Source organism: Pelophylax lessonae, assembly GCF_965119305.1.
Source record: "Pelophylax lessonae genome assembly, chromosome: 6".
NCBI lineage: Eukaryota > Metazoa > Chordata > Amphibia > Anura > Ranidae > Pelophylax > Pelophylax lessonae.
In genome coordinates this window covers 250,780,844-250,852,932 of record NC_138773.1, presented here as the reverse complement: position 1 = coordinate 250,852,932, position 72,089 = coordinate 250,780,844, and positions in this window count along the sequence as shown.

Sequence of the window (72,089 nt, the reverse complement as noted above, 5' to 3'; positions counted from 1 at the left end):
ATAGCAGAAGGAAGAAGAGCCAACATTTACACAGACTCAAGATACACCCTTGGAGAGGCTCATGATTTTTGTATCATCTGAAGAGCTAGAGGGTTCCTTACAGCGGCCGGAACACCGGTGAAACATGGCCCGGCCATCAAGGATTTAATGGATGCCCTACTTCTACCGGAACAAGTGGCTGTCTTGAAGGTTAAAGCACATGGCAAGCTGAATTCTCAAGAAGCCAGGGGAAACCACTTGGCAGATAAAGTGGCCAAACCAACGAAAAACGGCCGAAGCGGCTGAAGAGCAGAGTGAATCCCCAGTGCAGATGCCTTGGGAAGTGCATGTGCCATCTGACAGACTATACCTAGCCTCTATGCAATAATATACTGTCCATTAGAAATAAACAGGAAGTATCATTTACCTGAACAATGTGTCAGACTATGATATCCACGTGCATGCACTCTAATTACCTATTTAATCAGATCCAACAGCAAGAAATCTATTTTGAACCTGATTGAGGTTCGCTAACCGTTACAGAACTAATAAACAAATATCAACCGTATAAAACAGATAAATGCTGGAGGGAATGTGGAAATACTGGAACAATTTATCACATTTTCTGGGATTACCCAAAAATTAGAGAATTTTGGACAAAGGTTTGACAAATTACCAGTGAAATCACGGATACGATAATTCCAAATGACCCATGGGTATGTCTATTCCATAAAACAATAATGCCATTAAAAAAAATATATAAAACAACTTTGGTCCCAACCTTATTAAATGCGGCAAAGGGGATAATACCAAAAATGTGGAGAGAAGTGGATAGTCCCAAATTAAAGGAATGGTGTAACAGGATAAATTATATTTTTAATATGGAATACATCAGTAACACTCAAGAGGAGATTCCAATAAATATGAAGGAAAAATGGGAAAAATGGATAGACTTTAAAAAATACATAGAGATCAATGCTTAAGCCTCATTGTAGTGGGGAAAACAGAAGGAAAAGGTTGTGTATGGGTAGAGAAGGGGAGAGGGTCTGTGGAGGGGGGGGGGGGGAGGGAAGGAGGAAGTAAAGGGGATAAAGTATTATAAGATTACATTGTATTGTATATCTGTGATTTTTTTTTTCTTCCCTGTATTTATGTCTTTTGATTCCTTTTTTTTTCTGGAATCCTTATGTGATATACATGTAAATTTTATATGCTAAATAAATAAAAATTTTAAATATGAAAAAAAAAAAAAAGAATGAATAAAGTGCAATCAATGTGATTTAAAAGTAACTTATAACATGTATCAGTTAGTCCTATGTGTCTTCATTCTCCGTCATCTCTAGTGCAATTTTCACACAACTGCATGTGCACCACACAGTGAAACACTTCACCTATCATGCCTTTTGGGTTTGTGCTCACTTGGAATATTGGATCATCTTAACCACTTCTGGACCGGAAGGATTTGCCCGCTTAATGACCAGGCCATTTTTTGCGATTCGGCACTGTGTTACTTTAATGGAAAATTGTGCAGTCGTGCAATGCTGTACCCAAATGCAATTGATGCCCTTTTTCCAACAAATAGAGCTTTCTTTTGGTGGTATTTGATCACCTCTGCAGTTTTTAGATTTTGCGCTATAAACAAAAAAAGAGCGACGATTTTGAAAAAAAAAAAAAACACCATATTTTTTACTTTCTACTATAAAACATTCCCAATAAAAACTTTTTCAAAATTTGGATTCTGCTACATATTTTTGGTAAAAAAACCCCCCAAAAAGCGTAATGGCGGCGATCTGCGATTTTTAGCGGGACTGCGACATTGCGGCGGACAGATCGGATCCCTAACTGACATTTTTGACACTTTTTGGGGACCAGTGACACTAATACAGTAATCAGTGCTAAATAATATGCACTGGTCCTGTATAAATGACACTGGCAGGGAAGGGGTTAATACTGGGGGTGATCAAAGGGGTTAAATGTATGCCTGTATGCTTACTGACTGGGTGGGGTGTTGAAAACTGCTGATCTGTCCCTGCCTGTCTAAAAGAAGATCTACCTGCTTTGTTTACATAAGCAGGTGGGTCTTCTCTCGGTTTCCCGGACGATCTTGGGAGGGCAGCGGCAATCACCGCTGCTCCTCCCGCGGCCCGCCTCCCACTGTGTCTAAACTCAGCGGGAGCATGGCACTGGGGGCACGCACGCGCCGCCGAAACCACATGCACTCCAGTCACGTAGTACTACTTGACTGGACGTAGCCGAGCCGCCCTGCCGCAGTAAAAAGGCGGCAGGCGGTCGGCAAGTGGTTAAATTACTGGAGTTCACATAAGCAATATACTCCAAAGGGGTTAATCCTCTGTCCTCTCTCACTTAGACTTTGTCTAGGCACAGCTTTAAGGACTGTAGCCACACTACCATCTCAAGGGTTACTCCTTCTCCTCCACAGCTTTAGCAACAATTCCAACACAACTTCATAAAACAAAGGCACATAGTTGTACTTGCCATGAAAAAAAAAGGTTTATTACAATAAAAGATTAAAAACACTCACATCTGCATAGGCTAATGGATCGCTTATCAAATTCCTGTATATAGCTCTCTCTGTGGCTAATACAGATCAATCCTGTGTTCAGTAGCGTGATGACCTCACACATGCAGCACCGCTTCACGCGTTACGTCCTTGGGGCTTCATCAGAGGGTTGAGCTAGGATCAAGTCATTGTGCTTTCAGTTTCATAACTTGTACTAATTAATTAATTTGGATGTAGGGTAGGTGTAAGTATGAGCGCTGCACTTTATGTATTAATGCATTGATGTAAATCACCCCTCAAGCCAAGTGAACTCTTAAGTCAGCTAAATACATTCCAAGTTAATCAAAACTAAAATTGTTCAATATTAATTTTCTTTCTAAAGCAGCTATAGTCTGAGTAGAAACCACACCCACAGAATGAAATGTGTCAGGTCTCATGTGGCACGAGGGAAGATACAACTTAAAATACCATCTAGTGTATACTACTAGCAGGGCTGGGACAAAGGGTGGGCAGGAGGGTGACTACCCTGTGCACTGTGATGTATCATGATGGGGGGGGGGGGTGCTGCAAGGAAATTGGTGGTCATGTTTTGTGTTGGGAGGGGGAATTTAGGGGTGGCAGGGGGTAAGAGTTGTTCTAGGAGGGGAAATTTGAAGGGTATGCTAGGGGGTGGTAATTTAGGGGGATTTGTGTTGGAAGGGGAGATGGAAGAAGAGGATATGGGCTAGGAGGGGGAATTTGGGGGGGGTTGTTGTTAAACAGGTGATATAGTAGAGGGGAAGGGGAATTGTGCTAAAGGAGTGAAAACATTTTTTTTAGAGGGATATGTGCCAGTAGGTATGATTGGGGATTATTTGTGCTAGGATGAGACATTTAGGGATTTGTGGATTTGAGGAGAATTTGTGCTGGGAGAGGGGATTTAGAGTGGGGGGAGGATGTGTACTCAGAGGGAAAATTTGAGGAGTAGAGGGTTTGTGCTAGGGGGGGTGATTTTTTTTTTGTTGAGGGGGGGCATTTGTGCTGAGGGGATTTGGAGAATGGAGGGGCAGTGATTTGTGCGGGGAGGGGGGATTTCAGCAGAGGGTGGATTTGTACTGGGAGGAGGGGGAATTTATGCTTAAGTGGGATCATTTCTGACCTCATTTATAGACCTGCATATACCCTTCCACAGAGATCATAGCGCAAGAGGTACTTATCTTTATAACTGTATAGACATTGTGACAGTTTGCTTGACACATATGAGCCTACTCTTTCAATGTTTTGGTGTGGCTATTCAACAGTGGCCCAGCTGGGCTGGTGCAAATATATTTTAGCTCTTTTTTACAATCCTTGCGTATTAAATTGAGCAACACTTTAAGTACCTCACTCATCCTTTCAATTATTGCATGTGGTCATCTGCTGGATACGCTTTATCTCTTGCATGTTCCATGTGTGAAATTTACAGTATGGTGTACTTATTGGTCTCATCTGTCATAAATGCTTCTCCTTGTCTGTCAGTGGTAATATATACCGAGCCGTGCATTCCGCAGTTCAGAGTACAATTACAGCACCTCTGTGCCATGATGAAGTGACTCCTGTGCACATGCGCAGAAGTGATGTCATCATGGCTCTGGCCATGTGGTGTCCTGTCCTGAGACTCCTGACTTCCCACTGCCTGAGGTACATTACATGCCTGCCTGAGGATAACCAGTCCTCCTCCTTTATCCGCTGGGCAGCTTATGAGGATCCGGAGGAATTGTAGCAAGGATAAAGATTATGAGGAGCAAACAGAAATCCTAATACAAAGATTGCTAGGGATTGGAAGTAACGTTAGATGAGAAAAGTCCCAGGGCTGGTCCTGGATATCCTTATACAGCCAGGTGGAGCTGTAAATGGTGGTTACCCCTTTAAGGGGAGAGACTTCTGGTAAGTGAAGCAACAAGAGGGGGACACATGTGGAGACACCGGGCACATTGTATGATACTGTGGAACTCCCTTTTGCTTGCTTGCATGTAAACATCCCTTGAAATAGGCATGACAGGTCCTCGTTATTGTGAGATCTGGGGTCAAAAAGACCTCAGACCTCACAAATACACTAAAAATGAAATTGTTGAAAGAAAATCGGCCCTTTGCTAGGAGACGACGTTTGACCTCGCTCCGGTCCTCCAAGACTATAGAGTCGAGTGGGGGCCATCTTGCCCTCACTTGACTTTCTGTCTCTGAGGATCCGGGACCGGATCGTTCTCCCCGCTGCCGGCGGGTCCGGTAAGCTGGGAAAACGTCCGGGATGCGGCGGGAGGGCACCTCTTCCGTCGCACCGTAAGGGTGATTCCGCGGCGAATCTGCCACTGGGACCCCCCCTTTCTGAAAGCCGATCGCCCGCCATTTATAAAAATACCAGGGTTATGGCAGCTATCTGCTGCCATAATTCCGGTATTTAGCGTCAAAGGACCGACGTAAATCGGCGGCGGGCGGTTGGTAAGTGGTTAAGAACAAAAGGGTCCTCTCAGCAGCTGCTGGCTAGGGACAGGCTTTTCAACTCAGGCTATGGTTGCATTAGAAAGAACAGGGTTTGGTTCAAAGCACCTGAAATGTTTTTTGCAGATTTAAACTTTTTTAAGTTTTAATGCTGTCTGTGCCCCTGTTCACCCTCTATATTTGTCCTGTTTACCAATATCATTGAAAATGAAAATAAATGAAAGTCCTTAGTACTGGGTTGTCTCCAGAAAAGTAACAGAGGGGAAATGTGCCAATGGGGACACTAGTTCTGGTGACCTGGGGTCCCCAAAAGATTCCCTTAATTTGCAGGGATTTCCTCTCACTTCCTATCTGGTTATGGAACAGGAAGTGAAGGGAAATCTCCCCAGCGGGACAAAAATAGCAAATATAAACCTTACAGGGGTTATAACCTTCCCCTTACTCTATTGAAAACGGAAAAAATTTATTTTTGTCCATAGTTCTACTTTAAATGGGCTTGAAGACAGTTGATACCACAAGTATCGGGAAGGTAACAACTATCTTTTTGTTGTTTTGTAAATAAATATTCAGTTGTCAGATTTACCATTGTTCCATGCCTAGAAAATAATCCAAAAACTTGTTTTGACAGCTTTTGTATTATGTCTGATGAGTTAGCTAGGAAATATTTTGACTTTAACACAACACTTTCTGCAAAAAAAAAAATTGCATAAATATATAAAAATAAGAAATGGAATAATCGAATTCCACAGCTTGCTCTAGGGCGGTGGTTCTTAACCTTATTGTGACCAGTGCCTGGTACAATTTTTCAAAACTTTCTATGCCCCAAAAACAAAAAAAAAAGATAATATTCACACAATGAAAGTTTGGGAGTGTAATATAAGTACTGAAATGCTGGAAGGCTCTGAGAAGAACTGGGTGTCACTGTGGGGAGAAGGGGGGTTCTGGAGTAGGTCAGGGGGCTCTGCAGCAGATTTGGCAATCCTGTAGAAGATGGGGTTTCTAAAGGGGCTGGGTCCCTCCAAAAGGCTGAGGACTTGTGGGAGATGGGAGGGCACTGCAGGGGCTAGGAGACACTGTGGGAGGTTGAGAGGCATTTTGGGAGGTTGGGGTACACTGTAGGGACTGAGGACTCTCAGGGGGTCTAGAGACAGTGTTGGGGGGGGGGGTGCAGGGCACCGTGGGCAATAATGGGAGGTTGGGGGCACTATAGGAGCTGGGAAATGCTGTGGTAGATTTGGGAATCTGCAGCTGGCTAGTGGTCTGGGAGAAGGAAGACTGTGACCCAGCAGTGGACCATGGCCAGGTGGTTGAAATCCACTGCACTAGGGAGTAATGTGAAAGCCAGTTGGTATTTGCTTTGATTCTTTGATTATTTTGCCCTAAATGTTTTAAAAAATTTTTTTTTGTCCTTACCCAGAGCACAGTTGACTTTCTTAGCTTCTTAGCTCCAATCAAATTTAGACTTCTGCTTTAATAGTGGATAGTGGGGGTTGTGGGGACCTGTTTCTTTGGTCTACTCTGGTCTTTATAACACAGTACCTTCATGAATACAATCTCTACACCAAGGCTAAAAGAGGGACATTTAAGGAGGAACTAAGCATAGAGGTACAGTATTTGGTTCCAAGAGTATTTCCTCTGCACTTTTTAGTGATCCTGTCATTGAGAGTTGTTGCCAGCAAAAGGTATAGCACAATATTGGCTATCATTGGATGCTTATTGATAAAAGAGAACAGAGTGGTCATTACTCTGTTCTCTTTTATCAATAAGCATCCAATGATTGCCAATATTGTGCTATACCTTTTGCTGGCAACAACTGTCAATGACAGGATCACTTAAACGTGCAGAGGAAATACTCCTTGATGTGCTGTCTGACCGGAATTCTTGAATCACAAGACTGGCTGAACAGAATTACAAATCTTTTTTTTTTACAGACAAGACAATACATATACATACTGTACTTCAGGAGTGTTGTTAGCTGTTTGCCTGGTTTTAAGCAGAGAAGGCTATAGCTTTAATTCCATTATCCTGATGTAAAGGAAAATATATTATATTTACAGCTTTATTTACATACAGCATTTAAAAAAATAGTATTAAACATTGCCATGAGTACAACATTCTCATTTTCACATTCTTAGAAAATGCTTGTTCTCTTGCAGAATATACATATTTACTCGTGAAATTAGCTTTACATACTTTGGAATAGTGTAATTGTTTCTTACAGGTTGTTTATATGTCATGCATATAAATGTAAACTTTTCTGCAGCTGCTGGACTGATTACAGGATTGTACAGGATGTATAATTACTATTGTTTATTAGAAGATCCATGCCGGTGCCCTTTGTTATGAGTCACCATATCAAAATCATAATGTAAAAAAAGATTATTTATGGCCAACTAAATTTCCTTACCTAAAATTTGCTGCCTTAGGTTAAGAGTTTTTTTTTTAATAAATAGAAAAGCTTGTAGGTAACCTTTAATGTGGTTAAATTCTAACTCCATTAAAATATTGTATTTGTTTTTTGGTGGAAAGGGGTAAGTTGAATTGCCCCATCCTCTCATATCTTTCAATGACTCCAGCAGGGGCGTAGATAAGGGGGGGTCAGGGGGTCCAACCCCCCCCCCCCCAGAGCATCGGTAAATTTCACAGCAGCTAGGCTAGTTTAGCCTATCAGCTGGGGGAGCCGCACTGCCGCTGGGGAGACCACCTGTCTCATCCACGAGGCTGACAGGCAGGGCCTGGCTGACATTGAAGCCATGTTTACTATTTGCTTCACTAACAGATGTGCCTGCTGGGGGTGCTGTATTTACTGTATATATATATATATACACACACCACAATTTGTCACAGCAAGGCAGGCGTGTTCAAGGCTGAACCCCCCCCCCCCCAGGAAAAAAAAATTATCTATGGCCCTGGACTCCAGTCATGCAGTTTATCCAGTGGTGGGATTCAAAAATTTTAGTAACCAGTTCCGACTTTCCCAGCAGAATGACCAGCGTGCCCCCTTTCAATGCAGAGTGACCAGCGTTCCCCCTTTCAATGCACAGTGACCAGCGTTCCCCCTTTCAATGCACAGTGACCAGCGTGCCCCCTTTCAATGCACAGTGACCAGCGTTCCCCCTTTCAATGCAGAGAGACCAGCGTGCCCCCTTTCAATGCACATTGACCAGCGTGCCCCCTTTCAATGCACAGTGACCAGCGTGCCCCCTTTCAATGCACAGTGACCAGCGTGCCCCCTTTAAATGCACAGTGACCAGTGTACATGCCCCCTTTAATGCACAGTGACCAGCGTGCCCCCCTTTCAATGCAGAGAGACCAGCGTGCCCCCCTTTCAATGCACAGTGACCAGCGTGCCCCCTTTCAATGCACATTGACCAGCGTGCCCCCTTTCAATGCACAGTGACCAGCGTGCCCCCTTTCAATGCACAGTGACCAGTGTACATGCCCCCTTTAATGCACAGTGACCAGCGTGCCCCCCTTTCAATGCAGAGAGACCAGCGTGCCCCCTTTCAATGCACAGTGACCAGCATGCCCCCTTTCAATGCACAGTGACCAGCGCTGCGTGCCCCCCTTTCAATGCACAGTGACCAGCGCTGCGTGCCCCCCTTTCAATGCACAGTGACCAGCGTGCCCCCCTTTCAATGCAGAGAGACCAGCGTGCCCCCCTTTCAATGCACAGTGACCACAGCATTGCCCCCAATGATTGCAGAGTGCCAGCCACAGCATTGCCCCCAATGATTGCAGAGTGCCAGCCACAGCATTGCCCCCAATGATTGCAGAGTGCCAGCCACAACATTGCCCCCCAATTGCAGAGTGCCAGCCACAGCATTGCCCCCAATTGCAGAGCGCCAGCCACAACATTGCCCCCAATTGCATAGCGCCAGCCACAACATTGCCCCCAATTGCAGAGCGCCAGCCACAACATTGCCCCCAATTGCATAGTGCCAGCCACAACATTGCCCCCAATTGCATAGTGCCAGCCACAACATTGCCCCCAATTGCAGAGCGCCAGCCACAACATTGCCCCCAATTGCAGAGCGCCAGCCACAACATTGCCCCCAATTGCAGAGCGCCAGCCACAACATTGCCCCCAATTGCATAGTGCCAGCCAAAACATTGCCCCCAATTGCAGAGTGCCAGCCACAACATTGCCCCCAATTGCAGAGCGCCAGCCACAACATTGCCCCCAATTGCAGAGCGCCAGCCACAACATTGCCCCCAATTGCAGAGCGCCAGCCACAACATTGCCCCCAATTGCATAGTGCCAGCCACAACATTGCCCCCAATTGCATAGCGCCAGCCACAACATTGCCCCCAATTGCAGAGCGCCAGCCACAACATTGCCCCCAATTGCAGAGTGCCAGCCACAACATTGCCCCCAATTGCAGAGTGCCAGCGATCCCCCCCCCCGCGAGACCCATGCACTTACCTCACGGACGGTCTCGCAGTCGGCTCCCCGCGTCTCCGAGTCCTCCCGCGGAGCCTCCTTCTCGTCCAACGGCACGGTGTTTGCCTTTCGGCCAATCAGGAAGCGGGAGGCCCGCTCCCTGATTGGCCAGGAGGAGGATCATGTGACAATAACGAATTCTCATTCGCTATTGTCACAGAATGGGCGGGCCGTGGCGCCACGTCTGCCCGAGCGCGGGACATTCAATTGTCCTGCGCGTCCTCAGACGCGCAGAGGGATTCAGCCGGTTCTGCGAACTTGCAGAAAGTTAGAAACCGGTTCTATGGAACCGGTGCGAACCGGCTGAATCCCACCACTGAGTTTATCCCCATCTGTTTGTGTCTGTCCCCTACAACACCATAGCAAAGGAGTCAATCCACAATTACATTATTATCTTATGTAGCACCCTACAAATAAGTGCTAGGTAAAACTATAGTGGGCCTTGTCTGCCTAACAGCAGGGCTGTGATTTATCTAGTCAGGGTGTCATGGCTTCCAGGTGTGTTTGCTGAGGGGAGAAGTATCCCCACTGGCTCCTGTGAGAGGCTTCTCATAGGGCAGTGTGGGAAGCCCAATCAGGGGACACATCCCAGCTTGTAACTAACCCAGAAGGCAGATTACGCTGCAAGGAATTCTGGGAGTGGGTATAAGTTTGGGGGGAAGTGCGTGGCACGGTGTCTTTGGCAGGAGCAGAGTCCCAGGAAGGAGGGTACGGCTGTCTCTCCCCCTGTCTGAGGAAGGTGGATGTCTCAGGGTGTCGCCTGAGAATCCAGAGAGTGCTGAGTTGAGCTGAGGGGATCCGGTGTGCCAAGAGCTTGTGGAGAGAGAGAGGGGTCCAGTCCCAGGAAAGCCTACACAGGTCGTGAGTACTGAGGATTGCCTCTGGGGTCTGCCTAGAGTCCAGAGGGGACCACTCCGGAAGAGGTTTGGGGATCCAAGGTCAGCTAGCTTTAAAGGGGGTACCTAGGTTGAGGACCCTGAAGTATAAAGGGGTTACATAGTCAGTGGACCCCGAAGAGTTCAAGGAGCAAAGGGGGCACCTGCAGTCTGGGCCCTGAATTGTATTGCGTGTGCCAGTTACAGTATTAGCTATTGGAGTTCTACAAAATACTACCTCAAGCTGTGCCAGGCGGGTGAAAGTATTCAAAGACTTACACAGTGAAGCAGTGTCAGGAGTTCTACAGTTCTCAGTCTTGGATCTACTGGACTATAGGTCGGGTATTCAACACTTCCTCTGTTTTACAGAGTGGTCTCAGAGTCAGTGAACATTGGCTGGCGCTGGCCAGCGTCAAGGAAGCGCCAACGAGCATTTTTCCAGGATCAATTGTAATTAGTTCAAGCCTAAAGGAGTATCCCACTCATTCCCTTCTCCCATCCCCTTATTTTACTCAGCTCACATGGGCTGGAGAGGATTCCGGTACTAATGGCAGACCCACGTCAGGCCACAGGCCACAGGCCTGGAAACCTTGCTACACTTACATTATGGATAATTTGTGAGTGAGTTGTGCCATTATTGGTCCTTGTAGTTTTCTACACCACTACATGTATTATGCATTTACAACAGTCTCAGCATTTAAGGAGTGTACAGTTGTAAGGTCCCTATCTCAAATTCATTAGTACATATACTAGGCTAATTTATAACAGAGCCAATTAGTCTATCAGCATTTCTATCAGCATGTCTTACCGGTGTGGGGGCAAACTGGAATACACCCACCAAAGCACAAGGAGGACATGCAAACTCCATGCAGGTAGTAATGTGGTTAGGATTTCAACAGATGTCCTAAGTGCTAAAAGGCATAAGTGCTACCCACTAAGCCACTATTTAGTTGCTTTGTTTGCATGCAATTCAGCTTTCGTGAAACACAAAAAATATAAAAAAATTTAAGATTTATGAGAAGGCAGTGGGTGATTCAGCAGGCTGGTGTATTTTGGTATAAGAGGTGTTGGACAATGTGTTCTAATTCTCAGAGTAGCAAGTGCATGGATCTACACCTTTCAGTTCGTAGCATGGTGTTCTGGCCCGGACTTGCCATAGGGCAGACCGGCATTTGCTCGGTGGTCCAGGGCCACCCCCTCCGTGGCCGGTTGATGATCAGGCCGCACAGCGAGAGGAAAGCGGCTACCGCTGCCTGGACAGGGTTGACACAGGCCTCAGCTTACCTACCGCTGTGCAGCCATGCCTCCTCCGGCTGCAGGGCTGAGCTGTGTATCTCTCACACAGCTCAGCCTCAGAGCCGCCGCTGACAGTTCTCCTCCTCCTCTCTGCAGGAGAGGAGGAGGAGAACTGTCCTCCTGAGTCTGCCCCGCCCACACTCCCTGGGGATTTGTGGGTGGGAAGTTTAAACCCAGAGGAGAAAATCTTCAGACAGCCTGTGGGGGGCTCTGTGCGGACTCTGATGTAAGGGGGGCTCTGTGTGGACTCTAATGTAAGGGGGCCTCTGTGCAGACTCTGATGTAAGGGGGGCTCTGTGCGGACTCTGATTTAAGGGTGGGCTCTATGCGGACTCTGATTTAAGGGGGGCTCTATGCGGACTTTAATGTAAGGGGGGGACTCTGTGTGGTTTCTGATGTAAGGTGGGCTCTGTGCGGACTATGATGTAAGGGGGGCTCTGTGTGGACTCTGATGTAAGGGGGGCTTTGTGCGGGCTCTGATGTAAGGGGGGCTTTGTGCAGACCCTGATGTAAAGGGGACTGTGTGGACTCTGATGTAGGGGTAATCTGTGCGGACTTTAAAGTAATGGGGGGCTCTGACCGGACTTTGATGTAAGAGGACACTGTGGACTCTGATGTAAGGGGGCTCTGTGGAGACTCTGATGTAAGGGGGCTCTGATGTAGGGGGGCTCTGTGCGGACTCTGATGTAAGGGGGCTCTGTGAAAACTCTGATGTAAGGGGGCTCTGTGGACTCTGATGTAAGGGGACTATGTGCGGACTCTTAGGTAAGCGGGCTCTGTGCGGACTCTGATGTAAGGGAGGCTGTGTGGACTCTGATAAAAGGAGGCTGTGTGGACTCTGATAAAAGGAGGCCTCTGTGCGGACTCTAATGTAAGTGGGCCTCTGTGCAGACTCTGTAAGGGGGTTCTGTGGACTCTGATGTAAGGGGGCTCTGTGCGGACTATGATGTAAGGGGGCTCTGTGCGGACTCTAATGTAAGGGGGCTGCTCTGTGCAGACTCTAATGTAAAGGGGGCTCTCTGTGGACTCTGATGTAAGGGGGGCTCTGTGCGGACTCTGATGTAAGGGGGCTCTGTGCGGACTCTAATGTAAGGGGGGCTCTGTCCAGACTCTAATGTAAGGGGGCTCTGTGCGGACTCTGATGTAAGGGTGGGCTCTATGCGAACTCTGATTTAAGGGGGGCTCTATGCGGACTCTAATGTAAGGGGGGGGCTTTGTGTGGACTCTGATGTAAGGTGGGCTCTGTGCGGACTTTAATGTAAGGGTGAGCTCTGTGCGGACTCTCATGTAAGGGGGGCTCTGTGTGGACTCTCATGTAAGGGGGGCTTTGTGCAGACTCTGATGTAAGGGGGGGGCTTTGTGCGGACCCTGGTGTAAAGGGGGCTGTGCGGACTCTGATGTTGGGGTGATCTGTGTGGACTTTAAAGTAATGGGGGGCTCTGTCCGGACTTTAATGTGAGGGGACTCTGAAGTAAGGGGGCTCATCATCACAGTGCCCCTTTACAGTTCAGTCCCCATTATATCGCAGTATCCCCTGTACATTAGAGGACCTACTCTGAATATCCCGTCACCAGCCAACCCACGCAACCCCCCCCCCCCCCCCTTCCCTGTCCCTGGAAAAATTGGCTGCCCGGGCCTTTTTTTTGTCCCAGTCCGGGCCTGATGGGTGTTTTTCAGATCACAGGTGGTGCAGGTGATCTTGGAGCATTTGCCTGCCAGACACCTAATACAGTGAGCCGCATGTTGACTTAGAGAATATCTGTTCATTTAGTGTCTACATTGGGTGGGTACACAAGTGGGCTGTACCAAGCACAGGAGGTAGATGGGCAGATGGATACAGCAGTGGGTGATTCTTCCCTCCAAGGTTCATCTATCAGTTAAACTTAAATAAAATCCTAAATTTAACCTTAACCCTAAAACCCCTAGATTTTTATAAGATCAAATATGAAAAAAGGCTGCATGCATGGGTTAAATGTGTAATTGTTCCTTAGACTGAGGATGTGTTTAGGTTGTGGTTAGGGCTTTGTTGTGCATTTTTATATCTTGGTTTATATATTTGGTTCTGTTTATGTTTTCTGGCAAAAACGCTAGTTTTTTTTTATGCTGAAGTAAGCTACTTTTTGTTTGTTTATATATCATTTATGTATTCTGTATATATGGAAATATGTTTTTATTATGTTGTATGTTTGTAAGATTGTTAATAAACAAAAATGTACACAGCTAGGGAACTGCCCACGATGTATTCTCCTGCTTAGTGTGGTCAGTTTAGTATTTATTTAGTCTATTCACACCTAAGCAGAGCAACATTCAGGCCATTTTATTTGAGAGTTTTTGAGCATTTTTGGAAGTGTATTTCAAAGGTTACAATTGTTTAAAAAGTGCATTACAAGCGTTTTACCGCTTCAGATGTTTTTGTTTAGCCAATAGAAAGCACTAGGGGGAGGGGGGGGGGGGTAAAACACTTAAGTCACACGTTTTAACCTTTCTATTAACCTCTTGCCGACAGCCCACCGCAGTATTACTGCGGCAGGGTGGCTAGGCTGCGCAAAATCACGTATTACTACGTGATTTTGTGCACTGTGTTTGGACACAGTGGGAGGCGGGCCGCGGGAGGAGCAGCGGCAATCGCCGCCTTCCTCCCGCAATCGTCAGATATACTGACAGAAGACCCGCCTGCTTATGTAAACAAAGCAGGCGAGTCTTCTGTGAGACAGGCAGGGAGAGATCAGGAGTTTTAGCTAAGCTGAAACTTCAATCTCTCTATGCCTGTCACAGAACCCTTCCCATACACAATGAGCAAGCATATTTAGGTACACATTAACCCCTTTGATCACCCCCAGTGTTAACCCCTTCCCTGCCAGTGTCATTTATACAGTAACAGTGCATATTATTTAGCACTGATTACTGTATTAATGTCACTGGTCCCCAAAAAGTGACAAAAATGTCAGTTAGGGGCCCGATCTGTCCGATGCAATGTCGCAGTCCCGCTAAAAAAACGCTGATCGCCGCCATTACAAATAAAAACAAAAAAATAAATAAAAAATCCAAAAATCTATCCCGTAGTTTGTAAACGCTATAACTTTTGCGCAAATCAATTCAAATACGCTTTTTGTTTTTTTTTTTTTACCAAAAATATTATGTAGCAGAATACAAATTGGCCTAAACTGAGAAAAAAAATTTGATTTTTTAATTTTTTTTATTAGGAATGTTTTATAGCAGAAAGTAAAAAAATATGGCGTTTTTTTCAAAATTGTCGCTCTTTTTTTGTTTATATCGCAAAATCTAAAAACCGCAGAGGTGATCAAATACCTCCAAAAGAAAGGTCTCTTTGTGGGAAAAAAGGACATCAATTGTATTTGGGTACAGTGTCGCATGACCGCGCAATTTTCGTTAAAGTAACGCAGTGCCGAATCGCAAAAAATGGCCTGGTCATTAAGGGGGGTAAAACCTTCCGGAGCTGAATGGGTTGAAGTCTATGGAGTCAAGAATGCTTGTAATTTTCAAAAAAGAAGCTTTTGTACCTTTTTGAGTGACAAACCTTTCCCTTCAGGCAACAGAACGCACAAATGTGAACAGGGGCCATTGAAATAAATAGCTTGTTGAGCATGTTAGAGCTACAAGCTTCAAGCTGAAAATAACTCAGGGGTGAAAAATAGGAAATCAGAGGGACTGACAGGAACACCAGGGATTTCACACAAAGGAAGAAATAAAAAGAGAACAGGATACTTTTTCATATAGAAGTACATGGTACAGCAGGCACATATCAAGAATATGAAATGTTGGGTTTTACATAAGTATCCCACAATGTGACCTGTTAAAATAGGTTATAAAGCAGCTGGTGGCCACCGTTTACCTACACCTGCTTAAGGCTAATAATATTTTACTATGATGGTTATTTTAGGATTTCTTGGCAGATTTACATACAATAGAAGCATGCATAATTTCATACCTGGCACTTATTATAAACTTGTTTCTTGTTATCTATCAAATGCATGATAGAACTTTGCTATCCACACCCATATGTTTCCCGTGTTCACTATTCCTTTACCAGGGTGGGGTTTCCTCAATGCCATATTAAAATCAAAATTGGATAACAGATTGTGGGAATACAGAGCAAGCACATTATTGTTGATAACCTATTGATACTCTGCACAAATTATTACCTGGTACTCGCTGCCAAACTTCTAAACAAAAGTACAGACACAGCAGAACGTCAGTAGATTGGCCACTTACTCCACTACACTATGCTCAATGGCCACATAGCTCATCCAGAATAAAGAACTAAAGCTTAACATTGTGACTAAGCAGTCTCGCCACAATCTACTTAACCAACAAATGTATAATACGAGGGCCTCCATTTAATTTGTATCCAACCAGGTAGGCTCTCACTCATCTCACTGATTGGTAGAGCTAAAGGTAATTGTATAGTCAGTTGTAACGTTTGTGGTCAATTTTAGAAGTCCTTAAACCATGTTCACATGGGCTTCTATAAGAGACCTGTGTACAGAAAACTTTTGCAAAGCATTTGTGACGCTTTTGGAAAACTTGAAGCATTGGTGAAGCTTTTAAAAGATCATTCCGCTCCAGTATGGGCTGGTCTTGTATTTTACGGGATGATGTCAGAGAGCTGCAGACAGAGAAGGAAAGCAGCTTGGAAGGACCAGTCACGCAGTGTGGAGGAAGTCTGTGGGAGCAAAGTAATAAGGTAAGTATATCATCTTATCCATCATCCTCTATACAAAATGAGCAATAAACTAGAATTAAAGGCAATTTTTTTTATTTTAACTTCCCTGGTGGTCTGATTATGTCAGAATATTTGTGCTAAAAGCGGTACATTGTTTTGCATGGAAATATGTTTGACCACAAATCGCTATCGCTCAGTTCTTCAAATATTTCTGATTCACCGTCGCTGTTTTCCAGTTCATCCAAAAGCGTTTTTGAGCTAAAAGAACGCTTTTTGGACGCCATGGACGTAATCAATTTTCCAGGCATAAAGTACCACAAAAAGTACAGGCAGGGCACTGGAAAAGCCTCTGGGTGAAATGGCATGATACAAAGTTGTAATCAGATTACACTGTATCATGTCATTTTTTTTTTTTTTAATAAACAAAGGGAGAGGACAGCGGGAGGACGGGTGGAGGAAGGCTGGAGAGGACGGTGGGGCATCGCAGAGGAAGGTGAGTATCATTCTGGGGTAAACATAAAAAGACAAGGCGCCTCTAAGTGCAGTAGGCTCTGAGTATTTATTAGGTTAAAAGCATAAAAGCACTCACATTTGGTAAGTATGACATGGGCATAGCAAAGATCTGTCTGGAGTCTTCCTATCCGCTGTGCTGAGTGGTTGCAATGGGGACATCCGGTGATCCGCTTCCTGTAGATGCGTCCTTTCGTCTGTGTCTCAGCCTGGTTGGCATGAGATTTCCTGAAGGCAGGATGTGGACGCAGCGGCTGGTGTCCAATAGAGCGGGTGGTGGGCGGTTACATGTTTCGGAGCTCAGCTCCTTCGTCAGACCTCCACCCGCTGGAGGTAAAAGGACATTTATATATGCAACTGAAATCGTTATTAAATGGGACAGGTGCATTCAGGCAGAAGATAATTGGATAGTTAATTGATACCAGCTTGTGCATACCCTGAAAGCTGGTAACCATTGCACAATTATCGCACATGTGAATACTGCATTACCATGTTAAAAATATTTAAAAAAATGTATAAAAATATATATTAAAACATACACACATACATATACATACATGTAAATAAAGAATATATATATAAAAAAAAATTATATAAATAAAAAAAAAAAAAAAAAAACGCACATTCAGCACTAAATAATATTCAAAGAGACCCAAAAAGATATTCTGTAATGGCGTATTCAATTCTAATTCCTCATTTATGCCCCCAGGTGACAAAACATCAAGGGCATAAATCCACAGTAGCTTTCTCTGTGACAAATGCACAAACCTCTCTTCAGGAAAAAAAAAAAAAAAACGCACATCCAGTGCAAAATAATGTTCTATAATAGCGTATTAATTTCTAATTCCTCATTTATGCCCCCAGGTGACAAAACGTCAAGGGCATAAATCCAGTAGGTTTCTCTGCGACATAAACGCACAAACCTCTCTGCTTCAGAAAAGGTGGGAGGAATGGACTCTATGACCCATACTTTTAGGCCAGCACTAGATTTATTGTGGTGTTTTGTGAAGTGTCGAGGTACACTGTCGTTGTCTTTACCGGCCTGAATTGCTCGGCGATGTTCTCCAAAGCGTTGTCTTAACGGCCGTATAGTGCGTAAAGTACCACAAAAAGTGCAGGTAGGGCACTGGAAAAGCCTCTGGGTGAAATGGCATGATACAAAGTTGTAATCCTAACAGATTACACTGTATCATGTCATTTTTTTTTTTTAATAAACAAAGGGAGAGGACAGCGGGAGGACGGGTGGAGGAAGGCTGGAGAGGACGGTGGGGCATCGCAGAGGAAGATGAGTATCATTCTGGGGTAATCCAGAGTGTGGCTCGGGGTTACCACTTTTGGCACTGAATATTAACCCCGAGCCACACTTGGGAATACCGCTAGGGAGGCTAAACAGAGAAAGGAAGGGTTACATCCCTGTCAGTTTTTTCTTGCCAACTGTGTCCCATTGGGAAGATTGCTCTTCACTTCCTGTCCTATAGCCAAAACAGGAAATGGGAGGAATTCCTTCCAAAATTATGGAAATCCCTGTTTGTTATCAGGGTTACCAAAACTAGTGTCCCCATAGAAACATTTCCCCTATCCAACTGTTCTGGGGACAACTCACAATTTGGGATTTTCACTTTCACTTTTGGTGATAATGGTAAACAGGACTAATAAGAGAGGGTGGTTTTCCTTGACAGAGACACAGACAGCAATAAAAACCAGACAGATGTTCTAAACCCCGTCCAAAATCAAAAGAAAAAGGTTTTGCTGTTAGTTATACAGTACTTTAACACTTGTAGTGTGGAGGGGCAATCAGTGCAAGGGTAAAGTTTTATTCTAAAGTTCAGCTTTAAAGTAAAAGTCAATACTCAAATTAAAATGTGTTTAAATCTCCAATATTAGAACTGGCTCCAATAAGGTGGCTGGGAATGGCTGAGTTCCGTCACTGCTGGATGAAGGAGAGGGTGTTGGTCTTTGCTGGTTCAGGTGGCCCTGGCGTTCTGGTGCAGCGGGAACATAGCTAGTAGGTGTTGGCAGGGCTGTACTTCGTACCTTATAGCCCCATTTTTTTAAAGAAAAAAAGCCCCCATAAAGGTACTTGAAGCCAAAAGCTTTACAAATTCTTTACAAAAGTTTGCTGTACACACTTCACCTATACTGTAAAATACAAGCTACAACCCCTGTGAACAATGTCTTACTGCTCATTGGGTTCTGTGCTTTATTCTTTAATGCTTCATACCTACCAAACAAAGGCATGCTAGGGAAGAGTAATAACCACACACAGACAAAAATAAAATGACTACACATGTACTTGGCTGTTAGTCCTACAAAAAGTTGGCTTACTTAAAGAAGGTTTTAACAGATTCAGATAAAAGATTTATTGTGTTAGATCTAAAACGTGGTAACTGTGGCTTTTTAATTAAAACCAGTAGTATTAACAAATGCACGCTTTATAGATCAAAGGCACATTTAGGGCTCTTTCACATGCAGCAAATTTGCATTTTATTTTTTAAGCTTATCTCTGCAAGTGTTTATGCAAAGGCTTTTAGTGCCTTTTAAATGCCCTTTTTTTTATTCATGCTTTATGCAATGTGACGAAGAAATATTGTAGAAACACATTTTTCATAGTACCCATAAGTAGATAAAAAGCATGCAAGTTACATTTATGTTTGTAATTTTAATGGGTCTACATAATGTGCAATATCTGCATTTGCACAATATCTTAAGTCCAACACTTTTTTTGTGTCCAATCTAAGTTTCTTGAAAAATAAAGGTATTAACATACAAAATATCAAAAGTCAAAACATATGCCATGACAATCTGGGACGGGTAAAAAAAAAAATAAAAGGAAAAAACAGTAGTTCAAAAACAGACACATAATAAAATAAGTCATGTATGAAACAAACAATCATTAAAGAAATAAAACAAGATTCCAAAATAATTACATTTTCATGGGGCAAGAAGGGTTGGTATAGGAAGTAAATAGACCAGCATACAAAAACTGAAACAAGGACAGAGAGACAAGTGTTAGAACATAACTTGCGTAATCATGTCCTAGAGGAAAATAACCACATTCTATAAATTATATCGGAACCCAACCCTTTTTTTGATAGAGTAGGGAACAATAAACCCCTGTAAAGGTTATTTTGCTAGAAAACGGTTTAACCTAACCAGCACCGTATATATGTCATATATCAGGATGATAGAACGCGTGGCTTATGGTGCCCCCGTATTATAGCTCAGTTTTTCAAGTAATAGCCAGCATGCCACCAGACATTTTCACTGTGTCTGGTTAACACTTTTGTTTTGCTCAAATTCATACTTTCCTAAACAATACTGATCTCAATGACTGACCGTGTCTAAAGAGATTTTGTTCATTTGCTGGCTGGCTAAACATGTGAGTTTAGTGTTATGACAACTTTGTATCTATGGACCACAAACCATACCCACATTCAGCCTGTGAAAAGCCACTTTCCATTTCCAGAAAGCAGACCACAAGGCACTGACATGCTGTTTGTCATCCTGGAGGGGTTCTGGAGGGTCTATAGCAATCGCTGGGCACTACCTTAGATCAGTACTGAATAGTTTATTTTTCCTGTTTGAATAACTCTTTCTTCTTTGTCCATCTTTTGACACCAAATTCCTTGATGCAACCTCAGTTGTCCCCCCTTTTAGTCTGATGTGTGCATCTCTATACAAATTGTATTATTTTACTACCAAAAGTGTTATGCTGCACTAAACGTCTTATCCAACCTCTGTATTATGCATTTGTTATTTTAAAAAAGCCCATATAAAAGAAAAAAAGAGGTAAAAAAGCACCTGTGTGGTTTAGCCAATCATTTTTTGCATAGTAGATATTTGTGGTCCCAGTAACCGAGGCTATGGCAGGGACATGTCCTTTTCCTATATACTGTGTGATAAAAGGTGTCCCTCGTTATTATTTCAGAAAGTTGGGAGGTATGTGTTTGCTGTGCTTGGAGTTCTCATTGGCAGGAGTTGTCTTATTTGGAATGTGTGTGTGCGTGTGTGCGTGTGTGCGTGTGTGTGTGTGTGCATATACACCATATTACCAAAAATATTGGGACACCTGCCTTTACGCACACATAAACTTTAATGGCATCCCGGTCTTAGTCCGTGGGTTCAATATTGAGTTGGCCCTAGCTTTGCAGCTATAACAGCTTTACCTCTTCTGGTCCACAAGGTTTAGGAGTGTATCTGTGGGAATGTTTGACCATTCTTCCAGAAGCCAATTTGGGAGATCTGGCACTGTTGTTGGAGGGAAGGCCTGGCTTGCAGTCTCCACACTAATTCATCCCAAGGGTGTTCTATCAGGTTAAGGTCAGGACTCTGTGCAGGCCAGTCAAGTTCCTCTACCCCAAACATGCTCATCCTAGTCTTTATGGACCTTGCTTTGTGCACTGGTCCAAATCATTTGGTGGAGGAGGGATTATGGTGTGGGATTGCTTTTCAGGGGTTGGGCTTGACCCCTTAGTTTCAGTGAAGGGAACTCTTAAGGCGTCAGCATACAAAGACATTTTGGACAATTTCATGTTCCCAACATTGTGGGAACAGTTTGAGGATGTTCCAACATGACTGCGCACCAGTGCACAAACAAGGTCCATAAAGGCATGGATGAGCGAGTTTGGGGTGGAGGAACTTGACTGGCCAGCACAGAGTCCTGACCTCAACCCGATAGAACACCTTTGGACTTAATTAAAGAGGAGACTGCAAGCCAGACCTCATCTAAATCTGTGCCTGACCTCACAAATGTGCTTCTGGAAGAATGGTCAAACATTCCCACAGACACACTCCTAAATCTTCCCAGAAGAGTTGAAGCTGTTATAGCTGCAAAGGGTGGGCCAACCCAATACTGAACCCTACGGACTAACACTGGGATGCAATTAAATTTCATCTGCGTGTAACATCTGCGTGTAAAGGCAGGCGTCCCAATACCTTTGGTAATATAATGTGTATATGTATATGTGTATATATATATATAAAGTATAAAGCGGCAAATACTTTTCATTCTTTTACCTGGTGTTCCCATAATTTTTTCTAACCCCTGTATACATGGGTCCATTTTTAGGGGTTTGTGATGTGCTTCGCCAATCCACCCAAAGCCAATGAACTTTCAATAATTTTTTATTGAGAATCTTTATGGGTAACATTGACTAAATTACAGAGATTTATATAAATATAAGTACAATATTTTATGTACAAGACAACATGCATGGTAATAAATCCAAATAGCAATGAACATTATCCAAATAGCAATAATACCAATAGTAATGGATGTACAAATTGATTGGTTTGGAAGCAGTATCATAGGGTGGTGATGTTAAATGAGGAGAGGGAAATCCTCATGCTCAAATTATTAATGTCCAGTTCATCACATAGTTTGATGGATTTGCTTTTAGATATAAAGTGTTGAAAAAGCATGAGCTGAAGAGGCGAAAAGCATGGTCCCTAATGGAATCTCTGTAGAGAGCAGAAAAGGAGCAGGGTAAGTAAGAGTAGATGGACATTATGAAGTCCCCAGCATGATCCCTTCCAAAATGCCATACTTATAAGGAAGTAAAGCTTTCAGATGAACATGAGGGATGTTGTATCCTCAGGGACTACACAGTGAGAAATTTCTTGTATGTGTCAAAGAGTTTCTTTTTAATGAAGAATGCATCCATGAGTTGCCTAACTTTAGAGACGAGTATGAATTGCTTCTTCCAAGCCTTCATGAGTGATACCAAATGTACTTCGCCTGTGGCAGGAGTGATACAGGAAGCATTGGCTCTGCTCTCTACTGCAGCCACATGCTTCCTCCAGCGTCGCTGTCACACTGATGCTCAGGGATGGACGGTGGGATGGGAATAAGCCAGTAGTACCCACCAGCAGTATCCACCAGCAGTACCAGCCAGTAGTACCCACCAGCAGTACACTCCAGCAGTACCAGCCAGCAGTACCCACCAACAGTACCAGCCAGAAGTACCCACCAGAAGTACCGGCCAGCAGTACCCACCAGCAGTACCAGTCAGTAGTACCTGCCAGTAGTACCAGCCAGTAGTACCAGCCAGCAGTACCTACCAGTACCCACCAGCAGGACCCACCAGCAGTACCAGCCAGCAGTACCCGCCAACAATAGCCACCAGCAGTACCAGCCAGTAGGACCAGCCAGCAGTACCAGCCAGCAGTACCTGCCAGCAGTTCTAACCAGCAGTGCCAGCCAGTAGTACCAGCCAACAGTACAAGCCAGTAGTACCCACTGCAGCACCAGCCAGCAGTACCCACCAACAGTACCAGCCACCAGTACCCACCAGTAGTACTAGCCAGTATTACCCACCAACAGTACAAGCTAGCAGTACCCGCCAGCAGTACCCACCATCAGTACCCACCAACAGTACCAGCCAGCAGTACCCACCAGTAGTACAAGCCAGCATTACCCACCAACAGTACCAGGCAGCAGTACCCTCCAGCAGTATCCGCCAGAATTACCAGCCAGCAGTACCCATTAGCAGTACCAGCCAGCAGTACCAGCCAGGAGTACCAGCCAACAGTACCAGCCAGCAGTACAAGCCAGCAGTACCCACTGCAGCACCAGCCAGCAGTACCCACCAACAGTACCAGCCAGCAGTACCCACCAGTAGTACCAGCCAGCATTACCCACCAACAGTACAAGCCAGCAGTACCCACCAGCAGTACATACCAACAGTACCAGTCAGCAGTACCCACCAGTAGTACCAGCCAGCAGTACCCGCCAGCAGTACCACCAGCAGTACTCGCCAGCAGTACCAGCCAGCAGTACCCGCCAGCAGTACCAGCCAGCAGTACCCACCAGCAGTACCCATTAGCAGAGTCCCAGGAGGAGGGTGACGGCTGTCTCTCCTCCTGTCAGCGTGAGGAAAGTGTCCTGGGCAGTCGGCCTAGAGGACGGAAGGTTGAGCTGAGCTGCAGAGAGGGATCCAGTGTGCTATGGACCGGGTGGAGCTGCTGGGCAGAGGTTTCCAGGAAAGCAGTGTTGTGAGTACTGTAAACTGCCCAGGGGTCTGCCTAGGATAGGGAACCACTCCAGAAGGTCAAAGGGATCCGGGAGCCAGTAGAGAAGGCTTAGAAAAGGGGGTGCCAGTTTCTAAGCCCTGAAGATAAGTGTGTGAGAGAGGGTGCCGGTGCGTGCCCTGAAGCGTACAAGTGTTCAGCAGTGCAGCAGTGATAAAGTAGCTACCTCAGCAAGGAGTGCCAAAGGGAGCTTCAAAAGGACTTTGAGTAACAAGGAGGAGATCACAAGTCAGTTCAGTGTTAACAGGCAGCAGGCCAGTGTTAACCAGCGTTAACCAGCGTTGACCGGCATCAAGTCAGTGCCAACAGGCATTTTTCAGTTGTCCCCAGCAAATTGTGCGTAGTTGAGCCAATGGAGTATCCCACTCATCCCTTCTCCCATCCAAGTTCTCAATAAATATAAAAACCCAAAGATATTGGACTGGTCATTGTCTCAGTGCTCACACTTGGAGAACATGCTTAAATGTGCTGTTGTTGTTAGCGGTACCCAGGCAGTCCCACGTCAAGCACAATGGCTGGGAATTCAGCTACATATATATATAATATTTGGGGGTTCTAAGTCATTTTCTAGCAAAAAAATACTGATTTTAACCTGTAAACAACAAGTGTCAGAAATAGGCCGGCCTGGTCCTTAAGTGGCTAAATTCTAAATGAAGAAAATCCTCTGTCTTGTATTGCGTATGTCCTTGCAATATAGATAAACTGGAATTATATATGTTGTTATTGTTATTGACTGATCACTTTCGATCATGGAAATAATGTTATTTTATCAGTTAGTAGACAAGTTGCTTTCGAGTGGTGAATTATTCTTCTCACTGCAAATGGCTGAAATTCTTTACATGTATGGCCAGCATAAGAAAATCTCATAACATAGGAATGAATACAATTTTTATTTAAAATGCATTTTAAAGCTGTAAAATAGACAAGTGTTAACAAAACCATAATATTCTGTAGAAATTACATTCTAATGTGATTCATCTGTATTTATCAGATATTTGATTTCCTGTCTTGGAAAACTTAATCTATAATAGGATGATATTAATTATACTGCATTGTTTCAATAGATAATAGCACACACTTTCCTTTAACCAGAAATCAAGTGAAGGCATTCCATAGTCATATTGGCAGACAAATGCTGAATAGCTCTGTCTACAAACTTGGAAAAACCATAAAGGGCTTTAACAAGATACAGATGTGAAAGAAGTCAGTGAAGAAGTTATCTAGGGTAAAATAACATCTGAACTTGGCAGCATCCGAGGCTGAAATGTATGTTCCCAGACAAAAAGTTTACCCTAGAGCTTGGACCCTTTACATTTATAGGTTTGCAGACAGCTTTGTGAAGCCCCCGCTAGACACTACTCCTTAGGTTTGAAAAATCGCATCCAAGGTTTGTAATAACTGTATTCATATTTTGTGGATGTGGCAAGTTACTTCACTCAGATTAAACAAATGAAATCAGCCTGTTTGAAAAAATGTCACATTTGTTAAAGAATTTAAAAAGCTCTTTGATGTTCTATTGTCCCCTTTCCAGATCATCGTTTTGGACAATTTAGGTGAACCCATAGCATTATAAACCCAATTTATCAAAGACATCTGAAAGGAAAAATGAGTCGGTCATTGCAGCTAATTAGATCCTTGCATTTCTTTGGCACAGAATTGTGAGCTCTTTGGATTGTATACCCATAACATGAATAAAAATCTGACTCATTATAATGAAACCAATACAAAGTGGGGTGGTGCTAAGGGCTTGGGTTCCTTCAAATGTGCATTTGGCCTGCAATTGACCCCGCAATTTACCTCCTTCTAACGCATAGTTAACCTTCTAAATGGCATCAAGCTTCTTTAAACTGATTTGGCATTCCTATTGGCTTGTATAGGAAGAAAAGCAGTTTTCTTTTCCTTTTCCTACTTGAAACACATTTAAAGCCATGTGTTCAGCCTGGGCATAGGATCCAAGGAACTTCCTAGGGACACAGCAATCAATTTGAAGACTAACACAGGTACATGCAGGTTCTATAAGGGTTCTGTGGCTCAGTTTTGTTATCTTAGTGTAAAAGAAGCTCAGTTTGTGTTGGAACAAGAAGGCTATTAAACGCCCATATGCATGCTCCAAATTCAGAGAAAAGGCTCTTTGCACAACGGGCATTGACACACACACGAACACGCACATGCTGTATGAGCACTGGTGCCAAATGGCCTATTTAAGCTGGAATGTGACATGAATAGTTTGCTGAGGAGTCTTCAGGCTAGTTCCTTCCAAACCAAAGCCTTGACCTGTCTTACTTGCATACCCATGTACGATATCGGTTTGCTCCTGACCTGTCTTTGGATTTTTGCTTCCCTGCTATGACCCTCGGCTTGTGTTCTGACCACGCTCCTTGCTCTCCTGTACGTCGCTTCCTTACTGTGTACTGATCTCGGCATGTACCCTAACTCTGCCTCTGCCTGATGTTCTTGTACCTCTATGCCCAGCTTTTGATGACCTTCTGGCTCGTGTCCTGGCTACGCTCTTGTCTGTAGATCAAATGTCACCATGTTCCAGTTCCTGGTTCCCGTCTGGTGATCTAAGGTCATCTGCTACCTGCTACCCCTGCCCTCTTGCCACTCTGTGTCCTTACACCTCCTTTCATCACTACCAGGGGTGTTGGGCAAGAGGTGCAAGAAAAGCCCTCTTTCCAGCTCGATCTCCACCAGGTACGTGACACTTAGGTACTTTTTAGGTCAAGTCAGGTTGATATTAGGCTGGGTAATGGGGAGATATATACAGTATGAATTCACCCTCAGTGTTAACCACACATGATTGGTGTGGGTAAGAGGGCAGTAGAATCCCATATATGTGTATGGCCTAAAGAAGTAATGAAGGGGAAACACATTAGGTGTATACAATAGGAAATGGAGAAAAAAAGGAAGAGGAAAGGACTCAAAGCCCAAATGTTATGTTGTAAACTAGCAGCTCAGCATACCTAATTTAGATTAATGGGAAGTGAGGAGTACTTTGCAGGCATCAGGAAACCATACTAAGCACCCATTTAAGCACATATAGGTAAAAAGCAATTGCTAAGAAATGTTGTCACTAATAAAATCATTATATATTTTAATTAGCCCAGAAAAAGGCAATTCTTTATATAAGAAACCTTGTATGTGGTTTAACTCACTATAGCTCTGATTTTCTATTATATTTCCTAAAGGTTTGCACATAAAACAGAACAAACTTTTTAACAGGATGTGTCAGATTCTCACCTCTTCAGAAAAAAAAAATCATACAGAGTAAAATTTTTCACCAAGGATGCACATAAACAACGAATGAAAGATCTCCGCCTAATAATAATAATAATAATAATACGTTTTTTCATGAACAATGGAGTAATATACATATAAAAGAGCTGTAGTTCTCAATAGTCCCAGATGGATTTGTCCTTAAATTTGTCTAATGAACTTTTGGACTCTGTCTTGTCTCAAACGTGAACAGTAAGGCCTTACAGAGAGAAAAAAGTGATTGGTATTAAAATAAAGCTCTTTTGTATATTGTATAGAATTTGGACAATGTTTTCTAAGTGGTCTGCTTTCTCTGTTAACATCCGTTGGGCAGGACTTTCTGCAGCTATTCCACAGACATCATTCAACAGGTTGGGTGCAATTGTTATTTCATGTCCACATGAACCACTCATGATTGGACATATAAATAAAATTATAATTATAATAAAATACAATTTAAAAAATCTGATGTTAGATTAAGTTTAATCTAATAAACAAATACATCCCCTTGAACCCTTTCTGATCATTATAAATATTACACACAAATAAATATTATATAGTATAAGTTTCTCCTCTTTGAAAATAAAACAACCTTTTTCAGACAGGAGGAAGTCATTACTGGTTCTTGCTTGTTCTATCATTCTCTTCAAGCCCAGGTTGTGTATTGGAAAGAGGGAGCAGAAAAATACCCACATGTCACTACAGTCTTTTTTTCTGGATCACGCCCTTTTCTATCAGCGATCACAGCATGGCTGTAGTAGCGTCTGTACCCTGATAGGATACCTACCATACAGCTATAAGAAGTGGGTAATAAATAATGAAAAGAAATGGCTACACTCCAGATGAGGTCAAAATCCAGGTTTATCACTGGACATCCCAGTGTGACAAAAGGTGGCAAGGTAGACGCGTTTCACACACTACTATGTGTGCTTAATCATTACCAGTAATGAGTAATGAGTAATGATTAAGCACACATATTAGTGTGTGAAACGCGTCTACCTTGCCACCTTTTGTCACACTGGGATGTCCAGTAATAAACCTAGATTTTGACCTCATCTGGAGTGCAGCCATTTCTTTTCATTATTGATTATCCACGGAGGCGAGCCGGGGCGTGCACCGCTGTAGGTCATCAGGCTTCTGGATCACCTTGAGCAGTGAGTATCTTTCCTTTGTATAAGAAGTGGGTGTTCCTAGGCAGACTGTATTTTCATTTAGTTCCAAAAAGATACCGCCCCTTTATAAATAATAAACCGCCCATGTGCCACACATTAACCACGCCCCACACAAAAACCAAGAAAGCCAAAATTGAAAGATGTAGGCAGCCAAAGGGTGTGAAGGGTGAGCCGTCATCATGTCCTTGGTTTAGTAGCTTCTTTGTGATCAGAAGTCATTGGGGGTGTAAGTTGAGTGGGTCTCAGGATGCTTTCTGCAGCTCCAAAATTAAGTATTGGAGAAAGGAAAGCGTGTAGGAAAAACGGGTAGCACGTATCAGCACCGGAGGGGACATGAAAAAGTCAGGCTGGAATTCAGCTTAAACCACTTTAAAGCAGAGTTCCGGCCTCGGAAAAGTTTTTTTAGAAAAAAATACCCCCGGGACAGTCAGGGCTAGTGTATTCCAGAATGGATAGCCTCTTAATTGTCCCAGGTCGCACTTACCTTTTAGAAAAAAAAAATTGAGACTATCCATTTTTTTTTTTTAGGGCATTTAAAGCAAGCGAATGGCCCAAAGTCATTTTTGAGGCTGGAACTCCGCTTTAAGACCGGAAGGATTTGCCCCCTTCCTAACCAGGCCCTATATTGCGATTCGGCACTGAGGTACTTTAACGGACAATTGCGTGGTCGTGCAATGCTGTACCCAAATAAAGTTGATGTCCTTTTTTCCCACAAACAGAGCTTTCTTTTGGTGGAAATTGATCACCTGTGCGATTTTTATTTTTTGCGCTAAAAACAAAAAAAGAGCGACAATTTTGGATAAAAAAAAAATAATATTTTTCACATTCTGCTATATGACATTCTAAAAAATAATAAATAAAAATAAAAATTTTTCAACATTTTAGGCCAATTTGTTTTCTGTTGAAAAAAAAATTGCAATAAGCGTATTTTGATTGGTTTACACAAAAGTTATCGAGTCTACTAACTAAAAAGATTTATGTCATTTTTGTTTTTTTTTACTAGTAATGGCCGCAAACTGCGATTTTTTTGCAGGACTGTGACATTGCGGCGGACAGATCGGACCCCTGACTGACATTTTTGACACTTTTGGGGAAGACCAGTGACATTATTACAGTAATCAGTGTTAAAAATATGCACTATTACTGTAATAATGACAATGGCAGGGAAGGGGTTAAATGTGAGCCTAGGGGAGTGATTCTAACTGTGGGGGGGGGGCGTGGTTTCTGAAATGACCATAGAGACAAGTTATCCTATATAGAAGGATCACATGGGCTCTGTGATCATTTCAGGGAGAAGAACGGTCAGCCCTGTTTACAACCGCCAACCTTTCTTCTCTCTCAGCGGGGAAAGATCGCGGGTGTTAGGTGGCAATCGGAGCTACCTGCCCCATGCATCTGCATCCCCGCTGACGAGCGGGGGCGGGAGCGTGCCGCTGACAGTGAGCGCTCGCCCCCTAGCCTCCCGAGAGCGAGCGCCGTACATGTACGGCGAATTGGCCTGGGAGCGGCTGCCTGCCACAGTACATGTACTGCGGCGGGCGGTCGTAAAGAGGTTAAGGTCACTTGAAGTCTGCTAGATGCTGTACCTTCAACAGCATGACCACATATGCTGCACAGTCAGCACTTGGGAGACCGTGTGTGGGGTCAGGCTTCTGGCCAAAGGCAGGAGACATTTAGCCAATCATGGCTTAGGGGCTATGTCCACGCCCCACACTATATAAGGATGCTGTTTACACGGCAGCCGTGTATAGTGTGTTACAATAGAAAATAGGCAGGTATTTAGTGGATAGTGTGTTGAGTCAGTTTAGTACAGGATACCTCACTGGGTGGCCCTGCCCCTTGCCTATAAAAGAGCTGTAAAGGGAGAGCTGCGCTAAATTGATGGAAAACCAGAGTCACCCAGTATGAACAAAATAAGGTAAACCCACAATAACAGATGGTACTATGTCAAATAAATTCTCCTGCAACACAGACACATGTATGTCACAAATTGTCAGCAGGCATAAATACAGATGTGAGAAATAGTCCATCAAAAGAGTCCATAAGGTTGGATAGGTGTCCAGTGAAAAGGGTGAAGCCACACACCACTTTCAACGTGTCTAATTCCACAGGTGCCACATGCAAAGAGCTCAAGATCTGCTTACCAGAGCTCATAGGATTATGAGCATAACACACATGTCCACAAATGGGCCAACCCAAAATCGACCATGTGTAGCGTAATACCACTAATCTTGGGCGGATGACCTCGAGCTGAAATAGGAGCCTCTCGGTGTTCCACGTTCCAAAAACGCGTAGGGAAGGCGTGCTGACGTCACCACGACGCGACCCGGAAGTCGGGCGGTATTAGACTACTACAAGCGCTTGTTCTTTTTTACAATGTAAGTGTTCCTTTAACCTATGTTTAATAAACTTGTGTGGACGTACTACGCTATCGTACCCTTCTTTTTTTTGGAACGTGGAACACCGAGAGGCTCCTATTTCAGCTCGAGGTCATCCGCCCAAGATTAGTGGTATTACGCTACACATGGTCGATTTTGGGTTGGCCCATTTGTGGACATGTGTGTTATGCTCATAATCCTATGAGCTCTGGTAAGCAGATCTTGAGCTCTTTGCATGTGGCACCTGTGGAATTAGACACGTTGAAAGTGGTGTGTGGCTTCACCCTTTTCACTGGACACCTATCCAACCTTATGGACTCTTTTGATGGACTATTTCTCACATCTGTATTTATGCCTGCTGACAATTTGTGACATACATGTGTCTGTGTTGCAGGAGAATTTATTTGACATAGTACCATCTGTTATTGTGGGTTTACCTTATTTTGTTCATACTGGGTGACTCTGGTTTTCCATCAATTTAGCGCAGCTCTCCCTTTACATCTTCTACTTAGTGACTCCCACTACAGCTGCTGCTTTTTCTTTGGCTTAGCGCGGTTATTTACTTTATACTATAAAAGAGCTGTCAAATCTGAAGAGCAGCATACGATGAGTAGTCTCTGAAGAGGCGGAAGCGTTTTTGATCGTGATGGACGATGGATTTACATTGAGAAACACTATTTTTTTTTTTCGTTTTAATAAAGGACTTGTCAAAAACTGTGTTCTATGGTTTTTACTTTTTTACACTTTTTTGGTGAATGGGTAGAGGTACTATGTACCTGATACCCATTCACATGGGGGGGGGGGCAGATCTGGGGGTTAAAGGGGGATTTCAGATTCCGATAAGCCCCAAACCCATAGACCCCCCACAACCACAGCCCAGGGTTGTCGGGAAAAGGCCTTGTCCCCATCAACATGAGGACAAGGTGCTTTGGGGGTCTCGTCCCCCCCCCTTTCCTGGCCTGGCAGACTGTATGCTCGGATAAGGATCTGGTATGGATTTTGGGGGGGGGTGCACGCCATTTTTTTTTTGTTTTTTTTATTTGAAGTATGAATACTTTTTCAAGGGACTGTAAAAATCTTTCATAGGAGGACCTATATAATAATTCCTATATAAATATTTAGAGTCTTGCTTAACCCTGGTCATGACTGGTTCTCTTCATGTCTCTTCATGTTATCATATAAGGCTAATACTTATGTAAGTGGGTTATTAAGGGAATGTTTTAATGACACTTATTGAGTTTTCTGTGTGGTCTGGTAGGTTTTCCCCTCTCAAGTGAGAGAACTTCAGTATCTGTGACGTGGGGATTATTTCAGATGGGGGTGGAAAGTTTTATCCTCAATCCCTGGCATTCTTCCTTTGTGCAAAGGCTAGAAGAAATAGTCGTTGGGGTTAATTTGGGTAAAATTACCTTGCAGAGTGCAACAGTACTTGCAAAGTGAACAGTCTATTTGCCTTTAGTAATTCGGCCCCATTGCTTCTCCACAGAAAGTAAGTGTGTAAGCAGGTGGATGTAAAATGTTTATGTTTTATTAAAATGTTCTACAGTTTTCCAGTTAAGATCTATGGTTAGATTATTGTGTTAGCATACTGTACTGTTTAGTTGTGTTTGCCCTGATTAGGCGGTACTCTTTCAGAGGTAAGGGTTAACACTGCTGGTCAAGTTTTCAAGGACCTTTTGGGAAAGTACAGCCTTCTGCTGGGGCAAACACACAAAAAGGGAGGGAACCAACTCTCGGGGGCATCGTAGTTAGCATGACAGCCAGAGTTTCGTTCTCAGGTCTCCCCAGCCATGGACACGCTGCTAAGGATATGATCCTCTACTTGCACTTGACCACCCCTAGTAGGAGCCCAGTTGGGGTTCCAGGGGTATGGACTGATGCTGGACCAAAAGACTTTAAGGATTTTCTCACATATTTAAGGTATCACTACCTTATAGGACAAGAATGAGCACCAGTGGACTAACTAAAGGAAGGGCATGAAGGAGTATTGAAGACATCTTTGTTGAACTGGTCATTTGTTACCTATAACAACCTCAGTAAAGAATGTTTATTGTTATTAAACTTAGCCTGGTCTGAAGTAACCTGAGGACAACCTTTAAGAGGTGCATGCATGTATGGTGTATTACAGGGCCTAATAAAGGGACAAGACAAGGTAGAGAAGATGCAGTACGAATGTCTAGAGTGCTGTGAAGCTGTTTGGAGGAGGCTATATTGCCATTGCTAATGGCAACAGTACTAATGTCGAGTTCATAAACAGCCAGCCGGCCAGTAAGCAGTATGACTTGGTAGAGGTGATGGGGGGGGGGGGCTCATGGTAAGGGAGTTGGTGAAGGGGGCTCCTTTCCTAGTGATCGAAACCCCAATTCTGGCATCACAGCAGGGGGCATCCTAAGAACCCAGCCTGGAAGTCACAGAAGATGGACTGGGACCTCGGGAGGAGAAAAAGCACAGGATATGCACAAGATTTCAGCTTTCTAGTATTCTAGTGTAATATACAAATTGATGTCACTGGGGGTAAGGTGACAGGTTACTGGGCTGGTGGAGACCAGTGCATGTTGAGCATTACAGGCTCAGAAATGCTACACAACAAAAGTAAGAGAAGCGTAACTCATGAAGTGTAATGAGGAAATGATGCCCCTAGTGAACAATAGTAAGCATTATACAACTTGGGCCACGGATTATAAGAAGTTAATTATGTTCTTTGGAGAAGAATCGCTTTTAAGTTGGAGTGCTGCCTTAATTCCAATCATGAGTGCAGTAGGCCCCACCCACAACTGGCCTAGAAGGAACTATTTCTGTGGAAACTTCAATCACAAAGTGAGGTTGATACTTAAAGCGGAGTTCCGGCCACGAAAATATTTTTTCAATAAAAATACCCGCGGGACAGTCAGGGCTAGTACATTCCACAATGGATAGCCTCTGTACTGTCCCGTTGTCGCACTTACCTTTTAAAAGAAATACTTACCTTGAAAATTTCTTCTCCAGCGCTGCCATCTCAGGTGTGGACAGCTGAAGCCAGCACGTCCTCTTCTGCGTCCTCTTCCGTGTCCTCTTCTCCCAGAATGCGCCTGCACCGGCCCCGCCCGTCACTTCCGGTGCGAGCGCATCATCCCTCCACAGCTTCTGGGCATGCCCAGAAGCTGTTTAGCAGGGAATGACGCGCCCGCACCGGAACTGACGAGCGGGGCCGGTGCAGGCGCATTGATTCCTGGGAGCGATGATGTTCAGCTCCCAGGAATCAATGCAAAGAGGAAGTGACGGCGCGGGCCGCGGCCGCAGTGGGAGGAAGTGGAAGAAAGGTGAGTAAATGTTTCTTCAATAACAAGGTAAGTAAACAAAAAAAAATCGTAACTATCCATTTCTTTTTCAGGTGACCATAAGCAAGCTGATGGCCCAAAATCGACCATGTCGATTTTGTGGCCGGAACTCCGATTTAAACTTTGAAATAAAGAGTTGCCAAATCATAGGTAAATGCTAGTCAGTCAGAGTTCACACACTTTTCCTTCTTTTCTTTTTTTGTGGTTTTTGCCTTTTTTTCTCTTCTCTTTAATACTTTCTTTCTTGTTTATATATGATCTCTTAACAGATCACATGATAGGTCAGATGTGGCGCTTAGCCTTACAGAGTGTTTTTTATAATGCATAATTTAACAATAATTACATGGTAACTTTATACTATGTGTAAATAGAATATGCCTTCAGGAACAAAAATTATACACACTATATTTCAAAAGCCATCCTCCTTTTCCCGAAGACCAGAAACACTACAGGTCCAATGTGGGAAACGTTGCTCAGACAGTCAAATGTTATATATGTTTTCTGTAAACTAATTTGGTGGCATGTATAAACACTGTGAAAATTGCTTTTAACCCCTTGAAAGTATGTTTGTCTTTACTTTTGACAAAAATACAAAAAAAAGCTTTGGAAAAGAAGTAAAGAGTTGCTGCTGTTCATTTTGCGCAAAATAAAGTGCCAGTTAATAAAATTTTTAATGTAAACTACATTTATGTGAACACTCCTATCTGACTTTCAGGCCCCCAGATCGACTACCCAAGGTTGCATGGCAGCTTCTACAGAGAAGCCACCCACCAAGAAAACCAAGAGCACATGTGCCCTTGGCATTTATACAGTCACCCAGTATGCACCAAGGCACTTTCCTCTGCCAATTACCAGGGCTGTAACAATTCCTGTGTCCTCACTTGTCAGGTTTCCTCCCACTGCCTTCCTATTGGACCTTTGTGAAACATTTCAGACAAGCTGAGATGCACCTGATGCAGACCCTATCAATGGATCATGCTCCCCGGTAGGCAGAGAGCAATCTAAATTTACCTGGCTATCTTCCTGGCAAGCATAAAGTCCCAAAAACTATACTACTCTCTTCTAGGACCTACCTAGGGGGGTGCTACACTACTTAGAGAAGGCTTTCCCTCTGCTGTATGGCCATGTCTCTGTAAATAATAGGTGATGTGTCAAAAGAAAATGCCTAACATGACCCAGTCATCAGTAGTAAAAAAGTAAAATAAGAGTCCCTGCAAAGAATAGGACTAATACTAGCGTAATAGTGCTTTTTAAAAAACATTTACAGTATCTCACAAAAGTGAGTACACCCCTCACGTTTTTGTAAATATTTTATTTTTATTTATTTCACTTTGGTACAACATAAAGAAGTGAGTGTACAGCTTGTATAACAGTGTATAATTGCTGTCCCCTCAAAATAACTCAACACACAGCCATTAATGTCTAAGCCGCCGGCAACAAAAGTGAGTACACCCCTAAGTGAAATTGTCTAAATTGGGCCCAAAGTGTCACTATTTTGTGTGGCCACCATTATTTTCCAGCCCTGCCCTAACCCTCTTGGGCATGGAGTTCACCAGAGCTTCACAGGTTGCCACTGGAGTCCTCTTCCGCTCCTCCATGATGACATCACAGAGCTGGTGGATGTTAGAGACCTTGCGCTCTTCCACTTTCCATTTGAGGATGCCCCACAGATGCTCAATAGGGTTTAGGTCTGGAGACATGCTTGGCCAGTGCATCACCTTTACCCTCAGTTTCTTTAGCAAGGTGGTCATCTTGGAGTTGTGTTTGGGGTTGTTATCATGTTTGAATACTGCCCTGTGGCCCAGTCTCCGAAGGGAGGGGATAATGCTCTACTTCAGTATGTCACAGTACATGTTGGCGTTCATGGCTCCCTCAATGAACTGTAGCTCCCCAGTGCCGGCAGTACTCATGCAGCCCCAGACCATGACACTCCCACCACCATGCTTGACTATAGTCAAGACACACTTGTCTTTGTACTCCTCACCTAGTTGCTGCCACACACGCTTGACACCATCTGAACCAAATAACTTTATCTTGGTCTCATCAGACCACAGGACATGGTTCCAGTAATCCATGACCTTAGTCTGCTTGTCGTCAGCGAATTGTTTGCAGGCTTTCTTGTGCATCTTTAAAAGAGGCTTCCTTCTGGGACAAAAGCCACGCAGACCAATTTGATGCAGTGTGTGGCGTATGGTGTGAGCACTGACAGGCTGACCCCCCACCCCTTCAACCTCTGCAACAATGCTGGAAGCACTCATAAGCCTATTTCCCAAAAACAACCTCTGGATATGACGCTGAGCATGTGCACTCAACTACTTTGGTGGACCATAGCGAGGCCTGTTCTGAGTGAAACCTGTCCTGTTAAACCGCTGTATGGTCTTGACCACTGTGCTGCAGCTCAGTTTCAGGGTCTTGGCATTCTTCTTATAGCCTAGGCTATCTTTATAAAGAGCAACAATTCTTTTTTGTTTGATCCTAAGAGAGTTATTTGACATGAGATGCCATGTTGAACTTCCAGTGACGAGCATGAGAGAGTGAGAGCGATAATACCAAATTTAACACACCTGCTCCCCATTCACACCTGAGACCTTATAACACCAATGAGTCACATGACACCGGGGAGGGAAAATGGCTAACTTGAGCCAAATTTGGACATTTTCACTTAGAGGTGTACTCGCTTTTGTTGCCAGCGGTTTAGACATTACTGGATGTGTGTTGAGTTATTTTGAGGGGACAGCAAATTTACAGTAAACCCCCCTCTATCGTGGGGGTTACGTTCCAGACCCACCAGCGAAAAGTGGAAATCCGCTAAATAGAAAGACCCTATTTAAATACACCCTAGGCATGTTTTGGTAACTTTTTAATAGCATTTAAAGGTCTTTAAACAAACTTTTAAGCAATAAAAACACATAAAAGATAGAGAGATAGCAAGAGCATTGTAAAAACACAAAACTATTGTGCTAACAGTACAGTACTGTATACTGTACAGTAGTAAAAAAAAGAGTACTGTACAGTATTTGTACAGTACTGTACATACAGTACTTTACTGTACTCAGCAGAAATGAAGATGACGATAAGCAGCAAATAAGAGCAGCTACTGTCTTTTTGAAGGCGCAGGTTCAGCAGGCGCTTCTTTTGGTGTAGGTGGGTCGTCTTCTTGCTGCTCCATGACCTCCACTTCTACATCAGAGGTGCCTGTGGAGGTACTTGGGGTGGATGTGGCCTGTTTTGTGAAGAACATAGTTATAGGCAGTTGCTGGGCGTGTTTCTTCTTTTGGGCAAGGAGGTTCTTGTACACCTGAATGGCTCCATCAATGCTGTTTTGGAACTGCAGTGAACGAACCATGTCAGGATCCCACTCAGCTAACATCTGTTTCAGGTCATTGGCCGTATGCATGACCCTGCCAAGGCGCTCAATTGACAAGCCTTCATCTTCTTCGTCCCCCTCATGTTCCTCCACTTCCTCCTCACTCGCTGACTTGGCGAGTTCTGTCAGATCCTCATCGGTTAGTGGAGCTGAATGGGTTTCAATTAGGTCATTGACGTCGTCCTGGGTCATATCCTGAAAACCTTCACCTCCTAGCAACTTCGCCAGCCTAATTGATTTGTCCACAGCTGAATGATGAACTTCGTCAGGAGAGAACCCTTCATATTCATGAATAATTTCTGGCCAAAGCTTCTTCCAACAGGCATGCAGGGTCTCCTTCTTCATCTCCTTGAGGGCCTTTTGTATGTTCTCCAGACAAGTTGCAATGGTGTAATTACGCCAGTAGTTCTTCAAATTGAAATTATCATCATTGTTCATGGATTCAACAAGATGATTCAAGGAGTTGCGAGTGTACAGCGCCTTGAATGCTCGTATCACACCCTGGTCCATAGGCTGAATTAAAGACGTGGTGTTGGGTGGAAGGAACTCAACTTGCACTCCTTCGTACGATAGATCCATGGCGTGGCCTCCTGCATTATCCATCAGCAGAAGCACTTTAAAATCAAGGCCAAGTTCGGCAAGGTAGACCTTGACGGCTGGGATGAAACAATTATGGAACCACTCAGTTGTGAGGCGTTTAGTCATCCAAGCCTTAGGGTTATGCATCCAATGGACTGGTAGCTGGTTCTTGTTTTTATGCTTCAATGCTCTGGGGTTCTTGGCCTTGTAGATCATGGCTGGCTTGATCATAAACCCAGCAGCATTTCCACACATAACCAAGGTTACTCTGTCCTTATAAGCCTTGAATCCAGGGGCTCGGGCTTCCTCCTTCATGATGTAGGTCCGTTTAGGCATTCTCTTCCAAAACAAGCCGGTCTCATCCATATTAAAGACTTGCTCTGGTTGGTACCCACCCTCCTCGATGAAACTCTTGAAGGTCTCATTGGTGTACCTTGCAGCAGCTTCTTTGTCGGCAGATGCAGCTTCACCTTGCAATGAAGCTCTCTTCAACTGATAGCGTTTCTGGAAGCCGTCAAACCCCCCTTGCTGGCAGAAAAGTCTCCTGATGATGAAGATGTACCTGTACTAGAAGTAGAAGGATGATCAGGATTTTCGTTGTCTGACTGTTCGGCTGCGGCAGAGCCTTTTTCAGAGCCTCCTTGATTGGCAAAAGTGTCGTACAGCTTCTTTGCCTGAGTCCTGATGATGTTACCATCCAATGTGATGCTTTTTTTTCTGCAATCTTGGATCCAAATGGCCAATGCAGTTTCCATCCTAACAATGGTTTTATTGCGGGAAGAAACAACTCTTTTTGCAGCTTGGTTGATGGACAGTTCAGCAGTTGCCCTGATATCCTTGTCATCCTTTTTGATGTATCGAATCGTTGACTCATTCATACCATAATGGCGGGCTACAGCAGCCTAACTCTGTCCTTCCTTTATCATATCAAGAAGTTTCACCTTCTCCTGAATTGTAAGGAACTTCCTCTTCTGTTTTGGCTCACCAGAAGCCTTAGCCTTAGATGATGGGCGTTTGGGTGGCATTCTTGCGGGCATTCTTGCTTGCTTGCTTGTGGTTGGCAAAGGAGCACGGAGCACATCTGCACATGCTCCGAATCGCGTTGCCGCCCCCTCTAACGTCACCGCGCTCGTTGCGGTCCGCGAGCGAGGCATGCGTTCCACCGCAGCCTCGCTGTGATTCTCTGATTCACCGCTACATAACCGCGAAATGGCGAAATATTACCGCGATCCTAATTAAAATAGCGCTAATTACCGGGACCGCAAAAACTGAACCGCGATGGAGTGGGGGATTACTGTACACTGTTATACAAGCTGTACACTCACTACTTTACATTGTAGCAAAGTGTCATTTCTTCAGTGTTGTCACATGAAGAGATATAATAAAATATTTACAAAAATGTGAGGGGTGTACTCACTTTTGTGAGATACCGTATAACCAGCAAAAGAGTCACTTTAAATATAAAATGAAAACAGAGAAATGACACGGATACATTTTGTTTTTAAATATGTTTGCAACAGACCCCCTCCTTCTGACTTCTGGTGGGCATACCACATTATAGTAAGCTGTGAATCCTTTCATGATACGTTGGTGTTAAGTACTGCATGCTCCATGTGATTGTAGTAATTCAGGACTCAGATACTGCCAGTCTGTACATGTTCCTATAACTGGTTTAACTGAAATAAACACGTGCATACTGACTTAACATTCATTTTCCATAACTGGAGGCTATTTGGCATAGGAAGGATGAAAACACACAGCCTTTGCAGTAAACTGTTTATTATTCTCTATAAAAACATACGGTATCTGATAGAGTTTGTTTTTCACAACTGTATATAGAGTTACATACGCTTTCATGATACATTATTGTATATTAATTTAGGCTTTTCTTTATTTTCAAGCTCTAGGTAGAATATGGCTTAATGCAAATAGCAATATTGATTGCCCCAAATGAGCTGTTTTTTTTCTGCCAGAACCTGGTATGAAAAATGCCCATAATGTCACAAATGTACACGCGTTTATGTGCATAAGGCGTTGAGCGTAAGTGCATTCTGCTGACCTGTATATTTATTTACTCTGGTCATTGGAATACATTCAGGCACATACATGTGGGTTACATACGTACACATATAAACTACGCTCAAGCGTTTTTTTTTTCATGCCTCTAAACGCTGCAACTTGCGGACTGCGCCATGCACATATACGGCAATAGGGCGGCCGCTCTGCGCCGGATCACGTACATGTATGTGATCTGGCATTTCCGGATAGGCAATTTTCGTCAGGTTTCGGCCATTTATGGGAACTGTCAATGGGCTTAGCGAATCACAGTACAAGGCCCTGTGTTTACACTCTGTACTTCGGGCAGCGATGTGGCTGTAGGGAGAAAAATCAGCCACATTGATTAGTAAAAGTAAAATTAGTAAAAGAAGCACACATTACACATTGTTAGGCACACTGTTAACCCCGTCATTGCCCCTAGATGTTAATCCCTTCCCAGTCAGTGTTATTAGTACATATAGTATTACCACTGATCACTGTATTAGTGTCACTGGTGATGTCAGTGTCAGTTAGTCAGTTCCCCCCCAGTGTAAGCTAGTGTCCAATTGCCTGCCGCACTATCACAGTTCCACTATAAGTCGCCGATCACCTCCATTATTAGCAAAAAAATAAATAAATAAATAAATAAAAATTCCAGTATATATACCATAAATTGTAGATGCTATAACTTTCCTGCAAAAGAAAATATTATACACTTTTAGGGATTTTTGTTTACCAAAGACATGTAGCAGTATACATTTATGCCCAAATTTTATGAAGATTTTTTTTTTTATGTTTTATAACAGAAAGTAAAAAATAGAGGGTTTTTTTCAACATTTTCTGTTTATGTTTTTTTTTTTGTTTATATAATAAAAAAAAACAAAAAAAAACTGTGGTAAACAAACACCACCAAATGGCTCAATGCACTGGTTCCATACCTTAAGTGGTTAAAATACTGATCTAAATGCCTGATGTGCTCGTTCACAAAGGTCAACGTAGAATTGCATTTAGAGGCATAAAAAAAATAAAAAGGCAAACGCCCATAACATTTCATTAATGGCACTGTGTGCATGGCAAATAAGATCAGTATGGGTTTTAACAGCATTGTTAGCTCCAATGTGGGTTGGCTGGAAATCAAATCGTGTGGGGTGCTAACCCAGTCGTAGCTGTAGTTCTTTCATAGAAAAATATGGGATCACTGCACACCCAAACATAAATTGCTAAAAATCAACTTTATTGTAGCAAAAAAAATATAAAAAGCACCTATCTGTGATGCTTTTTATATTTTTTTGCTACCATAAAGTTGATTTTTAGCAATTTCGTTTTGGTGTGCAGCCATCCCGATTTTTATTTTATGGAAGGAGCCGAGCCTTGTCCTTGTAACAGCCAGGCTGACTTTGGTGAGGCAGAACTTCTTTTCCAAGTGATGCACTCAAAATGCGTATTACTGAAATTACTGAAACTTTTATTATTAGTCACCCTTTGAATAATTTCATTTTTTCACATGCTTGTTGTTTACATTTTTATTATATACAAATCAGCTATAGAATGCATCTATCTGAGCAGTTAAAGCTGATCTCTGTGTATCTACAAAAGGGTTCATTCAGATGTAGGGCCAGGGGTTTGTAAAAGCAGGTGCTGAGCAGTAGTTTAGCCATGGTGGCTTTACTGTGCCCCCCCCCCCCAAACAGGCATATGCAGCCACTCGGGGGTTGTCGTATGCCATGGCAAACCCCCCTTAGCAAGTGAATGTGGCCATGCTGCAACTGTCCTGCAACTGCATGCAATGCACATGGATAAGGTGAGATGGGTCAGCCTTTCCAGGGTCAAAACAGGCAGCGAGAAAGCTTTTTCAGAGGGTGACAAGCACCGCCACATGTCTGAATGAGCCCAAAGATAAATGAATGTACTTCTGTATTCAATAATAACTCATAATCAAGGCTGGGACAAAGGGTGGGCAGAAGGGGCAAAGGGTGGGCGTGGTGGTATCATGAGGCGATGGGGGGGGGGATTTGTTTTGGAAAGAGACATTTGGGGGTGACAGGGAGTATGAATTGTTCTAGTTTGGGAAATTGGGGGGGGGGTAGTGCTAAGAGTGGTGATTTGGGGGGAATTGTGTTGGGGGGGGGGTGGTGGAGGAGAAGATTCATGCTAGGAGGGGAGATTTGGGGGGAATTTGTGCTGGGAGGGGGGATTTAAAGTGGAAGAGAAGATGTGTACTAGGAGGGGAAATTTTAGGGGTAGAGGAATTGTGCTAGGAGGAGTGATTTTTTTTTTTTGGGGGGGGGGGAGTTTTTTGCTGAGATAGGGGATTTCAGCAGGGGGTGGATTTGTACTGGAAGGAGAGGAATTTATGCTCAGGGGCTAAGCCCCTCTAAGGTTGCAGGTGGCCCCTAACATTAGAGATCCTCCTAAGAAAGTCTCATTTTTCCAGCAGAAGGGAGGCTTTTATAAATGTAGGAGATTTGTAAGCTGAATGCTGAGAAAAGGAGATGTGTGGAATCCTTTAAATCAGGTTCTACAGGACAGGAATTTGCAATCAAGCCCTTTATTTCCTGTTCTACCAAATATGTAGTATACCCAGGGCTTTTTTTCAGCGGGAACGCGGGGGAACGCAGTTCCAGCACCTCCAATGGGTGCTGGAAGGTCTACTGATGCTGGCTGCTGGGAGATCTATTGTTGCTAGAGGGGGATCTATTTTTGCATGGCAATCCATTGTTGCAGGTGGAGGATCTTTTGATACTGAGGGTTAATTGTTGCTAGAAGGGATCTACTGGGGGTCTATTGCTGCTGGCTGTGGGGGATCTATTTTATTGCTTTTCTTGTTATCATAACCTAATTCTATATATTCCAATACAAAATTATACTTGGCTCTATATTCTCTAAAAGGGTCTGTACTGGAAGCTGGGTAGGGGGTGGAACCAAGGTTCAGTGCTCGGAGGTTGGAAGGGGTGGAACCAAGGGTCAGTGCTCGGAGGTTGGAAGGGGTGGAACCAAGGGTCAGTGCTCGGAGGTTGGACGGGGTGGAACCAAGGGTTAGTGCTCGGAGGTTGGAAGGGGTGGAACCAAGGGTCAGTGCTCGGAGGTGGGAAGGAGTGGAACCAAGGGTCAGTGCTCGGAGGTGGGAAGGGGTGGAACCAAGGGTTAGTGCTCGGAGGTGGGAAGGGCGCGGAGACACAAAGTAACTTAGAAGGGGGAGTTCCTGCTCCTATTCTCTGAGAAAAAAAGCCCTGAGTATACCTGATTAGATGTCCATGTGGCCTTGACTATGTTGGCCGCACTATCCGAGAGCTTCATGTGAGGCTCAAGGAGCATGTGGCCAACATAGTCAAGGGATATCCGAAACATGGTGTCTCACGCCACTATGATCAGTGCCACCAAAGAGATCCCAAAGGCACGTTATTTTTGGGCATTGATACGTTTTCAGGCAATTGGAGGGGCAGCAATTTGACCAGAGGGGTGTCGAGACTTGAAACTAGCTGGATATATAGAATGAAGTCTTACACCCATTGGGGTTAAACATTGAATGGGACCTGAATGCTTATATGAGCAATTCTTAGGCTTGGATTGAGTTGAACCATTCATATCTGCTCCTATCTATGGTGAGGTTACTTTTGTAGTAATTTTATGACTTTTGTGTTAAATAAATAGTGCGCTTATTCAGTGTGGGTGAAAAATCACCTAAAGATGATGTGTAAAATAAAATAAATGTGATTTTGACCACGTACAAATTAGCTGAGGGAGTGTCCTGACCTACAACAATAATGCAGCCAGTGAAGTCCGAGCGCCTCGCCTGTGTGTTCCAGCCAACAAAATCAGGATTAATCTGCTCAGTAGGTCAGGACACTTCCCCCTCCCCAGCTTCCTGTGCTGCTGAAGGGGACCTCCGATGACGACACACCCTGCCCAGGATACTTATATGAACAGATTGCCAGAATCTCCTACGAGTCCTCCGGCAGCGGGCAGTGCCTCCTAGAATATCTGCTGAACCGCCTAAAGAACAACTCCTGCCGCGTGAAGTTAAAGGTGCTGAAGATTCTCCTCTATCTGTGCGCTCACAGCACCGACCTGTTCCTCCAGGATCTACGGAGCAACGTGGCTTACATCCAGGAGGCTGCAGACTGTGGAAACCGAAAAGCCACCTGCCCATATTGAGGGAGGAAGGAGCACTGTTTTAGCCTTATTATGGTGATTGCTGAGCCTGTTTGCTGTTGAGATTTGGTAAGAGGCCAGGTTTGTCTGTGTTGCACTGGAGGTCTGCGCACGTTTGGAGGTGACCCAGATTAGGATATTAACGTTGTGAACAGTTGGATTATTCTTATAGCACTTACCTTCTTCCGCCGGGTAAGGAGGAATTTCACCTGGTGGAGGGACATCTTAATCATCTTCACCACACTTTTCTTGTAATTTTTGGACTTTTCCATATCACTGGTTTTGGTTGATTCACTCACCCTTACCTCTGTCAGAGGAGTTTTTTTCCTCACGAACTGATTTATGATTTGATTCAAGTTCATTATTTATATGTATATTTGTTTTTCCACTACCAGTTACTCTGTTTTGCTCTTTTAGACTTGAAATCTCAGCTAATTTGTACGTGGTCAAAATCACATTTATTTTATTTTACACATCATCTTTAGGTGATTTTTCACCCACACTGAATAAGCGCACTATTTATTTAACACATATTTCAAAACACTTCAGTTGCAGCTATTTACATATCAGCGCACCCTTCTTCCCTAAACCCAATTTTATGACTTTGCCCTTTGTACATTTTTATATTTTCTTATTGTCTCTTTACATGTGCCATTTTATGTTTTTAAATTTGTCTATAAAGTTTTATGCCATTTTAAAATAATGATGTTCCTCTAGTGTGATCTTTGCTGTGACCTTTAGATGGCGCCGTCTCTTCCGGGTTTCGGCAGTACTTATATTGTACAACTTTGATTTTTTGGGCTATTTTTGTTAATGTCCCCTGAGCCCTGGTTGAGTGATCTCACCATGTTATTACCAATGTTCTTAATAGTTTTTGTGACATCAAACTTATTTGGCCGTTCATGGGATATCAATAATCTTGGTATTCCGGATGTAGGCATTTACATTTGGTTTTGTGCATTTCCGGCCTGTGGAACGTATGCTTATAGTTCCGGGTTCCGGTTTGCTCTATCATTTCCGCCCTCCTCCGCCGCTATATATAGCGTGGCGTACCCTGAGACCACACTCTTTGACAACGTCTTTTGATGACGAAACGGGCTGGGTGGCGCTCATGGTGACGCACGCCGCTACGGGGAGAAGACGTGGTGGCCATCTTTTTGGTTATCTTCGGTATACAGCACGGCACGCAGAGAGGAACTTCTGTTACTAGCTTAGATGCCTGTTTTACTCTACGAAACTGTAAGTGTTCTTAACCTTGTGTGCCAATAAAAGCTCATGCAGTCTGCGCTATGAGAGTGTCCGTGCTTTCTGTTTCATATTGTGCAAATGGTTGAATCTGTTATTCACCCCTGTACATCTGGCTGTATTGGATCTCTGTAATGGAGATCACTCTTATCTAGTAAGAAGCGGTGTTATCAGAGTGCTTGGTGGCGGTTCTCCGGGTCTACGGTTTTTCACATTTTCTACAGTTTGAAGTGGACACTGAAGGACTGCTCTGTCCAATTCATTTTGGGACATTTATATAGAACTAGTTTTTATACTATTTGCTTTGGATCTGTTGCTATTCCGGATTTGTGTGGCTGCTTTTTCACTTTTAACCATTTCATGTTATTTTATTCTGAGGTTTTTAGCGCAGCAATACTGTGATTTATCATACATCAAGGGGGGGGGGGGGGTGTTGCAGTTTGGCATGTTCGCCCTGGGAGCTAGTTGACCATGTCCTTGTCCTGCCACTACTCATTATGATATTTTTTTAATGCAACTAGAGTGAGTCCATGAATTTGACTTACTGTCAGCCACTTTTATTTGTTGTACAGCAGCACTCAGACATGGAGAGGGAGGAGCAGAACTTGCAGACAATTGTGTACATTTCACTCAAATGTGTTGACAAAGAACACATTCATGGGAGGACAGAGCAGTGTGAGAAAATGGATAACCTCATCAGTTTGCTGCTGCTCCTTGTTGTCTATGTTTTGGACAGAATGAGTCAGGGTTAAAAACTCTGTCTGGATCTTCTCATTGTGTTTATCCCTGTTGTCTCTTGGGGCAGGAAGTCGGTGTAATCTCACCAACGGAATTACATATAGCAGTAAGAGCACTTGTATTAACACACTGGGGAAGGTTTGGTTCTCAGTCTGGTTTTTGTTACTGTTTATTTCCCCAATAGTGAGGTTTCCATACTTCCTGTTGTTTCAGCAGGACAGGAAGTGAGGGGAAATTTCCCTTTCAAGGACTGTAATTGAAAACCTGAGGTTATACACCTTCCCTATTTTATTGAAAATATAAAAATAAAACTATGGCTGGAGTTCAAGTATTACAAATACAAACAATCTATTATATTTTAGTTCATCATATGATTTTTTCATATAATAGAAAATGCAGTTTTTTTTTGGTTAACTGGAAATTACTATCTTCTTGTGACCCTGCCATACTGTAAGAGAGGGGGCCCCACTTTTGGAATTAGAAGTAGACATATTACTTACAGCGCCATCTTCTGCTAAATATGCGTAATACAATATGCCTTAAAAGCAATGAGAAATATTGTAAAGATTCAGATTCAGAATACTTTATTAATCCCATCAGTAATTATTAAAAGATGGTGTAGAGGATGTTGTCTATAGTATTTGTTACAGATAGTGAATTTCCTCCACATTTTCACTCATGGACATCCACAATTTGGATTTCTATTGTTTTTTAAACTCATATTTTAAATAAAGAAGGGAAATTAAAACAGCCAACGTATTCATAGCCATTAAAGTTTGTCTTTTTAAACTGAGCAAATCACTTTGACTGGATTGAATTCATTAGGAAATTAATACCAGATTATTTTGCCATGAAACTTCACATAGTCAGCATTTCTATTGATTAATACTTCTGCTGAACTCATTACCAGGTCTGACTTTGAGGGGAGAGTGGAAACTCAATATATAATAGCACTATATACTTACATATTGTGGCACAAGCAGGTTAAACATTTACCAGGCAGGTAAGAATAATCCTTGGCAATCATTAACTTGGATGCCACAAAAAAACCTCAGGAATGCAATTTGCTTCTCTTGTCTAAAGGTTTACATTGGAAAACTATGCGGAAATTAGTTACATGAATACAAATATTCACTTGGAACCGAGTTCATGCGTGTCCTGCTTCTTTCAGAACATTGCTGATATTTGACAAGGAAATCCTGTTTAGATTCCACATGTACCTGGCCTTTCCGGTGGAAAAAAGAAGGTTCAATCAACAAGGGAATCCAATCAGTGAGCCGCTGGTTTTATATAGAATGGTTAAATGTATTGTTAAGGCACCTTTAACACAAGCCGACCATCCGTTTTTCATCCATCCGTTGACGGATGAAAAAATGGACGTCAATGCCTCTCTACCGAAAAACGGATATAAATGGATGATCATCCATTTACATCCACTTTCCTCAACATCCGTTTTTTGGAACGGATCAAAACCCTATTTTTCTTCCAATAAGAAAACAGATCAGATGAAAAAAAAATGGCTCCAGGATGTTAGGGTGTTTAACCACTTAAGCCCCGGAAGATTTTACCCCCTTCCTGACCAGGGCCTATTTTGCAATTCGGAACTGCGTGACTTTAATGGACAATTGCGCGGTCGTGCAACGCTGTACCTAAACGAATTTGACGTCCTTTTTTTTCCCACAAACAGAGCTTTCTTTTGGTGGTATTTGATCACCTGTGTGATTTTTTTAACATGCGCTATAAACAAAAAAAGAGCGACAATTTTGCAAAAATAACAATATTTTTCTAATTTTTTTTATATGAAATTCCCCCCCCAAAAAAATGTAAAAATCTAAATTTTTTAACATTTTAGGCCAATTTGTTTTCTGCTACATATGTTTGGTAAAAAAAAATAGCAAAAGGCGTATTTTGATTGGTTTGCGCAGAAGTTATTGCGTTTACTATCTAAGGGAAAGATTTTTGTCATTTTTGTTGTTTTTTTTTAACGAGTAATGGCGGCGATCTGCGATTTTTTTTGCGGGACTGAGACATTGCGGCGGACAGATCGGACCCTTGACTGACATTTTTGACGCTTTTGGGGGTACCAGTGACATTACTACAGTAATCAGTGCTATACATATGCACTGTTACTGTAAAAATGACACTGGCAGTGAAGGGGTTAACTTTTTTGAGAGGGAGGGGTTATGTGTGTCCCTAGGGGCGTGATTCTAACTGTGATTGGCTGTGGCTTGATGTGTAAGAACAGTGATCAACGGTCCTACATAGTAGAACCGTATGATCACCATTCTTACACAGGGGAGAATGACAGGCGGCTTTGTTTACATTAGCCTCCTGCCTTTCTCCCGATGTAACGGACATCGGGTCCGCCAGGCACACGCGCGGGGGGTTCGTGACCGCACGGGAATGGGAGCGTACCTCCGGGGGTGCGCGCTCGCTCCCTAGACCCTCACAGGCTAGCGACGTAGTACTATTTACTATTCACGACAATTTACTGCGGCGGTCAGCAAGTGGTTAAAGTTTAAGTCCACCCTAAAACTAAAATCCCTCTATAGACATCCATGATCTAACACTAACCTATCTAGTCCTGGAAAGAAGAAATCGGTATACTTACCTTTTTTGAAGCTGATCTGATCCAGTCTTCAGCGGCGGAAGCTCTGCAGAGAACACGGCCGTCAACGGCTGTGAAAAGAATGGAGCGTGACGTCACCCATAGACTTACTATAGGGTGTCCTTTGCACCCGCCTCCACAGCGAAGCCGCTGCTGACAGCTCAGCATAGGATCAGGTCGGATCGGCTTCAAAAAAGGTATGTATACTGATTTCTTCTTTACAGGGCTAGATAGGTTAGTGTTAGATCGTGGATGTCTGTAGATGCAGAGATTTTAGTGTTAGGATGATCTTCTACTTTAAAGGGTAACTCCACTTTCGTGGGGAAAAAAATCAGCAAATAAATGAAAAACAATATAGCGTATACAATTGTGACACAAATCATATTGTGATTAAATGTTATTAAAAATTACCTTTCCTTTTCAATCTGCAGCTGTTTTTCTGAAAATGCAATGCAATATGGCTACCTGGAGCTGTTCTGTACACAGAATGTATACTGACCACACCCAGAAACATCATTTCCTGCTTATGTGATTGGCTCACCAATTTTCCCAGAAGTCTGCCTAAGATGCAAGTCAGATTTCTGGCATCCCCTGGAACAAAAATGTCATTTTTGGTGAGATACTCCCAATAGGAACATGTCTAAAGGGATGCAGGCCCAGCAGCTTTCCTCATTAGAGCTCTGCAGCTGTCACAGCTGATAGATCATTATGAAACCCTTCCCATTTGACCCACTCAGCACAGGACAACAGAGGAACAAACAATGATTTCTTCAGAATAATAAAAGGTAGGAATCTACAACAAAAGTTATTAAAATCCTTGCAATGTACAGAGATCACCCAGAGGGGAATCTTTTTTTCTCAACAAAAGTGGAGTTATGCTTTAAGTTCTCTATCTAGCAGGTATACAAAAAAATTGATGTAAAAACGGATGACAAACTGGTGTATTTTTCTCAGAAACAGATAATTTTTTATTTGAGATTGAACTGAATAAACGGTCCACAAGTGTGAAACAGACCCCATCATAAAGATAGTATTTTACTTCCTCTTCTGAGACACAAAAATAAGTGAGAGGAGATCTCTTCAAAGTAAGGAAAATATTCTTTTAGACACTTCTCACCAGTGAAAGTGTCCCTATAGTAAGATTCGTCCTCTATTCATGTTCTGGTGACAACTCAACCCTTTCCTTTGCTTCCAGTCTCAATAACAATAATCATCAGGACAAATAGAGAGGGGGAATCTTCCCAGAGAAGACACAGACAGCAATAAAAACCCAACAAAAGTTCTATCCCTTGCTGACCCTATCTAAGATAAAAAATAAAAATTGACTTTAGATACTCTTTAGCCCTTGTTGCAGCTTTTAAATTGTGCTACTTCAGTGCGATTTCAAAGCTGCAGATCAGTGTGATTTGCACCTCTGATTTAATTTTGCAACTATGTTTAATTAAAGTCTATGCAAGTCGCAATGAAATCGATAACAAGTAGTGCAGAAACCTTTTTCATAATCGCTTCAACATGAGTCGTGGCGGTATAAACGGTTCAAATTCCAGCAATGGGGTGCAACTTGTCATGCATTTTGGAACTGTCAAATCGCATTACAAGTCGCACCTGTGTGAATGGGGGCCTAAAGCCCAACTCCATGGAAAATATTTAGTCTACCAGAGAGTGTCAGAGTTTGACCAACAGGAATACCCAGCATTTGGGGATAATGATAGACACCGGCATGGTGTTGCAGGCATGTGCAGGGACAGCAATAGGCTTTTTTTTAAAGCGGTAGTATACACCGCTTTTTAGATCAATATCTCCTAAAAACTGCAAGGTGTAGAGATATTCACCCTGCATGCAGCCGCTGACACCAGCGGCGCATGCGCTCTGAAGATACGTTGGACCTTCAGAGCTCCTTGCCGGCTCCTTGAGCGCGAGAGTGACGTCATCGCGGCTCCGGCCACTCACAGCGCCAGAGCTGCCGAACCCAGAAGAGACGGGGTTTCAAGAACCCCCTTTCCCCTTTTTTCCTCATGGGAGGGCGACCGCTTTGGACAGTTTCAAGTTTCCCCCCTTCTGCTGCTCAGGCATGGGAGGAGCCTTGAAACGGGTCAGTGATAAGGTACTGCTAAACCTGATTGGTTGTAGATCAGGAAGATTCTAGAAGGGGGCTGACCCCTATAAAAAGGGGGCTCCGCGGGCGCGGGTTGCTAGTCACCTCAGGAGATTACCAGTGGCGGAGCGACCCTCCCTCCCTCCCTCCCCATTTATGTCGCGGCCTAAGATTTATGTTGTGGGTCATCTTTTTAAAGGGGGACAAGTTTATGGTGAATTATTCATGTTAAGATAACCCGAGCCTCGAAAGCTGGGTTTTGGGGTTTATTTGTTTGAATATGTTGGTTATGTGAAACTTATTGATGATGAAGTTTGATATTCTATTTGTTAAATACATTTATTTAAAACCAATTATTAAAGGCTGTGGCCAAATAGTTATCCAAGCTATGTCTATGGATATTTTCTTTGATGTCTGTTTAGTTATCGTATTTTAATAGCTGCCTGCCTTTCCATTATTATTATTTTGATATAGCAGGAAAAAGTTAAACCCTCTGTAGGTTTTTTCTAGCTGTTTGTATTCCTCTTGAAATGAAATGAAATGTCCCCTCACTTTCTGGCTTCGTGACAATCATCATCATCAGGACAGGATGTGAGGGGAAATCTCCCCTAAGGGGACAGACACTACGATAAAAACCAACATAACGTTCTAGGGTTTCCTCAAACTGAATTGGAATGAGTGGTCACTTACCCCTGTGGTCATTTTACACCCAGTTGCACAGCCACAAGGGTAACACTAGGCTGCTCAGTTTGAATCTCAACCAGGATACTACCTGCATGGAGTTCCTCCTGTGTTTGTTTCCACCAGTCTTATCCCATGCTCAAAAAGACGTGTTGGTAGGTTAACCACTTCAGCACCGGAAGGTTTTACCCTCTTAATGACCAGGCCATTTTTTGTGATTCGGCACTGCGTTATTTTAACAGACAATTGCGTGGTCATGCGACGCTGTACCCAAATACAATTATACAAGTCCTTTTTTCCCACAAATAGAGCTTTCTTTTGGTGGTATTTGATCAACCTGCAGTTTTTAGATTTTGTGCTATAAACAAAAAAAGAGCGACAATTTTGAAAAATTATAACATTCCCAATAAAAAAAAAAATTTCAAAATCAATTTTTTTTATCAGTTTAGGTCAATTTGTATTCTGCTACATATTTTTGGTAAAAAAAAATCCCAAAAAGCATATTTTAATTGGTTTGCGCAAAAGTTATCGCTTTACAAACTATGGTATAGATTTTTGGACCTTTTGTTTTTTTTGTTTTATTAGTAATGGCAGTGATCAGCGATTTTTAGTGGAATTGCGACAGTGCGGTGGACAGATCGGACTCCTAACTGGGGACCAGTGACATTAATACAGTAATCAGTGCTAAATATTATGCACTGTTACTGTATAAAGGACACTGGCAGGGAAGGGGGTTAATACTGGGGGTGATCAAAGGGTTAAATGTAAGCCTAAATTTGCTTACTAACTGTGTGTGTGGGGGGGCTCTGTGAAAGGCACACAGATATCGGTGTTTCAGCTTAGCTGAGACACACAATCTTACTGCGCCTGTCTGACAGGAGAGCCACTTGCTTTGTTTAGATAGGCAGGTGGCTCTCCTGTCAGTTTGAATCTCAACCAGGATACTACCTGCATGGAGTTTGCATGTTCCTCCTGTGTTTGTTTCCTCCAGTCTTATCCCATGCTCAAAAAGACGTGTTGGTAGGTTAACCACTTCAGCACCGGAAGGTTTTACCCTCTTAATGACCAGGCCATTTTTTGTGATTCGGCACTGCGTTACTTTAACAGACAATTGCGTGGTCGTGCGACGCTGTACCCAAATACAATTATACAAGTCCTTTTTTCCCACAAATAGAGCTTTCTTTTGGTGGTATTTGATCAACCTGCAGTTTTTAGATTTTGTGCTATAAACAAAAAAAGAGCGACAATTTTGAAAAATTATAACATTCCCAATAAAAAAAAAAAAATTCAAAATCAATTTTTTTTATCAGTTTAGGTCAATTTGTATTCTGCTACATATTTTTGGTAAAAAAAAATCCCAAAAAGCATATTTTAATTGGTTTGCGCAAAAGTTATCGCTTTACAAACTATGGGATAGATTTTTGGACCTTTTGTTTTTTTTGTTTTATTAGTAATGGCAGTGATCAGCGATTTTTAGTGGAATTGCGACAGTGCGGTGGACAGATCGGACTCCTAACTGGGGACCAGTGACATTAATACAGTAATCAGTGCTAAATATTATGCACTGTTACTGTATAAAGGACACTGGCAGGGAAGGGGGTTAATACTGGGGGTGATCAAAGGGTTAAATGTAAGCCTAAATTTGCTTACTAACTGTGTGTGTGGGGGCTCTGTGAAAGGCACACAGATATCGGTGTTTCAGCTTAGCTGAGACACACAATCTTACTGCGCCTGTCTGACAGGAGAGCCACCTGCTTTGTTAACATAGGCAGGTGGCTCTCCTGTCAGTTTTTCTAAAGATCGTGGGAGGCCAGCGGCGATCGTGCCTGCTGCTCTCAAGGTCTGACTCCCACTGTGTCTAGTCAGACCAGGAGCGCCGCTCCGGCGCGTGTGTGTGCACATTATCATGCAGATCTACGTGTTTATGCACAGCCGAGCCGCCCTGCCGCAGTAAATCTGGGTGGGGCGGTTGGCAAGTGGTTAATTGGCTCCTTTCTAACTTGGCCTTACAATGTGTGTGCTTGTATGTATGCATGTGTGATAGCTTGAATTGTAAGCTCCTTAGGGGAAGGGACTGATGTAAATGTACAATATGTAAACTGTGGGTGCCTTTATAAATACCTGTAACAATAATAATAATAATAATAACACAGGGTAGAAAGTCAAAGGAGACTAAATGGAGATTTTTAGTCTTTGATTCCTTCATAGCGAACCTGTCCTGGCCTAAAATATTTCTTAGGTAATAGCAGTACTAAAGTGCATCGCAAATAACAAGTTCACTGCAATGGAGGAACCTCAAACGCAGACACGCTCACGCGACACGCTCTCAATCGACATTAACTTTTTTTAATCCTTATATTATATTTATTAAAGAAAATGAACTAACCAACTCGTGCCATCATCCAAGAATAATAGGGAAAAAAAGAGAGAAATTGTGAGGGAAAACCAAACCACAGTTGACTCCTCACAAAAACATATGACTGGACTTTCTTAGACACATCATGAAATGAATCGTAGCGACTCACAAATTTTGTTTAAAAATAATTTTATTTAGTATACAAAAAGTGTAAAATATAAACACGAGGGCAAAATCTAATTGTCCTCATTAGAACATACAAAACACATAACAAACAACCAGGGATTGTTTAAAATCGAATAACCTAGGACTATTTTTTACCCATATAGTCTCCAATGACAAATGGGAAAAATGTGTAGGTTATTATATATTCACAAGTTTTTTAATGTCATATAGTACGTAATCATATCTGATCTTTGGGTCAACGCGTTTCGCAGCGTGCTTCTTCAGGACCACATTTTTACATCAGAGATTTCTGTAGCAGGGTGTAGCCGATGTCTCCCAGGCGGACATAGAAGGCGCAACAAAGGGGTATATTCGGCAGAGCTGGTAAGTGAGTAGATATATTCTATGACAGCTTATATTTAGTTATTAAATAAACATTCAGGGTAGAGCCTTTATTGCATAGGGTTAAACAGATAAAAAGCCTCCGGATTGGTAAATCCTAGAGTCAAAGCAATCCCTCAAGATGTCTATAGCTGTGGTTATGATAGTAAGCAGGACAGCCTATATGTTATCTATAGTCCAGAAGTATAGTCCAGATGGTATAACATCTTTTTAACATGAATATTGGCCGACTAGATGTGTATTCTGGTCAGTGCCTTGGGCTCAGATTTCTTGGACAAAGGGATCCTATTATCCTGCCGGTTTAGTCCCTAGGGACCAATCAGCAGTGCCATTTATGTTGCAAGATGTATAGGTTGAGGATATTGCCTATCAGACCATATGCATCAGATCCGGCCAGTATATATGTAATTGGTTTGTTCCCTTAGGAGCTGGATCATAGGGCTAGATGTTCGATCCCGGTATAACGAGTATCTGCCACATGTCCCGCCGCCACTCGAGCTCCATGCGGTGCACCTTGATACCCACCTTGATCCGGACCTCCATGCGAGTATTGTGGCAGCTTGCGAAACATACCGGGCAATATGAGTAAGGAGACAAGTAAGGAACGTCCCACTACGGCAACAGAACGTTTGAAGGAGTTTGTGTGGACCGAGAAGCAGCAAGTAGATCGGAGCCCACCAAACACACGGAGTGGAGGAAGCAGCAGCAATACACAGAGCAACATGCCGGTGGAGAAACCAGCAAAACTCTCACTTGAACAGGTACATTCTCAACTTATGGCTGCTATAACTGCAAGAAATACTATGTTGACTGGTAAAATGGAGGAAATTATAATGGATATTAGTTTAATACACCATGATCTGCAGGCTGTGAGAGAGCGGATGGCAGAGGCTGAAAAAAGGATATCCTCATTAGAGGATAATTACACTCCAGTGCCAAATCATATATTAGCAGCTGAAAAGCAAGTAACATACCTTAATCAAAAAGTTGATGACTTAGAAAACAAATTAATACGCAATAATATCGGATTTGTGGGCTTACCGGAGAGGGCTGAGGGGAAGAATCCTGGAGATTTTGTGGAGACATGGATTAAAACCCTATTTCCTGATACTACTTTCTCCACAGCATTTGCAGTAGAAAGAGCCCATAGAATTCCTGCAAAACCACCAGCCCCTGGAGCCCCTGCAAGACCTTTACTTGCACGATTTTTGAATTGTAAAGATCGGGATCTTATACTACGGAAAGCAAGACAAAAGGGCACCATTCAATATGAAAACGAACAAGTGTTTTTTTCCCCTGATTTTTCAATAGATCTACAAAAATTGAGAGCTACCTTTTTTTGACGTTTTTTTTTTTTGTCGGAAAGGCTAGCCTGATTTAATCCAGATTAGACTTTGCTAACTTGGACATACCCTAATTTTTGATTTTCATATTTACATGGTTGTTAAAGGGGTGTTAAACCCAAAAGCAAACATTTATTATATTGCAGCTTACCAATTCTTAGATGTAATGACTGCATTTGTTTTCTTTTCTAGGCTTTCTTTCTTCTATTTTCATCAGGATCTGGTGATCCAGCAAGCAAGTCTGTTTTTTTTCAAAAGCATAAGCTTTTCAGTTCTCTGGCAGAATGTATTAGATTACATGAATGAGACAAACCACTTAACACTGGCAGGGGTAATTAAAATCATTAGCTTTTATTTATTCATAAAAAACCCTTATCCCAAAAAGAAAAAAAACAGTTTGCTGTAACTGATTGTGAGTGTGAAGTGTGAGCTGGAGTTTTTGATTGGAATCAGTGGTTGTTTGAGCTCCATGGGCCGGTGGGGGGGGGCAGATGGACCACACCATACCCCCTCCCCCGACCACACCAGCTCGCAAACCATACCACCCCCCACCCCCTGGACCACACCAGCTCGCAAACCATACCACCCCCCTTCCCCAGTCGCCGGCTCACTCATCCTGGACTGATGTGGAGGGACGGCAGTGGCGGCGGCTTCCCATGCGTCTCCTCCCTCCTCCTCCTACTTGGCCAATAGCATGGCCTCTCCTTTCGGCCAATCGGGAAATGGGTCTCAGGACCCGCTTCCTGATTGGCTGGGAGGAGCATCAGTGTGATAATAGCAAATGTTCATTCGCTAGTGTCACACAACTGGGTGGGCTCAGGGCGAATTGCTCTGCTCCCCGAGCCCCCCCTTTTTTGAAGCCTATTAGAGCCTCTGGCTCTAACCACGTGCGTAAAAAAAAAAAACCCCATTGGAATCCATGGGTCCGGCACCCTGCATCTAGATTAGGGGGCCGGACGCATAAATGGGGGGGGGGGCGGTGCCCTTGCTCCCCCAATGGATGGGCTGCCACTGGTTGGAATCCAAATAACTCTTCACTGATTTTGGACTTTCAATATTATATTTATCATTTGGACTATATATGGGGTATTCACTCAGCACTTTATTGTTCAATATAACACTTTATTATCTATAATATTATACTTTATTCACTATTTAGTAATAATTTATCATAGCGCAGCTTTTGTTTTTATAATACATTTTTGGTTTTGAGTTTAATACCTCTTTAACAGTTGTGTTTTTCTGTAATTGTGTTATGTCTCTGAGATGACGAGTCCATAATATAGGAAATTAACTCATATTCTAGATCTAGAGGCTGTCTTTGCAATGACCAAAACAACATTCAGGTAGACTGTCCTGCTCCAACAACTAAAGCTCTATTTTCCGCCGTTGAAAGATTTCTTCTGGCACAAGTGCAAACATAGAAACGTTCAAATATTAAACTTAATAAGGGCTTTGTGTTAGAAACTAAATAAAGCAGTCAAACAGGTTTGAATAAAGACAGCATCTCAGCACTCTGCAAGTCGCATTTGTATGGAATGCAAACATGATATTGTAAAAATGTAGCTATTCACGTGATGAAAGGTCCATCGGCATGCATGCTATGATGCTTTGGCTCTGCTTTCATACTGTACACAATACCTGTATAATTAATGATTCAGGTTTGTTGAAATCACTACAATGAAGACTTTTTTAGTACACAGGACAGGAGCAATAAAAGGGAGTGCCCAGTGTGCATTCCTGTGCCATGCCTAGTACTGCATACCTCAGCCAGGCGTTTGTTTGTTTTTTTTCTAAAATCAATGCAACCAATAACAATCGTTCATTCCACAGTAAATGCTCACTTCAGAAATTCCAGGCCCAAATGTGTGCAAGTACAACACAGGCCAAGGCCTACTTTGTAGGAAGGGTTAAAGCTGGCCATACACTGATAGAAATTCAGTCAGTGTATGGCAGTCCCAACATTGACATTCAGGGCCAGTTCACACTGGTGCGATGCGGGAAACCCTACCATTCAGTGTGGGCTCCCACATCGCACCTGAATCACACTGGTTAACACTGAGATCTGCGAACTGCTGGGGGTGTCAATATAAAGTTAATGACATCCCCAGATCGGTAAACAGATCGCAGTGCAAACTGTGAAATGGTGCAACAATCGGATTGCATAGGTTTGAATACACATGCAGAGCGAATCACATTCGATGTTTGGCATTGCACATGTGTGAAACGGCCCTCAATCAGCAGCTGCAGCCAATCAGTTGCAGCCACTGATCAGTATATCCCGATCACTGTCAGAATACAATGTCCTGGCAAGGGGATTCCTCTGAACACCTTGTTTGTGTGGATGGAGGAATCAGTTTGTTTTTTTGTATTGTCAGTTAAAGAGATGTCTGTTCTTATTTTGCCTTAGCAGGGTGGGGGATCGGTTAAAGGAAGCTGCCACCGCCATTCGTGGTAAGGGAAACCGGCAGTGAAGCCTTCGGCTTCACAGCCCGTTCCCTATTGCGCATGTGCAAAGTGCGCTTTGCTTGCTAACTGGCCCGGCGATGAAAGAAGAAGGAGAAGGGCCAAACTTCCGAGGGGCTTTGACGCGGCTGAGTTTCACAGAAGTGGGGACAGGTATCTGTCAATAACAGGTACAGTGCCTTGCAAAAGTATTCGGCCCCCTTGAACTTTGCAACCTTTTGCCACATTTCAGGCTTCAAACATAAAGATATAAAACTGTAATTTTTTTGTGAAGAATCAACAACAAGTGGGACACAATCATGAAGTGGAACGAAATTTATTGGATATTTCAAACTTTGTTAACAAACAAAAAGCTGAAAAATTGGACGTGCAAAATTATTCAGCCCTTTACTTTCAGTGCAGCAAACTCTCTGCAGAAGTTCAGTGATGATCTCTGAATGATCCAATGTTGACCTAAATGACTAATGATGATAAATAGAATCCACCTGTGTGTAATCAAGTCTCTGTATAAATGCACCTGCACTGTGATAGTCTCAGAGGTCCGTTTAAAGCGCAGAGAACATCATGAAGAACAAGGAACACACCAGGCAGGTCCGAGATACTGTTGTGGAGAAGTGTAAAGCCGGATTTGGATACAAAAAAATTTCCCAAGCTTTAAACATCCCAAGGAGCACTGTGCAAGCGATAATATTGAAATGGAAGGCGTATCAGACCACTGCAAATCTACGAAGACCTGGCCGTCCCTCTAAACTTTCAGCTCATACAAGGAGAAAACTGATCAGAGATGCAGCCAAGAGGCCCATGATCACTCTGGATGAATTGCAGAGATCTACAGCTGAGGTGGGAGACTCTGTCCATAGGACAACAATCAGTCGTATACTGCACAAATCTGGCGTTTTATGGAAGAGTAGCAAGAAGAAAGCAATTTCTTAAAGATATCCAAAAAAGAGTCGTTTAAAGTTTGCCACAAGCCACCTGGGAGACACACCAAACATGTGGAAGAAGGTGCTCTGGTCAGATGAAACCAAAATCGAACTTTTTGGCAACAATGCAAAACTTTATGTTTGGCGTAAAAGCAACACAGCTCATCACCCTGAACACATCATCCCCACTGTCAAACATGGTGGTAGCAGCATCATGGTTTGGGCCTGCTTTTTTTCAGCAGGGACAGGGAAGATGGTTAAAATTGATGGGAAGATAGATGGAGCTAAATACAGGACCATTCTGGAAGAAAACCTGATGGAGTCTGCAAAAGACCTGAGACTGGGATGGAGATTTGTCTTCCAACAAGACAATGATTCAAAATATAAAGCAAAATCTACAATGGAATGGTTCACAAATAAACATATCCAGGTGTTAGAATGGCCAAGTCAAAGTCCAGACCTGAATCCAATCGAGAATCTGTGAAAATAACTGAAAACTGCTGTTCACAAACGCTCTCCATCCAACCTTACTGAGCTCAAGCTGTTTTGCAAGGAGGAATGGGCAAAAATTTCAGTCTCTCGATGTGCAAAACTGATAGAGAAATACCCCAAGCGACTTACAGCTGTAATCGCAGCAAAAGGTGGTGCTACAAAGTATTAACTTAAGGGGGCTGAATAATTCTAAAGTAAAAAAACCTTCAGCCTGTAGAATCACTTTGATGAGACCTTTTAATGAGACCTTATTTGTTGTTGTAAAAACTTATGAAAAAGGCAGAAACAAAGGAATTAATACGGTATTTCAAAATTAAAATGACGAGTTACACACCGACGCTATAGAAAATCATTATGCATTTCTTAGTAAAAAATCGCTGTAACAAAATGGGAAGGGGGTAGTTGCTCTTCAAGAAAATCACCTCACTGACATGAGAATCTTGCAACTGCACACATTTAACCCTAGAAGGTTATAGGAGAACTCAATTCAAATGTTTTGTGTAAAAGAACATAGAGACAAATTTAAAACATTACAATGTTTCAGCGGGCTGCATAACTGAAAACCCTGTGTTGTGCACATTTACCACCAACTGCTATGTAAAATATGGAGAGTTTCCTCTTCAAGTCAATAGAAAAATCCTGCACACTGAAACAGAGTAGTAGCAGAAATGCTTGGCACAAGACTTTAAAGAATTAGAGACCTTTTACATCAAATCCATTGGACTGCACTGAGCAGCTTTGCCGAGTTCAGTCTCAATGCATAGACAAGGCAATCTGCAACTGAGACCTTTCAATAAAGTTGATAGAAAAAGGTATTGTAAACTGGGGCATGGCGGGGATGTGGTCCAGGCAAGCCGCACATCACTGAAGCTCTGTACCTGCCATCCTGTGAGCGCTCACTGCACCATTCCTGGCTTAATGTGGCTACTTGCTTCTCTTACAGCCCTACTGTTGGCCACCCAGCTTCAGCGACAGCCATCTTGCCCATGAGGTCTTCAGTGGCAACAATGTCGGTGAGCACAGAGATGGCTCCAGCGGCTTCAGAGCCCAACAACCCCACCAGCGGTAATCCCCTGGTGACCATTACATCCTGCAAGGAGTTTCTCATGGTCAAGATCTATTTTCTGTCAACTGACATCAACTTGATCCGCCACAACATGGAGAAGTTTTGTTCTCACCTGTCTGCGGAAAGGAGCTTGCAGGTGGAGGACCTGGTCACCGCAGTCTCTAGGGAGCTCCATGCTCTTCAGAGGCAAGTAAACGCCTTACAGGAAAAGGCTATAGATACAAAAAAATCGCCTACAGCATAATAACCTGCACATTCTAGGCCTGCAGAGTTTGTCAAGCAGTGCCTGACCACACTTGTGGGCCTCGAGAACCTACCTTCTACCTTTGTGATGGTGCCCCACACTCCACCAATCCCAGGGGCTCCCTTGCGTTCTTTCCTCCTGAAGTTGCTTAGTTATCAGGACAGAGATATGATGTTGACTTTTGCAAGAAATAAACCTGATCTTTCCTTTGACAACTGCAAAATATCACAGTTTCCTGAATACTCACATGAAGTGCAACAGCGTCCACGCTTCTTCACGGAAGTCCACAAGCGCCTTCGAGACAAGGGCCTCTACTAATGCCTCTTATACCCCAGCAAGCCTCGCATAGCTGATGGAGATAGGGCCTGCTTCCTTGATACTCCTGAGGCAGCCTCCGCCTGGTTGGACATCCGCTGATCACAGTGCTGCACTATCCTCAGGGTTCTGTTATTCTTCATGCAAAGCTGCTCTTCATTTTGCATATCCTTTAACAGTCGTTAATTTTTTTTTTTCCTTTTTTTTTTTATGCACACACATGACTGCATCTAGTGGAGCGATGACTTTCTGCAGTTCTCCTTGAGGTCGTTATTAATGCTACTGTTTCATCTGGAGGTTGCGCCCCTTTGCCAAACTTCATGGCTTCTACTGGTGGCACAACACTTGCATTATAGTGTTTTTGCCTCTGGGCATAAGACTATAAGGTCTGCTCCCCAAAACTGTGTGGTCTGTTTTTTCACCCCCCCATTTTTTGACAGTTTTTTATTTTTTTTTTCCTTCTTTTTATTGCACTACAGGGTTTACCAGATCTCCCTATTGGACACTGTGTATTACCTGTGACTGGTTGTATTTTTTCATTTTGGTTCAGGGTACAAGCCCTGCTAAGCTGACCTTTCTGTTTTGAGCCTTGCTGGGTATGGGTAGGGTAGGGGCAGTTGCACTTGGGAAATGTTACTTTTGTAGTTTGTTACATTATGTTTGTGGGCTCTCACTGGATTTCCTTCCCCTTGGGTTCCCCCCTACCACATTGAAATATCATATGTGACACCTTTCAGGTTCTATATGATGGCATCACAACGGCTTCAAACGAATAAACTTCTTTCATGGAATGTCCACAGCCTAAATTCATATTTAAAACCTCATGACCCTCATATCATCTTACTACAGGAAACACACCTAATGGTTAGTAAATGTTTTCAAGCAACATACACTATATTCTCATGCACTTTGGAGGCAGTGCACACAGATCCCTTGGGTAAATTTGTTATAGTAGTATTGACTTTCTGGCACCAATGTTAAGTCAAAGCGACTATATTTATCCCCCCCCCCCTCCATATTCTGACTCGGTACTCTACATATTATCGCCTACTCTGGATACATCTTCTCCTGGGCAACATACCTCGAGTACAATGGCATCCTGGGCACTGGTAGCAGGCCTTACAGCGGTCTGGCGCTACAGACGTCCCTCCTCAAAAATGTATTTGTGTTTTTCCATGTCCCATCGGATGTCTTCCCGCATTGATTTGACCTTTGTTAACCCAGCTCTACTGGCTGATGTCCATTATGCCTGATATCTTTCCAGCGTACTTTCAGATCATTCCCCACCAGAACTCACAATGAGAGCCAGTCAATTGCATAATAGTTTCCTGTGGTGCTTTGGCACTCAATGGCTTTCCCACCCTGCCATTTCTGACCAAATGTCTCCCTGAGTGGTGGATTACTGAAATAACAATGAACATTCCTCCTGCCAGGCTATCGTTTGGGATGCCTTCAAGGCCTATACTGGAGGGCAATATATCCGCCATTGCTGCTGTCCACAAAGACCTATCCTCGAGTTCCTAATCCCTCCAGGACCATATAGAGGCTCAAGCCCAGGTGTATGCTGCAGATCCCAACCCCCACAACTTTGATGCCCTTATGGCAGCTTCAAGGGATCTCCACATACACGTGTCTGAGATTACAAGGCTGGAGTTTATTAAGTGCTGGCAAACCTTCTTTGAGCAAGGGGATCGTAAGGGGAACTTTTAGGCCCTTTTGTCACAACATGATCCACCTCTCACCATTGTCTCTGAAATTAAGGAGGATGAGTCAGTTACCTCCTCGGCAGGCATATTACAGTAGTTTACCTCCTACTATAGCCATTTATGCTCCTGCTCTCTGTCCTCTGATTACAACCCTACAGCCATGCAACCCCTACTTGATTCTGTAGCTTTGGGCTAGTTTTAGGACAGAGAAGGAGAATTTCTGGTACGCCTAAAAAGAACTGAAGAGGTCCTTGCTGTCATTAACTTCTTCCCAGGCAGTAAGGCACCAAGTCCAGATGGTCTTCCGATAGAATTTTGGAAACAACATGATGATATTTTGGCCCCGAGACAAGCTGCATTATTTACAACATACCTCACTGAGGATGCTCTTCCACCCTCGATGAGTGAAGCCCACACAGTGGTGATTTATAAAATTCCCAGGATCCATCTCTACGTGCCTCCTACAGGCCTATAGCTCTATTAAATTTGGATTTTAAGATCCTTACTAAACTTTTTACTTAGACTTACCAGACGCTCCCCTCTGTCATAGACTTGGACCAATTGCACTTCATGTCCCATAAGTCCACGAGCTGCTCATGAATATTCACACTTCTCATATTAACCAGGGGGCTAGAGAAATGGCCACCCTAGATATTGAAAAAGCTTTTGATACTATAGAATGGGTGTACCTTTGGGAGGTTTCCAAGCAAATGGGTTTCCCCTTTTGTTTTATAAAATGGTTATGCACTATTTACAAACACCCTACTGCTTCCATTAAATTGGGCAGTTGTTTGTCTGGGTTCTATTCACTACATAGAGGTACAATGCAGAGCTGCTCTCTCTCTCCGGCTCTTTTCACCATCACCCTGGAACCAATAGCCGCGGCCCTCTGTGTCTCTTCAGTGATCAAGGGCCCCCGGATCGGCTGGCTGAAGGAGAGGGTGGCCCTGTATACTGATGATTTTCTTCTTTTTCCAAATGACCCTGGCCTGTCTTTACATGGCGCCATTCAGATTCTCAGTGCCAAATCTGCAACACGCAGAACACCCCCACTATGGCAAAATCCCACCTTACCCCATTTAGATTCTCTTCCAAACCCTCAGGCCTGGATAAAATATATAAAATTAAACTACTGTCTCATCTGGTTGACCAAGAGAAGCTTATTTTCTTCTCTGAGATTTGCTTAAAATATAATGTTCCAGCTAAGTATTTTTTTCGTTACTGGAAGTTATCGCATGCCTTTAGTTGCCAATTTTCACATTCACCTGTGGTCCTCTCTATGTCATACCTTGAGGGGATACTACGTTCGAAATGCTCAGAAAAAACAATGTCTGTTTTATATAATCACTTATGTATGATTGGTCTTACAGAACTGGCCCCCTTTGGCGTAAATGGTTGACTGACACACCCAACCTCGACTGAGAGGATTGGTCGGATATTTGGGACTTCCCCTTTAAACACCTTGGCTCTCTTAGAAATAGACTCATTCAATTCAAGAGCCTACACAGAGCCTATTTCACCCCATCCATTGTTCATAAAATGGACCCGAACACCCCTCAAAGTTGTTTGAGATGCTCTCACCAGTTGGGGGACTTTACCCACATATTTCGGACTTGTCCTGATATCACTCAATACTGGGATGCAGTTGTTCGTATCAATCATCTGGTCTCGGGAATCGCATCCCCCTCACGTGTCTGCCTTTTTGGCTTAGTGGAAGATTTGGCCCCCAGGGTGGCTGAACAAACACTCTTGGGGCTGCTATTATTTTATGTCAGGAAGGCCATTACCCTTACTTATAAAAAGCCTAACCCTCCAATGGTCAACTTCTGGAATCAGCTGGTCAAAGCAGCACTACCATTATATAAAGAAACCTATAGCAATAGGGGATGCCCTAAAAAGCTCAACAAGGTCCAAATTGCTTTGGGATGACTCTACAGCTCAGGATGCTTGTTGGATGCTTCTATGTAATTGATGAAAGTTTATGTTTGATGCCGGTTGGTTGTGGGGGGGCTTTTCTTCTCCTCTGCTGAGCAGCAATATACTAAGTAAGATTGTCCTTATGATAATAGCGTGAGCCTCACAAAAATGAGTTATGTTAGTGCTTTTATGTTTCGTTTTTGTAAGGGCACATTGTGCGGATACACCCACAGTCGGCCTTAGCTTGGTCCCTGCGTGGGCTCGTCTTTGTACCACTTTTTGAAAAACTCAATAAACAGAATTTAAATAAAAAGTTTTTAAAACGGTAAACAGCGTGATTCATATTTTAGGATTCATAAGCACCTCTCCCCACTCCTTTCATCACAGTATAATGTGAATGCTGATTAAGCCGTTAGGAAAGGACAACAGCAAAGCTGCTTTAGAAGCAGAGGTGAATAGAACATTTCCACTTTACCATATCTCTTATGATGCTACTCTATTGTGGTTCAGTAGTGTTGGCCACTTTTTATACATAACAGACTCTCATGTGCATCAAAAACTTTGTTAATGTAAAAAACCTTTCCCCATGTGTGTACAGTATGTCTTTAGTTCCTAACTTTTTAAGCAATATTACTGCATGAGTTATATTTACTAAAAAGGCTCTTTCCCCAACTTTGCAGGTAAAATATAAAAAAAAAATATTTCAAATGCATACTTGCAGTGTTTTTAATTCACTTGCAAAGTGCCCTTAAAGTGATTGTAAACTTAAAGTAGTTGTAAGCCTTTACATATACCCAGTGAAGTGACTGGCCTTTATCTGGAGTCTTCTCTTCTCTACATCCATTCAAAGTGCGAAAATTATATAGCTTGCCTAAGCTGTCAGAAAACAGGGGGCAGGGAGCTGAAATTACACACTGCAGAGCTCAGTGAGGAGAGTTTTGAGAGCTCATTGGAAGGAAGAGACACCCCCCCCCCCATACAGCACAGAGGAAAAGAAAAGGAGTTCCCTGTCTCCAGAAATTTAATTCCAAAGAGAATGGGCACAGCTTAGATGGCATATGCTCAAGGCAGAACAATATCAACTTGGGACTGTGTATCTATGGAATAATCCTACCAAATTCATAAATGTTCTGTGAAAACCTAACAAGTTATTAAATTAGTCTGAATACTGGAAGTATTGCTTTTACTCATGGCCTGGGACACATTGTGGTCAAAGTTCTCCAGAATGCACCTCTCATCACATGGTTTTACAGAATGTACATAACAAAGTTTAGAAAAAGAATGAAAACTGCATAAGCCTCAACCCCCCCATTGTAAACTTCTTTGGCATTGATTTAGTGAAGGCTAACAGGCTGCACTTTGCAAGAGACATTGCTTTTTGCAAGAGGATTTGCCCCAGAGTTTAGCGAATGAGGTTAAGATCTACATCAACATTTGGCCTGCCAATGTAATTTCAGCAAAATGGACTAGCCTGCTGCATCATTTTTCACTTTGATTTTTGGGGTGTTCTTGAATTCAGCCCTCTGTAGGTTGATATTTTTTATTTCTATCAAACTATGCGGCATCCTTTCCTTACTAACACTCTATCCAGTACATATCAGTATAGATATCCAGCATGATATGTTTCCCCATTGAGATCTGATGTGTTTTTAAAGTGTTCCTTACATTTTTTTGAGCAGTGTATGTGACAAATATTTTCTTCATTCAGTCCATTAACTTACAAGTGTTTATATCAGAGTTATGCAGGAAAGGGTTTATCAGCTGATCCAGAGCCACACATGGCATGTGTTTTTTAATGTTTAGGAGGGGATATGGGTCATCACACCTATATGGCACTTAGTTAATTTTTGTATTTGTGATTGCACTATTTCTATCATAATAAATAATTTCATACCATCAGCAAGTCTCAGCTCCTGCTGATTAACCGCGTGTGTGCCTCTGTTACTATCTCAGTCCCAGTCCCACTCCTTTTTGTATGACTTTATGACAAGGGAGGAAGGGGTGTCACTACTGGTTTCGCCTCTAGGAATTTTGCAGCTAATGGAAGACGCTTCTTCAGGAGTACGTAGTATTAGGGCCAATTCACACTATGTGCGGTGACAAAAATGTAACTGTGTGGGGAGAACCTTAAATGTTCAAACAGGTGTGGTGCTACTACATTAAAATAAATAAATGCAATGCTTACTCAATATAATACCAAATTACACAGTTGTTACTTATAAACAATTATGAATCAAAATAAATCAATTAACTGTATAAAGTGCATCGTGCCCTATAAATAAATCAGTTCATAATATTAAAGTGCTCTGTGAACAAAATCAATTCCTTCTCTAATAAGCAATGTATTAAATTACAAAATCCAATGAATAAAGTGAAGTCCATGAACATGGAAGTCCTCTTTAAAGTGCCTAGTGCTCAAATTTTATTCTCATTTGTCACCCCCCCTTAGATTATAATGGCAGAAATGCTTTGTGTTAGAAAGCTCTTCTTTTTCTGTTCCTGCTGTTCCCATTTTAAATGGCCGCTTCTGATGTCTTTAGAGTGACAAAACCCATTGGGCGGGGCTCGTTGGCATCACTCCCGCTTTCCTACCACTGGCCTATGGAACACAGACGGACATAGCGGGTCAGAAGTATTACTGAATGGGATTTTAGCTTGTGTAATGCAAGCATTTATATTGTGTGAGTATCATTTTATAGCTTTTTATACATTTAAATAAAATGGATTGAAGCTATGGAGAACTGCCTGGTCTTTTTCTCCTCTTACATGCACACATGACGGAGTACTCCAGATGAACATCGATCCACTCAAAACGGGAACAGCAGGGGCAGGAAAAAGAGAGCTGTCTAAGTGTTTGTGTCATTAAAATCTGGTAAGTGTGGAGACAAAGGAGGGGACCACGGAGTGATTTCACCAAGACCACTGGATTTTTAAATTGAATATATTGCTTTTTAGAGTAGGAATTGATTTTGTTCACAGGCCAGTACTTTTACATTATGAATTGACTCTTATTTTATAAATTAATTTATTTATAGGGCACGATGCACTTTACATAATGATTTGATTTATTTATTTTGATTTGATTAATTTTTGTTTATAAGTAACAATTAACTGTGTAATTTGGGATTACTGTATATTGAGTGACAGTAAGCATAGCATTTATATATTCTAATATAGTAACACCACACCTGTTTGAACTTAAAGTGGTTCTAAAGGCAGAAGTTTTTTTTATCTTAATGCATTCTACATATGGGTGCTTACTTACTCTTTCCCCTAAGAGGTTCTTGAGATGCATACTGAAATCCTCGGGGTAGTCTAGATCATGGATGATAATTGAGTCTGCGAGCACCACATCGCCTGTCCTGTTGTCAGTGCCTTTGCACATGACTGGGCAATATCCAGTTGCCATAATAAAAACTATAACTCCAGGGAGAAATAGTCAATAGCAAATTCATATGGCTGATGCAATAAGATCTGTGGAAATATCAAAGAGTAGAATGGTAATTTTACTGATATTTTCACTGATGAGAAGACAGGAAAACCAAAATAATCCAATATTTATCTCTGGGGCCATGTACATTCGAGTACCGATGATGGGCATTGGGGTCCCAGCCTTACCCACACCCAATGCTGAGAGGCAAAATTCTGTGATTTTCACATGTCCCATGCTATCAAGCAGAATGTTTCCTAGTTTAAGATCCTGGTGTACAATCCCCCAGTCATGAACCAACTGCAGGCCACATATTTAGGACATGCCTACACTTTAATGTGATCTATGCACAGTACTATGTTCTACCTCATCCATATTATCATGGTACCCTATTGTCTTCCTATCCCATATCTAGGACAAGTCTACAATGTTTTACACCATCCGTATTATCATGGTACTCGATTGCCTTACCTTGTCATTGCAATATTTAGTGTTGCCCTTTCAACTAACAAATCTACAAGGTCTCCAAAATTCTGATATTCCATGACAAAGAATAAAAGACCCTTTGCTGAGGCAAGAAAGATCAAGGTTATAAAAATGATTTACTCTGTGAATGTGTGGGGCACTGTATTGGGCCAGGGCCAATGGCTTTTTCAAGGGTCCAAGATGGTGTCCAATTTCCTGGAGTTGGGAGCAGCATTTTAGGCCCTCCTAGCCTTAGGTCACCCAATCTGGTGGAACTGTCCTGATGAAGTTAGACAACACAAGGACTGTGATCTACATTCAGACACTCACAGTGTCTCCCTCCTGAAGGAGGTTTCTACGGTTCTAGAGTGAACTCAAGTCAATCTTCTTCAGCTATCAGCGGCCTTTATGCCCAGTCAGAAGAATTTTCAGGCAGACTATTCGTACAGGGCAACCCTGGACGACAACAAATGGTCCCTTTTGCTGCAAGTTTTTTAAGAACTAACAGAGCTTGGTCATTCCTTGCAGAGGTAGACCTGTTTATATGCCCAGTCAACACCAAGTTGCTGAGGTTCTAGTCAAGGGTCCAGCATCTGCAGGCAATTGGAGCAGAGTGGATCTTCAAGACAGCCAGTTCCTTTGATTCTCAGCTTCCTGCAGAGGCTGTGGTGGGAGAAAGTGACAGTTCTGGCAGTGATCCCAGATTGGCCGAACGGACCTTTGGTACCCTCTGCTCCTCCAAATAAGTGTCAATGCAGGGCTCCTTCTGCTGGTATAATTGGATTTTCCTCTCCAATGTCTCATTTGTCATCCAGCAGGCTCAAGCTAATAGACCTAGGGTGCTCTGTAAAGGTAGTGGATACTCTTATGAAGACAAGGAAGGACAGCACTAACAGCGCTTATATATGGCCTAAGTATATGGCTCAGTGTTCATTTTGGCAGCAAATTTCAATTTAGTTTTAGTCTTAGTCTTAGGACTAAAATGGCATTTTAGTTTTAGTCCTATTTTAGTCTTCTGCAAGTGTTTTAGTTTTAGTCGTATTTAGTCGACTAAAACTCCAGTATATTTTAGTCGACTAAAACGCCCTACATTTTAGTCGACTAAAACGCCCTACATTTTAGTCGACTAAAACGCCCTACATTTTAGTCAACTAAAACTCATTTTAGTCATCTATAATTAAATGGGTGTAGTTCAATTGTAATTTGTAATGCATTTTTTAAGCATTTCTCTACAATTTCCAAACTCATTATATACTACTGCTGGTCCTGGAGTGAAAAATCTAATATGTTATTATTTATGCTTTGAGCATGCACCAGTGTTAATTTTTGGCAGCAAATTTCGATTTAGTTTTAGTTATAGTCTTTTGACTAAAATGCCATTTTAGTTTTAGTCGTATTTTAGTCTTAAGACTAAAATGCCATTTTAGTTTTAGTCGTATTTTAGTCATCTGAATTGTGTTAGTCGACGAAAAAGTTTTAGTCGGTTTTAGTCAACGAAATTAACACTGATATGGCTTAAATTCACAGAATAGCTGCTGATGAAGTTTTTCCATATCACACAAGAGGTTTTTCTTCAAACATCCTTTTCTAGGAGTGCCCAAAAAGTTAGCCCCTTTGGATGTGGGCCAAGCTTTAAATCTTACATCAAGGCGACATCTGGCATCAGGAAGTTGGTTATTCTGCATATTTTACATTAAAGCGACATCTGGCATCAGGAAGTTGGTTATTCTGGGTGGAGCTTGTAATGGCTTCAAGGCTTTCAACAGAATTATTGCTTCTTGGTTGATGAAGCTCATTTCCTTGGCCTACAAGTCTAGGCTTTGCTAGGGACATCATGGTGCTCTCCACTAGAAGTGTTTTGACCTTCTGAGCAGCAGCAGGCTGAGTGTCCCCAGAGTCGATCTGCAAGGCGGGTACGTGGGTGTCAGTATATACGTTCATGTCTCATTACTGTATTTGACAACAGTTGAGTTTGACTGACATATTCTGTGTGGCATTATCCCTCCCTTGTGTAGCTAGTTAGCTCCCAGGTATGCTAATATGATGCCATCAGGGAAAACTGAAAAATGTCACACATTTAATGCACCTTTCTTTTTCTGGTGAGCTTCATGGTAGCACAGCTTCACACCTAATCCAAGGAGTCTATGGAAAGAAAAATTGCCATAAATATTGGACTTTCCATTTTCTGTTTTTAGGGCTTTCAAACAAAATGAGTTGGCTCAATGATGGGAAGATCAAACTTTTTTTTTGGATCTCCATACAAATTTTAGAAAAAAATGATACTGGTGTATGACCAGCTTTTAACCTGAGAACACAGACAAGACACAGAAGTCGTTAAAAACCTGACAGAGGTTCTAGAACTTCCACATTTGGCTTTACGGGAACTTTTTGTATTATCTGAAATTGTAAGTATTTTGAAATTCATGAAACAAATTGAAATGACAAACTACACGCAATTCATAAGGGTTTTTTATCTTATATTCAGCAGGCTACCTGTCACTGTAGTCTCCAGCACAGTCTCTAATATAAGACATAACTATCACCCTACTTCTAGATTATCAACTACCCAAATCTAACAACGTTAGTGCTGCAATTTATTAGGGTGTTTTTTAAACAACAGTATATATTGCTGCTGAGACAATATTGGGCTTTAGTTGATTTTGTAATGTTAGTGGAATTAAGCACAAGTGACTTTAATCTAGGATATTAATCCCCAGGCTCTGTTGGATACTGCTCCTGCTGCTGGAAATCACTTAAATACATAGATTACAGTGGGATTAAATCTAGATGTACTAGTTTGACGAATGTTATTAACCAGCCTTATACAGAGTTCATGTTTTAGTTACAGTCTGTAAATGTGTACAGTTATATCTTGTGAACGGTGCTTGACACACGGTGACAATCCTCACATTTGGATACAGATTACAGCTTTTTTACCAAACCCAGGCGAAAGCAGAAATAGGAGTGTAGAGCTAGGTATACATGAGCTGAAAATTGGCCAAAAATGGTCGGTTTAGCAGTTACTGGCTGAGTTTCTTGTCTGACAGAAGCAAGTCTCACGACCAGTTTCTGTCCAACGAGCATGCTGGAAAACCAGCATCAGATCACAGCTCGCAGACAATGGCTGCTAATTTTAATCACAGTGTTTTGGCGGGGTGGGGTGGTGCTCAGCAATCCCCTTGTCAGAACTTAAAAGCTCAGTGGGGAGATTGCCCCACTAACATCAGATGTGTTAGTACAGCAATCTGTACTTTTTTTTTCGCTCAGCCTGTTGGGTTGAATGAAAAACAACTTCTTGTGTGTACCTAGCATAAAGCTGCATTCCCACTTGAGCTTTGCTAATTTTATAGACTTTTTTTTGGGTGTTTGCACGGGCATTT